At 30.4% G+C, this 70,470-nt stretch overlaps 6 protein-coding genes and 2 pseudogenes across 30 annotated transcripts in view; all 8 read right to left on the bottom strand.

Annotated features, from left to right (window-relative positions):
* Positions 1-9,863: 9,863 nt before the first annotated feature.
* On the bottom strand, positions 9,864-13,413 carry LOC111277629 (amidase 1-like; annotated as a pseudogene). The gene is made up of 9 exons (XR_016343745.1): positions 13,218-13,413; positions 12,499-12,651; positions 12,288-12,412; positions 12,084-12,209; positions 11,507-11,694; positions 11,043-11,198; positions 10,774-10,942; positions 10,391-10,525; positions 9,864-10,294 (listed from the first exon to the last, which is right to left on the bottom strand). The product of XR_016343745.1 is annotated as an amidase 1-like (transcript).
* A 938-nt stretch (positions 13,414-14,351) lies between these two features.
* LOC111277631 (amidase 1-like) lies at positions 14,352-17,830 on the bottom strand (annotated as a pseudogene). The gene is made up of 9 exons (XR_016343744.1): positions 17,507-17,830; positions 16,807-16,959; positions 16,575-16,699; positions 16,366-16,491; positions 15,866-16,048; positions 15,557-15,704; positions 15,322-15,477; positions 14,834-14,968; positions 14,352-14,751 (listed from the first exon to the last, which is right to left on the bottom strand). The product of XR_016343744.1 is annotated as an amidase 1-like (transcript).
* A 1,584-nt stretch (positions 17,831-19,414) lies between these two features.
* On the bottom strand, positions 19,415-24,830 carry LOC111277630 (uncharacterized). Of its 6 annotated transcripts, none has more exons than XM_089764141.1 (15): positions 24,553-24,830; positions 24,193-24,292; positions 23,793-23,985; positions 23,475-23,588; positions 23,331-23,375; positions 22,907-23,137; positions 22,241-22,330; positions 21,922-22,005; positions 21,776-21,829; positions 21,164-21,213; positions 21,002-21,067; positions 20,507-20,710; positions 20,090-20,377; positions 19,843-20,004; positions 19,415-19,698 (listed from the first exon to the last, which is right to left on the bottom strand). In XM_089764141.1, the coding sequence occupies exons 1-11, from the start codon at positions 24,563-24,565 to the stop codon at positions 21,025-21,027; spliced, it is 1,017 nt and encodes a 338-aa protein (XP_089620267.1). In that variant the 5' UTR covers positions 24,566-24,830; the 3' UTR covers positions 19,415-19,698; positions 19,843-20,004; positions 20,090-20,377; positions 20,507-20,710; positions 21,002-21,024. The 6 variants fall into 6 exon arrangements, with proteins under 6 accessions (XP_089620267.1, XP_089620268.1, XP_089620265.1 ...); XM_089764142.1 differs by having other exon boundaries at positions 23,793-24,071; positions 24,553-24,719; XM_089764139.1 differs by having other exon boundaries at positions 23,793-24,057; positions 24,553-24,703.
* A 14,021-nt stretch (positions 24,831-38,851) lies between these two features.
* On the bottom strand, positions 38,852-42,417 carry LOC111277285 (amidase 1-like). 2 transcript variants are annotated; one of them, XM_089764137.1, is made up of 9 exons: positions 42,222-42,417; positions 41,503-41,655; positions 41,289-41,413; positions 41,085-41,210; positions 40,515-40,695; positions 40,032-40,184; positions 39,763-39,931; positions 39,379-39,513; positions 38,852-39,282 (listed from the first exon to the last, which is right to left on the bottom strand). In XM_089764137.1, the coding sequence occupies exons 1-9, from the start codon at positions 42,329-42,331 to the stop codon at positions 39,139-39,141; spliced, it is 1,296 nt and encodes a 431-aa protein (XP_089620263.1). In that variant the 5' UTR covers positions 42,332-42,417; the 3' UTR covers positions 38,852-39,138. The 2 variants fall into 2 exon arrangements, with proteins under 2 accessions (XP_089620263.1, XP_089620264.1); XM_089764138.1 differs by lacking the exon at positions 40,515-40,695 and having other exon boundaries at positions 40,032-40,182.
* A 930-nt stretch (positions 42,418-43,347) lies between these two features.
* Positions 43,348-46,780, bottom strand: LOC111277284 (amidase 1-like). Of its 2 annotated transcripts, none has more exons than XM_022863630.2 (9): positions 46,449-46,780; positions 45,794-45,946; positions 45,558-45,682; positions 45,349-45,474; positions 44,838-45,020; positions 44,529-44,676; positions 44,281-44,449; positions 43,844-43,978; positions 43,348-43,761 (listed from the first exon to the last, which is right to left on the bottom strand). In XM_022863630.2, the coding sequence occupies exons 1-9, from the start codon at positions 46,565-46,567 to the stop codon at positions 43,618-43,620; spliced, it is 1,302 nt and encodes a 433-aa protein (XP_022719365.1). In that variant the 5' UTR covers positions 46,568-46,780; the 3' UTR covers positions 43,348-43,617. The 2 variants fall into 2 exon arrangements, with proteins under 2 accessions (XP_022719365.1, XP_022719367.1); XM_022863632.2 differs by having other exon boundaries at positions 46,433-46,562.
* A 787-nt stretch (positions 46,781-47,567) lies between these two features.
* On the bottom strand, positions 47,568-50,600 carry LOC111277625 (uncharacterized). The gene is made up of 8 exons (XM_022864032.2): positions 50,510-50,600; positions 50,029-50,270; positions 49,391-49,441; positions 49,222-49,287; positions 48,727-48,930; positions 48,312-48,597; positions 48,065-48,226; positions 47,568-47,919 (listed from the first exon to the last, which is right to left on the bottom strand). The coding sequence occupies exons 3-6, from the start codon at positions 49,430-49,432 to the stop codon at positions 48,445-48,447; spliced, it is 465 nt and encodes a 154-aa protein (XP_022719767.1). The 5' UTR covers positions 49,433-49,441; positions 50,029-50,270; positions 50,510-50,600; the 3' UTR covers positions 47,568-47,919; positions 48,065-48,226; positions 48,312-48,444.
* A 2,738-nt stretch (positions 50,601-53,338) lies between these two features.
* LOC111277623 (uncharacterized) lies at positions 53,339-58,666 on the bottom strand. 5 transcript variants are annotated; one of them, XM_089764135.1, is made up of 15 exons: positions 58,469-58,666; positions 58,109-58,208; positions 57,709-57,987; positions 57,391-57,504; positions 57,247-57,291; positions 56,822-57,052; positions 56,156-56,245; positions 55,835-55,930; positions 55,691-55,744; positions 55,080-55,130; positions 54,917-54,982; positions 54,452-54,661; positions 54,034-54,322; positions 53,787-53,948; positions 53,339-53,651 (listed from the first exon to the last, which is right to left on the bottom strand). In XM_089764135.1, the coding sequence occupies exons 3-15, from the start codon at positions 57,949-57,951 to the stop codon at positions 53,482-53,484; spliced, it is 1,821 nt and encodes a 606-aa protein (XP_089620261.1). In that variant the 5' UTR covers positions 57,952-57,987; positions 58,109-58,208; positions 58,469-58,666; the 3' UTR covers positions 53,339-53,481. The 5 variants fall into 5 exon arrangements, with proteins under 5 accessions (XP_089620261.1, XP_089620260.1, XP_089620259.1 ...); XM_089764134.1 differs by having other exon boundaries at positions 57,709-57,901; XM_089764133.1 differs by having other exon boundaries at positions 57,709-57,973; positions 58,469-58,628.
* A 7,076-nt stretch (positions 58,667-65,742) lies between these two features.
* The window catches only part of LOC111277280 (uncharacterized), a 6,913-nt gene continuing 2,185 nt past the window's right edge, over positions 65,743-70,470 (bottom strand). The window contains exons 2-10 of one of the 12 annotated variants that reach the window (XM_089764126.1): positions 69,818-69,899; positions 69,625-69,734; positions 69,326-69,476; positions 69,128-69,161; positions 67,109-67,433; positions 66,676-66,800; positions 66,455-66,596; positions 66,032-66,377; positions 65,743-65,938 (exon numbers count right to left, since the gene is read on the bottom strand). In XM_089764126.1, coding sequence (XP_089620252.1) covers positions 65,804-65,938; positions 66,032-66,377; positions 66,455-66,596; positions 66,676-66,800; positions 67,109-67,425 — 1,065 coding nt within the window. In that variant the 5' untranslated portion in view covers positions 67,426-67,433; positions 69,128-69,161; positions 69,326-69,476; positions 69,625-69,734; positions 69,818-69,899 and the 3' untranslated portion in view covers positions 65,743-65,803. Of the gene's footprint in view, positions 65,939-66,031; positions 66,378-66,454; positions 66,597-66,675; positions 66,801-67,108; positions 67,434-68,981; positions 69,162-69,325; positions 69,477-69,624 lie in introns of those variants that run through there. The other 11 variants (XM_089764128.1, XM_089764122.1, XM_089764125.1 and 8 more) reach the window with 11 other exon arrangements.

The raw sequence follows: 70,470 nt of genomic DNA, 5'->3' as shown, positions 1-70,470 counted from the left end.
TTTTAATAGGGAACATTCAAGGCTTCAACTTCACGTGAAAATGCAAGTAGAAATGAGGAAAACAAAAAAAAAAACTACATTTTTCTTGAGTGTAAACTTCTTTTCTTTTCTTTGCTGGCTTAGCAAAACACCTTTTTTCTCTTCACCTCCTTTTTCTAGTTGCCTTTCAGTTCCTCTTTTTTTTATTTTTTAGTTTTCTCCCTAAACTCTCTTTTTTTCTTTTTTTGAAAAACCTCTTTCCTTCACAAAAGCTCCCACCAGAAGCTTTCCCTTTCTCCAGAGACTCCCATTCTCTTTACAATGAATGGTAGCTTTCTTCACCAAACCTTGTCATTTGTTTTCTTCTTCTTTTTCCCACTTTTTTATAACTACCTTGGTCGGACTCTTCCAAACTTTGTCTACCACAAATGCCATCAACTTTTATCCCACTTGGTTGTCCTCCCCATATACAAATCACATGCAAATGACCAGGTTAAGTTGGGGCTCGTTTCTTTCTCTTTTATTTTCTTTCTTTTTGGTTTCAATTTCAAACTTGACTATTTTATGCAACCCAAGCCTCTACAGAGGCTTTCTCTTTTTGTTTTGTTTTTTGTAAAAAGAATAGTTAGGCTAGTTTTCTTTTCATTTGGTAACTTTTCGGGCCAAATTCATTGCTTTTGTCTTTACTTTTCTTTTCTTGATTGGGCCACAATCACTTGGGCCATCTCTAGTGTCCAATCTAAGTTCGAAAATTTTTTTTTTTGGCTATTTTAGGACTTGTTATTAATTTGGCTTGAAAATTTGCTGTTTTGTGGGTCATCATGGCTTTCAAACTAGACTACATAATAGGCCCTTAAAATGGATTGTGTAATGGGCCTAAATTAATGGTTTCGACCTATGTCCAAAAACAGGTTTGAGTTAATTGCATTCAAACATTTCGGATAAAATTTGATATCTACAACAGCTCTTTTTTGCATATTTCTGAGAATTAGTAATACTGTAAAAATATATACAACAATTTTGTTCAAATAAGAAAAAGAACTTCACCTCTTTCTTTCGTTTCTTTATTTATTTATTTTTGGTTTTTTTAGTTTTTTAGTTTTTTTGTTCTATTTAGTTTTTTTTTGTTTTATTTTTTATTTTTTTTGTTTAGTTTTAAGGTTCGAGATTGAACAACGAGTTAAGTGATAAAGAATATTGGGATGACACCACAAGTTAGAAAATAAAAAACAACTGAATGACATCGTAAGTTAAAAAATAAAAAATGATCAGGATGAACCTACAAGTCAAGTAATAAAGAATAATCGAAATGACACCACGACTTGAAAAATAAAGAACAACCGGGATGACACTGTAAGTCAGGTAATAAAAAATGATTGGGACAACACCATACGTCAAGTAACTAAGAACGACAGAGACGACATCACAAGTCAAAAAATAAAGAACAATCGAAACAACATCATAAGTAAAAAAAAATGATCAGGATAACATCGTAAGTCAAAAAATAAAGAACGATCGAAATAACACCACAAGTCAAAAATAAAGAATGACCAAGACAACAATGTAAGTCAAAAATAAAAAATGATCGAGATAACACCACAAGCTGAAAAATAAAGGATGACTAAGATTAAATCGTAAGTTAAGAAATAAAAATGATCAGGACTGAGCCATAAGTTGAATAAGGTGATCGGGATTAAATTGAATGTCAAATGAGGTAACTACCAATTTGAGTCTAAGTGTCAATTAATTTTAGACTTTTGTGCTAACTAATTTATGCTTGTGTATCAACTAAACTAGGCTTAAATTTAAGTGTTAGATAATCTGGGCTTAAATTTTCATTGGGTGTCAGCTACACTAGGTTTAAAACTTTATTGGTGCAAGATAAACTGGGTTTAAAATTTTTTTGGTATCTACTAGGTTGGGCTTACAACCTTTTCATGGTGCACCAAATAATCTGGGTTGAAAATTTTATTGCTGCTAAATAAATTGGGTTTAAATTTGGGTGTCAGCTAAATTGGACTTAAAATCTTTTCATGGTATGCTAGATAATTTAGGCTTAAAATTTCATTGGTGCTAGTTAAACTAGGCTTAAGTTTGAGTACTAGCTAAGCTGAGCTTAAAATCTTTTCATGGTGTGCCATATAATCTAGACTTACATATTTCTTTAGTGCCAGATAAACTGAGCCTAAATTTGGGTATCAACTAAGTTTGACTTAAAATTTTTTATGGTGTGCTAGATAATATGGGCTTACATATTTCTTTAATGCTAGTTAAACGAGGCTTATCTTTGGGTGCCAGTTAAGTTAGGCTTAAACTCTTTTAATGGTGTGCCAAGTAATTTAGGCTTAAATCTTTCTTTAGTGCCTGTTAAACTGGGTTTAAGTTGGGTGCCAACTAAGCTGGGCTTAAAATTTTTTCTTGCTGTGTTAGATAATCTGAGCTTAAAATTTTTTTTTAGTTCCAATTAAACTGAGCTTAAGTTTGAGTGTCAACTAAGCTGTGCTTAAAATTTTTTCATAGTGTGTCAGATAATCTGGGCTTAAATATTTTTTTGGGGCCAATTAAACTGGGTTTAAGTTTAAGTGCCAATTAAGCTAGGCTTAAAATCTTTTTATGGTGTGCGAAATAATCTAGACTTAAAATCTTTCTTTGGTGCTAATTAAATTAGGTTTACGATTTTGTGTAGATTTAAATTTTTGTGAGAAATTGAAAATTCCTACTAGAAATGAAAGAAGTGAAAAATCTCTCTTTCAATTGATTGGATGATTCTGCACCTAGATATTTTTGTTGATTCAAAAAGACTTCATCACTCAAAAGAGGTAAAAAGGGTGTATACTTTTTCAGCTAATCCAAGCATATGTGCTAACTAATCTAGGCTTTTATGCCAGTTAAACTAGGCTTCTATACTAGCTAAACTGAGCTTATGTGCCATCTAATCTAGGCTTATGGCTTTCGATGCCAGCTAATATTAGACTTTATGTGCCAACTAATTTAGGCTTAAAGTGCTAGCTAATTTGGGTTTAAATGCTAACTAATTTAGGATTACGTGCCAATTATACTGGGCTTAAATCTCATTAATGCCAACTAAACTTAATTTAAAATTTCATTGGTGCCAGATAATCTAGGCTTAAAACCTAGGTGTCAGTTAAATTAGACTTAAATTTTCGAGAATTGACGATCCCCATCAGAAATAAAAGAGGTAAAAAAATTTTTTTCAAAGAGATTAAATGGTTTTGTATGCAAAGATTTATGTTTATTCAACAGGGTTTCATTTCTTTAAAGAAATAAAAAAGACATAATTTTTCATGCAAACTCATAGATGAAACATAAGTTTTTTTTTAAAAACATGAATTTCTTAAAAACCAAACATATATCATTTTGATATATGTCAAAGTTAGCTGTAAAGGCTTGAAATTTTAAAAGGTTATTCAAGAATAGATAAAAGTTGAGATTTTTTAAATCAACTCATCTTAGACTTCTGGGATTTTGATATTTTAGATCTTGTAAAAAAGTTTGGCTTACCTTTGTTCAGCATTCACCACATCTAGCATTAGGAGTGGCCTTCAAGGTTGCTTTAAACTATCTTTTTTAGGGTTTTCGCCCTAGAGCCACATTTAATTTCTATTTTGTTCTTTCTTTTTCTTTTTTTTCTTTATTTTTTGGCTTTTTTATTATTACACCATGCACCTAAGAATTTGACCTTATCCGAAAGAGGAAAAGAATTTTTTTAAAAGGGGTTAATGATCCAAATAGAAAATTGGGTAATAAAGAGGGACCTAAAATATTCATGATCATTTTTTCAAGAAAAACCCTTTAATTTTAAGCCTCCATGCTTAATCCAATATGAACTTTTCAAAAGATGTAACGTAAGTTAAGGTTCAAGGTTGTAAAAAAAAAAAAGGATAGAAAGGCTCAAAATAAGTATTTAAAAGTATTTAAAATCAAGAATCATTTTTCTATTTGAAGGATACATTCTGAGATATAGTCCTTTTATTTGCTTATACTTTCCATCCATTCATTTCTTTTCTTATTCTGTTTTTTTCATTTTTTTTCACTTTTTTTTTGTATTCTTTCTCTGAGTAGATTCAAAACTTTTGTAAACTTTTATATTAGGTTTTTACCCTAATACATAAGATTCCATTTTGAAATCTCTATTCTTAACCCCTAAATGCATTCATTTTTGTCTCTTAGTGTAAAAGGTAATCCTTAGTTAAGGTTTATTTGAAAACAATTTAGACTCAAAGGGATAACAAGTGATAAATTTTTACATTTGTAAAGGGATAATAAAAGACGACTATTTGTCATTTCAAGCAAAAACACTTAAATTGCAGAGTAGTTCCTTTTAGGAAAATGAACTTGAAGAAAAGTTTTCATTTCAAAAGTTTTTTTGGAATTATTGGCCTTTTCTATTTTAGGTTTTTTCCTTATTCTTTTTTTTTTTCAAAACTTTGAATTTGTCAAGATTTTATTTAGATTTATTCAAATTTTCAAAGTTCATGATGTCATAACTATTTTTCTTTTCTTTTCATTTCTCTTTTTTTTCTTTTTTTTTGTTGTTTTTTTTACATGCCCCTCATAACTTAAACCTAAATTCATTTTAAAAGTAATGCATTTCATAAAAAATGTTCCATTTTAACAAACTACCTTTAATGCAAGTTATTTTAAGAAAAAGGTCATGTAAAATGAATGAAAAAGGGATCATGTGGAATAAATTTGATTAAGGTATCAATTAATCTAAGTTATTTCACAAAAAAAAGAATAAAAAGATTGATTATAACTCAAGTTGTCTTAAAGGCAATGAGGTCCTTTTTCTCTGACCAACATACCTTCAAAATAATGAACCATGCCAATTTTGGGATAAAGAGCTGAAATATTAGTATGGTTGAAGTCATTTTACAAGACTTGGGTAAATTTAATTTTAGAAATTTTTTGAACTACAGCATAACATTGTCACTTCAAATTACCGCATTTGAATTCTTAAAAATGTCATATATACTTGATTTTCTAAAAATCACATTTTCTTTACATTGGTTGTTTCATTGTTCATTGCCTTGAAAAAGAATATCACCATTTGGTATCAGAACATTATCAAGTGAAAACAAGGTTCATAAATTCAAAGTCAAGCTATTGAAAGGTCATGATTGATGAAATGTAGTTAACTAGATGATTTAAGAAAATTGATGTTTAGGTATTTGAGAAATTTCTAATAGTGATCGCCAACTCATCCTAGACCCAAAACTTTTTTTCTCTTTTTTTTATCTTTTTCCCATTTTTTCCCTTTCTCTTTTCTCTTAATCTTTATGACATTTTTTTTCTATAGCCTCATAACTTAACTATGTGGGACTTTATTCAAATTTAACATATTTTTTCTTTTTACCATTATCTTCCAAAGAAAACCTACAATATCTAAAACTTAAATTATATAAAAAAAAAATCTCAAATGATAATATAACCATAAAATACTATAATGCACAATGTTCACTTACGCAATGCAAACATTCAAACTTGACCCAAAATTTACATTCCTGATTGTACTTTTAAGATGACATTCAAAGTTACATAAACAAAAGTTTCTCACTCGATGCTTCAACTTTAACATCATTGACCCACAACTTTATAGCTATCAATCATCAAAGCCACCAACCAATTCTTTAAACTTTGTGAAATCTACATCAATTAAAGCCTGAAATGTATCCTTGAAAGTAGTATAATCTTTTATGATATGCCCTTTAACCTCATCATGGAATTCACACTTAGCATTGAGATCATACCACTTCGAGTAAGGAGATTTTTTAGGTCTTGTAGGAACAACAAAAATCATATAATTTTTGACAAATGATACATCTTGACTCTTTTTTTCTTACAACTTTGTGAATGGCTTAGGTTGATCTTTTCTCCTATGATTGTTTGTGGTAAAGAAACTTGAGCACATAGATAAAATAGTTAAAGAAGATTACTAACCCGAGATGTTAGTTAAGAACAATATAGTGACCAAAGGGAATAGTTATTCATAAAATCTTTTTGTATCATGTTAAGGTTTATCTTATTTTACCTTTCAACAATCATTTTTTGGGCATATCTATTGAAAATATTCTCTTGTTTTTCATTAAGAATATTTATATTGGCATTCATAATTCTTATCATTTTTATCCCATCATCGATTCTACCTATAACAAATAGCAAATCAACAAATTTTGAGAATGTATTACTAATCAGTTGATCATAATAAGAAGAATGAATGATATCCACAAATAGGAACTTCAACTTCTTATTAGTTAAAAGTGATTGGGCTTGCGATGCAACATTTTTTCATCTAGTAGCATATTCTTTGTAGCACTTATTAGGGCTCTTTCTCATGTTTTGAAGGGTTAATCAATCTGGAGCCATCTCTAACATGTACTAATATCACTTCAAAAATGCTGGAGATAAATCTTTTCAAGTATGAATTTGGCTATTTTTAAAATTATAATACCAATTGAATGCTTTCTATTCAAACTTTCTTGAAATGCATGAATAAGCAGCTTTTCATCACCAATATACCCAATTATTTTGTGATAGTATTGAGCCAAATGTGTCTCAAGATATCCAATTCCTTTATACATTTCAAATGTTGAAACCTTGAACTTGGCTTAAATTATCACATTTGAAATTAGTTGGGATTCCTTTGCATTACAATATTTATCCTTACCTTCAACAACTAGAATTCTTTTTTCCAATAGACAATACTTTCTCTATTCATCTATATTCCATGATTCCTCTCTTAAGGGTCCTAGCTAAATCTTGCAAGTTAATCATTTTTATTGAGCAAAAAGTTTCTTGATAATCTCTTCCATCTTTCCTATTAAATTAATATTCTCCTGATCTTTAGAAGAAATTGTAAGAATTTTTCTAGAAGAAAATTTTTTTTAGAGCACACATGAATTGCATTATGCTGAGTGTATACATAAATGAATGAATGAATGAATGAATGAATGCCTTAATGATAAAGCTCTTTTGTGAAAAGTGTAAACATGAAAAAAAGAGCAAGAATCAGAAGCAAACCATAACTTACATATCTACGTTAAAAAAGATAACATCGTATTAACATAAAAAAATATTTTCCAATCAAAAGAAATTCACAAAGCATTCGTTTTGCCAACTAAACTATCACTTGAAAACAAAAAGCCCATCCATGTTCATCATTATGCCATCACTTTTTCATTATTCATAGATCTTTAATCCCTTATTGTCACTGGATCGAATCATTTTGCATCATGAATGAGTGTACATTGTGTTTGAAACCCTCACAATTCTCAATAGAGTATCGCATAATCCCACCATTGTATTTTTATCTTTCATTTAGGTCAAAATATATATTTTTTTTAATAAAGTAGCATCATTTCCATTTAAAATAGTGAAGTCGTATCTCGGGTTACAATGTATGATAGTTCCTCTGGGCATACATTACACCAATGTCTTGTCATCATGTTTTTCACTGCCTTATGGTTACTTGTATCCCGAATTTGCTTTTTACCATCTCCTTAGCCTTTAGCTTAGTATTTGTATTGAAGAATAAGCCTGACTTGTCGTAATTTATTTTTTGCCCAGAACCTTCTTCGTACCACTTTAGCACATCCATCACTTCTTTGCTTTCTTGTTGGTTTGCTTTGAAAAAATGCATACTATCTTCTGCAAAAAGAAAGTGAGTGATTTTAGGACCCCAGAATCTTGCCCTCACTCTTTTTAGCAAGCCCTCTATTTGCAATTAGGAAAAAAAATTGAAGATTAATGCACCAAAAAATAAAGATTAGATTGTAAAAAAAAGAACTAAAATTAAATAATTATTCTAGTCTTTTATTATTTTATTACAACCATTTGAGTTCAAAACATTTATTTTCATCTAATTAAATCTTTATTGGATGAAAATTAATTAATCATTATCACTAATTTTTATCTAATCGATAAAATTGAATGAAAATAAATAGTTAAGAGTTTAATTTGATAAAAATAAAAATATCTAAGTGCTCCATTAATAGAAATAAAACAATAAAAAATTAAATAATTATTTAATTTTAATTTGGAAATATTTTATATTTAAGTAAAAAAAGAAAATGAAGAAAATGAGATAAAGATAATTATAGGAATAAATAATGTATAATTCAACTTTGAAGGAAACAACATTTTTTTCCAAAGTAAGGCAATAAAAATATAATTTTCAGATAACCTAAAAAAAGTCGTTATACATTATTTAATCCATAATTTATATATGGAGTAGTAAAATTTAAGTACAAATTTGATTTTTTATATGAATATTTAAGTTAAATAATGTTGACAGATTTTCTTTGTTAATCATAATTTTTTATTCCATTTAATATGAGCAGTCGTGTAGTACAAGTGCCTTAAAGGCGCTTGGGATGTGGAAGACAATCAATCTGATCCATCACGTTTGGCCTTTTCTCAAAAACATATTTCCTTTTAAAGTAAAAAAAACCCATGAAATAAATTAAATTAGTCCAAGTCCACCATTGAACTGCATTCAACGTTGATACGCTGAAAAGGGCCACTGCCACATACCTTTTTTTTTTAATTTTTAATTTTTTCCTTTTAATTTATTGGAAATTAAATAAAATTTTTAATAGTTTCACTGTAATTCAGTTTTCAACATTGGCTGGAAGACCTTAACAATTACTGAGTATTTTTTTAATACGATCATATGTTTCTTGAGAATTAAGGATCGAATTTTGATTAATGGAGTATTTTTTGCTAATCTTTGTAAGTGTAAATTTTTTTTTAATAATTGTGAAAAATCTTAGGTAAATGCGTCAGTCCAAACTGTTTCACAAATTTTTTTTTCAGTAAAAAAAAGTAAAGCAAAACATTAAAGATTTTAATTTTTTAAGGTGTAACTGTCAGCCTCATTTATCCCCAGAGGCAGCTGCTTGATAATGACTTGAGCCTACAGGTGATGAAATCACCTTTCAGCAGCATGTGACTTATCATATAATTCTTTTATATATATATATATATTGTACAATAAAGTACTATATGAGTAAATCTATAGGAATCTAAATATGTGGAATCACTCATGTTATGATTTTTTACATTTTAAATCTTTCTGTTTTATCATTTGGTTTATGTTTTTCTGGTAGCATTTAGACCAAATGATATTACGAAATTTCGTTGATATTGTTACATATCATGGATAATGGAGGAGACATCTCTATTTTTCTCTTGAAAATTTTTTTCACTAAAAAAAATATATGCATTTTTATTAAGATCATATTCTATAATTACAATTTTATTATATATATATGTATTTTTCATTTTATCGAAAATTGATTTTATAATATAGACGCTTATTAAAGCTGTTGATTTTTTTACTTAATAAATCAAAATTATCATAATCCCCAACCCCCCCCCCCCCCCAAAAAAAAAAGTGAAGATTTATCATCATAAAATTCATTTTAGTCAATTTTGTGTTGCTTTGAAAATCTTGAAGGTTGATTCAAAGCATTGATATGGATAACAATAAAAAAAGGAAAAAAAAATTCAAATCCTTACGGTTTGTCCTCAATAGGATACCACATAGCCCAACAATTAAACTTTTGGATTTTTGAGTTGAAGATTTTAGGTTCAAATCTTGAAATGAGAAGTGATTATCTTTCAATAAGTTCAAATTTTTAGTTCTTATGTCTTTTCAACTGAATTGGAGATTAAATTTTATTGTCAGCAAATCATCAACAAGACCAAACTTCATCAGTGATATAATTAGGTTCTACTTCCTCACCTGCAATGGTTCCTCTGAGAGTGTTTCAACCAAAGCCTGTGCATCATTGCACCATAGATAAAGTGTCTCATCATTAATTAATTACCAAAAACATTATAACAAGAGACAGAAATGCAAGGATATCGAAGCTGACAAATAATATTATTGAAGACAACAGCTTTAAGGGCAGTGTTCGAACTTAAACTATATGTTATACAAACTAAGCAGCAATTATCTTCCTATATATTTTACAATTAACTATGGATTCTACAATGAGCATGGACTAAGATCGAGAAATAGGAATTGTGGAACCATGTCTCATGCTTCTGCAGATTGTAATGCTGCATTAACACTATTAGTACGAGAATTCAGTGGCATAATAATTTCTAGCCCTGATAATTTGTCAAAGACAGTGAAATTAGCACTTTATTCTTTCAGCATACCAATTTCTTCTTTGAGGGTGTCATATAAACTCTCAGTAAGATTGAGCAGGAATGCATCTGAACCATGTTTTGCCACCAGGGAAATTGCCACAGGAACATTATCATGCATCCCTAGAGGTATGCTGACCTGTAGAGAACAGATACTAACACATTTCAAAATCCATACCAATGAAAAAGAGGAAAAATGGGAAAAAAAAAACTTGTAGGATTTTCAAGTTTGAACCTGACAGAATCCAGACACTCCAGCAATGGACAACAAGCTAAAAGGCCTAGAAAAAAATAAATCCAATGTGGCTGGATTTGCTTGCACTTTTGGTGGTTCCGCTGGTGTTGTTGGGAGAGCAAGGACGCCATGATCCTAAAAGAGTCCATTTAAGTAGAGTGATTTATAAGAAATGAGTAACTTAATATGAATAATTTTTCTTTTTTTTTTTTCCATGGTAGCTAGGTCATAACTTTTCTATATTCATGCAATGCGTAAGACATCCAGAAGAACATTTGACTGTTATCATTAATCAAAGACAGGTTTAGTCATAGGAGAGATTTGTTCGAATCAGCATAATGTTTGACTAACAAAACATTTACAATGAAAGGAACAGAGACTACCCCAAGCAGAGCTGTAAGTGCAGCACGTAATTCGGTCCTGACAGAGTGGCAGAAATCAATATTTTCTCCTGTTACTTTAATGGCATCCCATATCCGCTCAGATATTTCTGGACCAAAATCCGGATTCACTTTGGTGACCCATTCAGCATGGTTATTCTTAAATTCATACCTACAGTAGTTGAACTTAGTAATAATGCTTATATACATGACCTTGGATCATATGAAAATCACCATGCAGGCATACTAGAAAGTTTCAAGATGTTTGGCACCTTTGAAGTAATCGCATTGAACTTGAAAGGGCTGCCAAGGCTGGTGGTATATCATCCTCTTGGTCTTCGTTTCCCTTATGTATGAAATGCTGCAAACTCGGTACTTTGTCCTTCACATAGTCTCCAAGGATTACATGCTTTACACATTGACCTGCACTTGCAAGTCCATAAAAGTGAGATCTGACTTACTGAGAAGCAACCGGATTTCAGTACCAAAGTGATGTTGGTCCCAAATGCAGCAAAGTACCTCAGATGGCATATTTAACAGGACAAGATCTATCTTAATATCAGATACATGAAAAGAGACATTGTTAATGAGTCATTTTCTGACAGATCACTGAAAATTCAAAAAATGCAATTCTGGATGCCCTCTAAGCCTAAAAAATTACCACATATTGTTATTCAAGCCAAGCCAAAGAACAAGGCCAGTTAACAAAGTTTGCAGAAGCCTATGGTAGAATTACTTTCCTCCAAAGAGCTTCTCAATTGACTTTACAAGAACTTGAAGCTGTTCGATCACTTGGAACATTAGATAGGCGGAAACAATCATCTGGAATTATAATCTGACTTGGTTCGATAGGATCCACATCAGGTAAATGCTGAAGAACACGTCCAACATGGTTTAAAATCACAGGGTCCCGAGCAAACCATCCTAAATGAGAATTCAGAGTCAAAACAATGATACCAAATTAAGGGCCCTACCAGTTATGTGGTTCTGAAATAAAGCATAAATGAAAATAGTTATTAGTGTTGTCTGGTTTCATTGGTAAAAGATATTTGCTATTATACATTATCAAAAAGCTAAATTTTCTGAGGACATGCTTGAGAGAAAAAAAGAAAAACCGAGGAAAATATTGTTCACAAGTTAATATGTTTGGTCCATAAATTTGTTGACTTTGAACTGTGTTTAAACATTGCAGGTAATCAAGATTAAACAATAATCTTGATATTAGGCTTTTCCAAGTGTATTTCTATGGTCATCAGAATTAAAATTTCTCTTATGTACATTTCAAAAAAGGTGCCATCAGATTTAGCCCTTACCCACAGTATCAAAACTCTGTGACATAGGAACAACTCCTACAGTAGAGATGGCACCAAGTGAAGGCCGAAATCCAAGAATTCCACAATATGATGCAGGGACTCTTACACTTGCTCCAGTGTCAGTTCCTATGTTAGAAATGAAAATTCACTTGAAGAAGGATGATGAATAAAGAAAGACATATCATTTGAAAAGGACGTTATTACCTAGGGCAAAATCTACTAGTATTGCACCTACTGCAACGGCAGAGCCACTAGAAGATCCTCCAGGCACCCTATCTGGTGCACAAGGATTCGTGGGAGTGCCATAATGTTTATTGACTCCATACATACTGAATGTAAAAATTTACACATGTATAAAACCAACAAGTTTTATGATCAGAAAAGAGGAGTCATAAAAATCTATCAAAACTCTGACCAGTATGCCATTTCATCCATGACAGTCTTTCCCAGACAAGTTGCACCTCCCATTAAGAGGTCCATCACAGCCGGTGCTGTTGATGTGGCAGCTGAATGAGTCCTCGCCCAGTCAGGGTTTCCAAAGCCAGTGACATATCCCTCTATGTCAAATCTATTTCCAACTTTGAAGTTAAACCAGTTAGTCTCAAATACTGAGGTAGCAGAACAGGAAAGACAAGGTCCAGTAATCAAAAGCAGAAATTGATTAGTGAGCTTGCAATTATTAAACACATACCCACACACAAATTATTTACGAGAATACAAGAGAAAAACCAATGACTGAAATTCAAAAGAAAGTACACCAGGTCTCCAGGACAATACAGTTAAAACATGTGGCTGAAAGTTGATTTGTTAGACTGGAGAGTGGAGACACATGCAGACATTCAGGTGAATAAATAGAACTCTAGGCTATAAAGTATAAACAGTAAACACTACAGAAACAGAAGAATATATGGTATGGATAAAAATTGGTGCATGAATTAACTAAGACAAGCATTTTTGTAGATTACTGACAAAATCATATCCCAATAATCCAAAAGCAAGAATTGGTATACAAGTATTAAGATGCAAAAAAATAAGTAGAACATGCTTTAATTGTCATGTTTCCATCATATAGAAGCAAGAGTGACATTAATGAGGAAAAATTAAAAGGTAAAATGCATATAGAGAGAGACAAACATGTCTTTAACAGCAAAAGTGAGGCCACTCAAAGGGAGTTGGTGCGGTGAAGGGCCAGGCTGGAGAGTAAATTTCTCCATGAAAGCTCCAAAGTCCAAGCTTTTTGCCATGTCTGTTGCTGCTATCTTTGTGTAAAATGTGTAGTAAACTCATTTATCTGTAAGTCCTTTTTGTTTCAAGCAGAGAATCCAGCTACAAGAGAAAACAATGTTGTTACTAGTCTTATGTTGGATGCCTTGTCTGCATCGTTCTCAAAATGTAACAAAATTTCTTGTCTAATGACTCTTTTCTCCTTTGTTACATTTTATGTAGGAGTACTTATGATCTACTATAGCTGTCTTTAGAGTTTAAGGAAGGCAAAGATGACATTTCAATGGTTTTGTTCAAAAACTTGGAAATATCTACATGGTAGAAATGGTAAGAAATGTGACGTGATGACTTTTGAGTCCGCTATCACATTATTACCAGAGATTGAAAATAATTGCTGATTAATGATTTAGGCGCCCTCCCCTTTCGCTTTTATTAAGGACAAGCAATCAAGATAAGGATAAGCAACAGCAGACACCTTGACTACAAAATCAAGATGCGCACTTAATTTAGTCGAAAAAAAAATTGGTTTAAGACAAAGCGAAGATATTTTCATGGTTGTTTAAATATATGGAACAAAAGGTTGAAGGAAACTATGGATATTAATTGATTAAAATGCAGTAGAAGCACTTTTTTTTTTGTTCTAAATGGAACTTCTTCTGAGCTTCTTCAAATCCATGTCAAAGATTTATATGAAGTAATAATTGGTCTGTATAGGTTCTTCTGCAAGCTCAGAATGTTCCAACCCAAACCTTTTGCAGGTATGCATCATATAGGTTTCAATGCTCAAGCCAAAGACAAGTAACAGTTCCAACTCATTCCCAAATTGGTCTGTCTGTTCTTAGTAACGGCAAACTAGGAATGTCACCACTGCAACTGCAGCAATGGGAAACCTTCTGTTTTAATTCAGGGTTATCAGTAGATGAAATAGCCATAGCTTGTTTCGTTGGTTGAAACAGATACATCACATTTTAGCTCTTATATACTTGACTGGTTGGGAGATAAAACCTTATTGCTAATAAATATCAGACACCACCACCTCAAGCAGGGAAACAATAATTGATACTGTTCATAATTATATACCTACATAATTTTAATCAGTTTTGAGTATCTACAGTTTCCATGGACTGGAAGTTTTCCATTCTCAACTATTAAATATATATGGATGGAAACAAAACGTCCTCTAACATTTTCATGCTCACATATTATAATCCCAATCCAATTAACTGAGTGGCACTGGCACAACATGCCTAGTTTTGTTATAAAAGAACATAAACTTGCCGAAATATAAAAAACAGATTGAATCCAACTCATTCTCTCAGCATTGCAATTTCTCCGTGTCATATAAAGTCTCAACAATACTGAGCAGGAATGCATCTGAACCATGTTTTGCTAGCAAGGAGATTGACACGGGAAGATTATTATGCATTCCCAGAGGTATGCTTACCTGTAGACCAGACATGTAAGAATTTTGAAAGTACTATTAAAGACAAGGAGAAAAAATAGGCGAAACTTTTTCGAGTTAAAACCTGACAGAATCCAGATAATCCTGCAATGGAGAGCAAGTTAAAAGCCCTAGCACGAAATCTTGCCAGTGTGGCTGGATCAGTTTGTAGTTTTGGTGGATCCCCTGGAGCTGTGGGGATAGCTAGGATGCCATGGTCCTTAAAGAGCATGTTCAAGCAGAGTTATTGGTAAGAGATAGATATGGTTACTAGGAGAAATAAAGAAGACTAGTCTAACTTATAAAAAAGAAATGGGAAGAATATGTCAAAAGTTTAATACTGCAGGCAAACATCTACATATGTTGGTATAAATTGCATTGAATAAAAATATACAAGCAAAGAATCTCTAATTTTTAATGGTAAATCAGGCTTAACTTTTCTATATTAATGTATACATCATTCAAAAAGCACATTCATCAAGATTATTATCAATTCAAACCCAGGTTACTTCAAGAGAGCATTAGTTAGGTAGCAAAATGTTTACAGCGAAAGAGTAACAGATCAGAAAGTACCCCAAGCAGAGCAGTAAGTGCAGCACGTAATTCACTTCTCACAGAATTGCAGATGTCAATGTTTTCCTGTGTTGTTCTAATGGCTTTCCATACCCGCTCAGATATTCCTGGACCTAAATCAGGATTCACTTTGGTGACTTACTCTTAAATTCATACCTGCAGTGATTAAATATAGTAATAATACTTAAACACATCAGGCTGGCTGAATGGTTACAAGTTACTTGATGTTTTGCACCTTTGAAGCAACTGCATTACACTTGAAAGGGCTGCCAAGGATGGTATATCATACTCTTGGCCTTCATTTTCCTTATCCATGAAATGCTGCAGAGTTGGCACATTGTCCTTGACATAGTCTCCAAGGATTACATGCTTTACAAATTGACCTGCACTTTCAAATACCTAAAGTAAAGTCTAATGGCCCTTCTAATCAGCCAGGTTGTGTCTGAACATCCATACTTGAAATGGTTAACAAGTATCATTTCCAAGCCTGGATAAATCTCTATTAGCCTTTAAGTTTAAATAAGCCTATGGTTGATTTACTTACCTCCAAAGAGCTTCTCAACTGATTTAACAAGAATTTGAGCTGTTCGTTCACTTGGAACACTTGATAGGCAGAAACAATCTTCTAGAATAATAATCTGAATAGGTCTGGTAGGATTCATATCAGGCAAATGCAGCAGAACACATCCAACTCAATTCAAAATCACAGGATCCCTAGCAAACCATCCTACATTAGAACTTGATGTCAAAAGGAGTGACCACTAAGGAGCTTTACAAATATAGTTCATTCATAGAGTTTGTAGAACATAGAATACAGGCATGGAAACTTTATCACATTTTCAAATAAAGTAGTGACCATTGATTAGTCCTAAACTAGTTTAATTGATAAAATTACTGCTTCTATTGGCATTATTTACTGTATGATATAAAATTGACCCTTAATTTTCAAGTTAGGCTTTTCAGGTCAATCAGAATAAAAGTTTCTCAGATCAGTTAAGTGCAACATATAGATTTTGAAATAGGAACATCGCATTTAATCCTTACCCACAGTATCGAAGCTTTGTGACAAAGGAAGAACTCCAACAGTGGAGACAGCATCATGTGAAGGTCTAAACCCAAGAATTCCACAATATGATGCAGGGAGTCTCACACTTGCTCCAGTGTCAGTTCCTATACCGGAAATAAAAATTCAGTTCCACAAATTGTGGTCAAATAGAGAGAAGAAATATCTTAGTGAAAAGGAAAATGCTCACCTAGGGAGAAGTCCACCAGCATTGCACCTACTGCAACAGCAGAGCCGCTGGAAGATCCTCCAGGCACCCTATCTGGTGCACATGGATTCCTGGGAGTGCCATAATGCTTATTTTCTCCATAAATACTTGAAAAAAAAAAAGAGAAAATTACTCAGAGGTATAGCCAGCAAGAGCGATTAATCAAGGTAAGTAATTGTATTTGCAATCATAAAATCTATAAAACAAACCTTACCAGTATGCCATTTCATCCGAGATAGTTTTTCCAACACAAGTTGCCCCAGCCCTTAAGACATCCAACACAGCCGGTGCCGTAGACGTGGCAGCTGAATGAGTTCTTGCCCAGTCAGGGTTTCCAAAGCCAGTTACATATCCATCCACATCAAATCTGTTTCCATACTTTTAATTTGAGATTATAAACATCAAGCAACCAGAAAGCAGAAGAGCCAATAATCAAAAACTGAAATTGATCTGAGCTTGCAACAAAGACAGCCAATAATCAAAAACTGAAATTGATCTGAGCTTGCAGCAAAGACATATACCACTTACCAACAAAAAAGAATATAGGAAGGCCCAAATGGCTGAAATCACAACCAGGAAGAAGGTTGACTCGCGAAGACATTAGATACTTCGACAGAAGACATTAGTATGTAATAAATGAATATAATCAGACTCAAGGCTAAATGCAGTTAAAAACTAAATATGCAGAAGAGCTTGTACTTAGAAATAGGTGTATGAATTGGTAAAACACTATCTACACATACAAGCTTTTGCTGACAAAAGATGAAACAAGAAATCCAAAGCAAAACTAGCATATAAAAGAAAGAAAACAGGTAATCTGCTTTGAGTTTTCCAATATCTGGCATCCATAGTTAGAAGAATAATTTCATGAGGAAAAGTTGGAAAAGACAATACTTGCATAAACATGGACTGACATGTCTTTAACAGCAAAAGTGAGGCCACTCAAGGGGAGTTGGTGATGATCGATAGGTGAAGGACCTGGTCGAAGAGTAAATTTCTCCATGAAAGCTCCATACTCCAAGCTTTCTGGCATGTATGTTACTGCTCTCTCTCTCTCTCTCTCTCTCTCTCTATGCTGTCGGTGAATAGTAGGCTGATCCAGTAATGTCCTTCTTTCCTGAGCAGAGAATTTCACATCCAATTTCCAAGTCCCATGCTAGGTGCGCTGTCTGCATCAATTTTGTGGAAAAATTGTTGTACTGTAACTCGTTGGGAGTTGGACTAACAATCCAACGTTATAATACCGTCCAAAACTAGGGATGCGAATTGGCAGGACATTGATAGAGATAGTGCATTTTTCAGCATCTTTGAATTTTCGTATTAAATTTATTTTTTGTTTATTTAACAGATATTTTAAATTTATTTTAATTTTTATTCTCACGAATATTTAAAATAGATATAAATAATTTTATATTTATAATTTTTTTTAAAAATAAAAAATTAATTTTTTAATATTTATAAATAACTTATATACATGTACATTAAAGTCAAGTCAAATTGATTTAAATTTTAAATATTTTTATTAAGATTCATTTTTTAATTTAAATGAATCTAAAAATTATATTCAAATTTATTTATTTAATTTTAATTTTTTTTTACCCAATTTTTTTTTTTTAAATTTAAACAAATTTTTAAAATTGGATTGATAACCTGAGCAAGGTTTGCTCCCATTGTCTCATTAATTAACAGCATGCGCTTCACAGTTGGGCCTGCTATGATTAATAAATTTGGGCTGATGAGCATTATTATTGGACAGAAAGTAACCCAAGTATATTGGGCCATAAAAATTGGATTGGGTTTTGTCGGCTTCTTTCTAAGCCCTCCGATTATGTCTTGAATCATATAATCTCAAATGTACAACGATTCATTTGTACGTAATCGTGTGATTGGCGTTAAAAAGCCCACTAAACACTCATTTTGGTGTCACATTTTATGGCACGATTGAAATAATTTTACCATGTCACATCCTTTTATTGAGTATTTGATTTAGTTTATAAAAAAATTTATTTACTGCAAAAGTTGAAGTTAGATATTTGGTTCTCAAAATTTTTAAAAATTTAATTTATACCAAAAATAGGTTTAAATTTTTAGGAGAAGATATAAGTCAATAATTTTCAAGTAGTAATAAGGTGGAAATATAAGTCAATATTTTTCAAGAAGTGATAATTTTAATAACAAGTATTTAATGAAATTTTTTATATTCTCACTTTACTATTTAATAATAAAAAGAATTATAAAAAGAATTATTTTATTTCATATTAATTATTAATTTTGTTTTCTATTATAACTAATAAATATATCTCTTTATTTTATTTAATTTTTATTTAAAACTTGTGATTTAATTTAATAAAATTGAATATTTTGTTAATATTGTTAATAAAGCATTTCAAGTATTACTAAGTGGTTTTGTTATGGACACATTATTGGAGAGTAATGCATTTTCGTGCATTGTTAATTGATACTTAGCAGTATCATGCATGTTTATTAATTAAGAATTTATGTTAGAATTATTGATATTATTGCATGTAACCATGCTTGACTCTAGGTATGAGATTTAATATAAAAAATGATTGAATTGTATTATATACATTGGTGAATATAATTTTAATCATGTTTGTGATACTATTGATAAATGATTAAACTTTAGTAATATATTATGATTCCTTAATGAGTTTTAGTGATTGAAAATATATAATTATATGATTAAATTTCAGTCACACATTATGATAGTTTCATGAGTTTTATTGATTGACAAAATATGATTATATTCTTATGCGAGATATATACTACTAAACTCATGGTAACATGTCATGTATAACATATTCAAATAAGGTATAATTTTAAATTGATTGGTGATGATATATCAAACGAAGATAATTTATAACAAAGAAATTATTATCATGTAGGTATATATATATATTAGTAGCAGTACCAAAATCTAACACTCTCACATCGAAGACCGGCGAACTCATGCCAACCATATTTCATGTCCTTCTCCACCCTTCTTAATTGATCCATTAACTTTGTTTCTAGAGCCCGCCATTGTACAATCTTAGTTGGCAACTTTATCAACTTTCTCCAGATTTCTTTTTATACCTTTTCATAGCTGCAAAGAAACAAATGTTAAAAAAGGAAGGAACTATGTATGAAACCAAGCCATGAGTGAAAATTGCCATGAACATAAATCCAAGATTTCCATGACCATTAGGCACAAGAAATTAGGAAAAGGAATAACAAAATGTTCCCTCACCATTTAAAAATGCTTGAACACGTTTCTTGCTTTCGAACTCTTTCCATTCACTACCATCTGCAACAAGAGGTGGAGAAACATCTGCCTTCTCATCCAGCCTTCTCTGATTCGCTTCAAAAGCAATGGTAACAATCAAATGCTCAACTCCAACAATCTCATCACCTGAAATTATATATTTACTAATCAAGCGGCAACCAAGCAGAAATGATACATAACAAGTTCAAAAAGCAAAATAAAGCAAAATTACCAATAATATTTGCTATAGTCCGAGTTGACATGTACAAGTTGTACGGGGATATGCGGCAGGTTCTTCAACTAAATTCTGCAATCTTATACCAATAATAAGCTTCTCAACAAAGCCCTTAACTCCTGTCAAACCAACTGCCCAAAAGATATGGTGCCTGCTGATGTATCGGTAGCCTTCATATCTTCTCCGTGCCTCAGCAATTTTAATCAAGTTGATGACCTCATCAGTAAATGAACCAAAAGGCCCATACTCTAAGACATGAGCAACAGCCCAAGAAAAAAGTCGCATCTGTAAAAGTCAAGTGTTAAAATAATTTAAACATAAGCAATATAATACCCACAAATACACCAAAGCATGCAATTATTATCATTATTATAAGTTTATGACCACTTTAAACAACAAACATATGAGACGTACGCTGTCATATCTCCCGCCTGAAAGCATTGAACAGTTTGTTCTCCAAGCTACTTCCTCAAATATATCCTTCAAATCGGCAGAGGTTAAATGCTTCTTAATATCCTGTATACCAATATCCCACAAAGCTTCATAACGCAATGCATCTGTAATGCAATAACATGGAGATAAACCATTCTCCATAATTGCATGCATCTTTGTTTCCTCCTACATGTCATGTAAGAGCCGAGTCAGATTAACAAATAATTCTTAACAATAGATACATGTGAAAATGCATGTAGACACAAATTAGGAAATGAATAAATAGAACCAAACACGTGTGCATATAGATTTTTTGCATGATGGATCAACTCAAATGGGTCAAATATGTACCAAACAGAAAACAAATGCAATAGAACCAGATAATTAACAGCTATAGAAATCAAAAGACCACCAAAATCTACATGACCTAGTGAAAACCCTAGATGTTAAGATGAAGGAGAACAAAAAATCTCCTACCTTCAAAGGAGCAAACTGACGCATCACAGTTCTGACCATTTCCACATAACGTCTGTGGCGTCCTTTCTAAACAATAAGAAAAATTATCACAAATTCAAAAAAATAATAGATTAAGAGAACAAAAATAAATGTCTTAAATTCTCATCATAAATGTATTAGTACCTTGAAGCAACAGCCTTCAATTTCATAGTCACAAAATTCATAAACTCAACCTGTAGAACACCAACTGAACAAGGCATAATCATCCCAACAGATGAAATACAAAACAATCCTTAAAAAATTCCAACCCACCAAAATGAGAACGGTTAGATATGAAAACAAGCAAGGATTGATTGAATGCACATGTAGTATTTGGGCGTTTTCCCCGCCAAGGATGCCATGAAAATAAATTTAACCTATTTAGTCATACAAATGATGGTTTCTCAAAACTCTTCAAAATGAGACAGATTCAATAACAGTTATAAATTCTAACGTTTGGCAGCCAGAGAGGGGAAATTATTTTTTTGAAAAAGGTTACTAATAAATTCTAAATATTTTGGCATCTAAATTATAAATTTGGATGCTTTCCTTGTTACTTGGAATCTTGTTTTAACAAACAAAAAATAATTCAATGGGTCATTGAACAAATACAATTTAAAGAAAATAACAACAGAAATATACCAGAAACCACTATGTAAAAACAGTGGATCATAAACAGAAAGAACCCACTTAGCACAACACTGACTACCAAAACAATTGCACTAGATCCTTGTTGTATTAAAGACAACAACATACCACTACAACTGGTGTCCATTTTCGTATGCGCACTATAAAGTCTGAATTGTACTTCTGCATATGTACACATATTTTATGGTCATATAACACAATTAGCAGATATCATAAAACCATCCTCTAGTAAAGATAAATAAAAACAGACACACCTGAACCATATCATACTCCGTCAACAAAGGAAAACCATCAAGAGTTATCTTCCCTTCGATAAGTTTCACAGGGTCATCACAATCCTATAAAAAAGCATAGTGTTTTAATCATAATGTCACATACACAATTTAAATAAAATCAGTAGCTAGGACATTGTTGATGGTGAGCTACCCCAAATTAGCAAGTTGCATTATTTGAGTGTCTTTGAGCTGCATATCTATGTACTTTCATGTGTGCATTCATGTGTTTGTCCGTGTGTGTGTGTGTATATATATATATATATATAAATAACAAAGGACCATGACTACAAACACAAACCTTTGGAGGTAGAGGTAACAACTTTTCATGATAAAATCTTTTGTTTTCAGATACGATCCTATCATAAAAGTTGAGTCGTTCAAGATCTTCCTGAAAATAGAAAAAAAAAAAGAATAAGCAAATTGTCTCCCTAGAACAGCAAAGGAACTACAAAGAATTCTGCACTTGTTTAATAACCAGAAATAAGAAGGCATTACAACCATAAGAGAAGCAAAAGAACACTAAAAATAGAAAAGAAAATTCCATCCAAATAAAGCATATTATAAATAATTTAAATGAGAATGAGGAGAAGAAAACCAGAATAAATCATAGGAGCAGACTACTCAAGAACCTAGTTCTTCACTAACACAAAGATCCCTTAACATTTTAAAGATCTACCATCAGTTCAAGCCAATCTCATATTGGAAAGACCCTTACATGTTAAAAAACCTACCTTGACTGCATTTATAAACCTTAAGACAGATAAATGAGCCATAAAAGTAATATTAATTTCTAGAAGAATAAGTATATTAATAAGAAAACCAACAAAAAGCAAACCAAACCTCAAATTGAACTTTTTTCAGTTCCCACTTAAGGCTTGACAATCAACTCTTAAGCGTAGAAATGTTAAAATAATAAAACTGTGCATAAAGAGAAAAGCAAAGTTCATAGAAGCAAAGAATGTACCGTATCAAAAATACTTAGAATAAACTTGGCCAAGCTTTTGAACACGCTGTCTTGAAGGGCATTATAAATATGAGACTTTTTTGCACATTTGGCCAAGGTTTCCAAATCTTTCCAACCATTTAACATCCATTGTCGTAGGGTTACCATCGCTAATATTGTTGCCATCTGCTTCACCCTTTCTTCCACACAACTGACGTCATTACTCAATGAAAATGAAGTGGCGAAAAATACCTTCAAATGGAAACTGACACTAATCAATAAGGTGTCATAATAAACCTTTCAAATCCTATTTTTTGATGTTTGCACCACTGCTTTTTATTACAAGAAAAAGACACAAATATTTTCTTGAAAAAAAAACAGCATTTGGCTTACTTATGAAATTAAAGCAATACCGCAAGATTATTTAGAGATTAGTGCCACTTACCCCTTGATCATTGTGTTCCTTCTCTTTTCTGACTTTCAAAAATTTCTAAAACAATATAAAGATAAATCTCAGTTAGTTCATGGATGAAAAAAAAAGTTGGAAATACATGAATTATGACAAAAAAGAGATAACAAATTCGTATACCTTTAGAATCAGAAGGTTTTCTTCATGCCTACTCATCTTTTTTAAGTCTCTCTTTAGCTCTTGGCAAGACTCTATTTCAAACAATTGCATATCAACAACCATGGTCTGCATTCTCTATAAGACAGTTACAACCAAAGACAACACAGAAATCAAATCAATTACTTTCAAGACACTCCAAATCTGTCTTAAAAACGCAAACCCAAACAGTTGGCATAATTGTATTTACAGGAGTAATCTAAAACAAACCAGATTTGTAAAAGTTTGCAATTTTGTAGAGGGGTTCTTATAGCAACTCGCAAACGTGATGATTTCCAATACCTTGCTGTGAGACATAGGTAGGCTTGAAATCTTCTTCTCCAAGTTTTCCTTCCCATAAGATTGGCTTGTAACCTTCATCTCCCTGGTAATAGGCCCAGTTAGAGTGTTAGGTTTCTTCTCCTTGTCGTCCTCCTCCTTGATGAGAACATCGTCAGTATAAGAGCTAGATTGTTCATTGTTGAAAGACCTGTGACTGTGACACTTGAATGCACTGCTTGTGAGAAATATGCTTTTGTCTTCCATGCTGGAACTAGGTTTGCCTATCCTATGATTCGCAGGCTCAAGTGTAACAAGAAAACGGCAAAACACGAGCAAGTATAAAATATACAACTTTGAAAGGTAAAATTGACAATGGAAAGAGTACAGAATAAACATTGCGTTGGGCCAAAACAAGAGCTACCTCATAATTGACTCTCCTGTGTCAGCAATCTGTATTGTATTCTCTATTTTTGGCATGCGTTTTTCTCTTTTTCTCAAATCTTTGCTACTGTGAGAATTTTCTGGAAACAAAGTGAAAACACCCGAAGAAAAGAGAAGAATAAGAAAAAGAAGACAATAATTTCGAATTAATCTCAGAACCATATCTAAAATCTTCAAATTAGTCGATTCAAAATTTTCAAGCTTTGAAGTATAAAAACCTAGAACAAACCTGAAATCGACCCTCTTCAACCAAAAAGAAACCCCAAAATTTTATGCTTCTAGAGCTTAGACAAAAAACTGTTCGAAGACAAAAAATAAAAAACGAAATCAAAGCACTCACCAAAGTCAGCCATCTTTTATAATACTCCCTGCCGGCTAGAATCTCGAGCTTTCAATTGAGTCAGTCTACAATCTAACTCTTTCCGAAAGACGCAAGAACCGAAGGATCTTTGCTCGTCACCCTAATACGCTCTCACAAAATGACCAATTTAACAACGAAATTTCTTTGGGCGCGCGCAATGCCCCTGGTTTTCAAGTATGGAGGTGGGTTTCTTTAACCCAACGTAAAACATAGCCCAAAATAGGACATAGGGGGCGAGGTATTGGTCAAATTGTACCATTGACCCCCAATGTTAGGTTCTGTATCTTATCAATAAATTGAAAATTTAAATATTAAATTTGATAAGTATTGAATTTCAATTATAAAATTGTTTGATATTTTATGGAAAATTAAATGCTGGATATAAATATATTATTTGGAAATAGTAAGATATTGAATTTTGAAAATGTATTATTTATCATTTTACTTTTATTTTTATTACAAATAAAGAAGTAATGTTTTTAGCAGATAATAGTTTAAAAAATTTAAAAGAAAATTTCATTAAATATTTTTTAGGTTAAGTGATAAGTTGGTATAAATCTACTTATTCAATATTTTTTTATTAAAATAATTTTTTTAAATAATTTTTTTTATTTCAAGAGAGATAAAACCTTACGATAAGAAAAGAGGGACGAGGTTGGAGTTTTTATATCTTTTTAAGCAGTTGAAGACTTTTTTTTAAGTAAATTTTAAAATGTGTTATCAAACACATTAAAAAAAAATAAAATATTATTTTTTTCAATTGAATAAATTTTTTTAATAATTTAGCAAATGAAGTCTTAGATTTAGTCCCTCCTTATTAATTCGTAAAAATTGAGTTCAATCGTTAATCAATGAAAATTATTATATTAAATTAGTTTACACACTTACATTTCGTTGTAAGAATCTTAGTTTGTATTTGATTTATAAAAATATATCTGAAAATAATGATTTTTTTTTATTTTCATTTTCCTAAAAAATAAAGGACGAGTGAAATTTTTGTTTAGTTGAAAAAACAAAAATTATTTTAAAAAAATGAAAATAGGTTAAAATTAAAGAAAAAAAAATTGGTTTTTTAGCATTTCTAATGAATACGTTTTGACAGAAATTGAGAAGTCGAAAACACGGCATTGCAAAATTTTTTCAATTTTGCAACAAATGTCGCGGGTTCGAATTGGTTGCTCGGCAAAATTTTTTTTTGAATTCTCGTTGCCGTTTTGTCTTTCCTTCTACTCTTTCTACCCCAAAGGCCCCCTTTGTCTGCACCCTAAGAATAATAAGCTGCAGGGTCATACAAAATCCTAAACCATTTCATTGCATCTCATCATCTTTTAATCCAAAAACCAACCAAAAGAATATTGACTCAAACACAGCAGCCTCAAACACGACAACCCGTCGCCGTTTATCCAAATACTATGTCAGGGCAAATACCCCCATCTCATTCTCACTTGGATGGATCCTTGGGAACACTTTTTATATTGCTGGCAGTAATCACTGTTATTTTAGCTATAGTCTGCTTTCTTGGAAGGCTTTGTAATCGGCGCATGAGCCAACCAAAACCCTCCAAGAAAAACCAAAACCATAATGTCCGTCCTCAAGAAAGGGACGTCGAGTTCAGGTTTGACGAAAGGAAGGGTTCCTGCTGCCAAACCAACAAGCCATGGTGAACCTAATCAAGGGTTCAAATGGAAAATGAAAATAAAATTTAAATTTTGTGTGATAATTTAAACTAATTTTCATAATTTTTTATTTTTAAAAATATTTTTTAATTTTTGTGTGCCAAACATATTTTTCAAAAATTTAAAAATAAAAAATAAAAAATATTTTTAAAAATAAAAATAAAAATATTTTTCTATAACCAGCCTTAATAATTTATTTTTAAAAGCATAAATTAGTAAATAAAATTATTATATTTTAAAATATTACATTTTGAAAATATCTAAAAAATAAATTATGAAATATGAAAAAATTACAAAAATAAAAATTTGTGTTCTTTTATTTTTTCACTCAGTATGTTTTTTTCTTTAATCCAGAAAAGTAACAATTGCATTCTTTGAAAACATACTAATGATCACTTCAAGTTTACGGGTAGAGGTGAGAAAAAATTTGAAAAAATTAAAAATCGATTCAAAATTATAATATTTGTTTCGATTCAAATATAATTTTTTATTTAGTTTGAATTAAGTCTAAATATTAAATATGTATATTGTTATAATAGTTTTGAGATCATCAAATGAAAATATTTTTAAATAAAAAAAAAGGTAGAATCGTCTAATTGACATAATAGTTTTTATATCACTAAATATAAAAGTTTTAATTTCATGAAAAATAAGAAAAATTGCCACCAAATTTTTTTGAGGTATGATTAATCATTCAAAAATTTTATCTTTTTAAGTAAAATGATAAAACGGGTTTAGAGTTTATTAAAAAGATCATTTTGATCTACCAAAATATATTAGACTCTAGAGTCAGTTACGTGTCAGAAAAGATTAATACTTTTACAATGTCGACAAAATTGGTACCAATTAATTATGCACTATTTGTAATTATAGATAAAAAGGTTTTTTTATGAAATTTAATTATAATTCTCTTCATTTTAGAAAAAAAAAATAGTTTTAAAAAATATTTATTAGGAATATTATGAAAATTTTTAAATTAAAAAAATATTTTCAAAATCTCCGACATAAAGATAAAATTCGAAGATAGTTTTTTCATTTAAAATTTATCGTCACATTCCTTCAAAAATAATAAAATAATATTTTTGTAAATGATAATCATTAATGACTCTCCAATATCTAAATAGAGTACCAACAATTACATTTCATAGAAAGCTATTTTAATTTTATTTGTTCAAAACTAAAAATTTTTTAAAAAACTTTTTATGCAATAAAATAATAATAATATAATTAATATTAAATATCAACAAACATATATATAAATTATGAATGTACACATTATTCTAAAAATGAGTTATATGTAAATGATGATAAAATACAAATTTAAGAATCGAGTTTTCAAATATAAAGAGACCACCTAGACTCTCCAACCTTTAGGTAGAGTTTGGGTGTGACTTTTATATTTAAAATCTCATCTTATTATTTTTATTGTTTTATATTTTATATTTGTTGTTTTAACAAAACGAATTTATTTTGAGTTGCGTAAATGTATGAAAATTCTTAATGAAATAAAATTTCTTAAATATCCCAACATTTAAACAGCATTTGAGAACAAATTATTTTATAAAAGTCTTTCATGTAACTCCTTAAAAATTTAAAAAGGATTTGGCATTTTGGGTAAGTTTAGGATAGCAAAGTTGAATCTAATATTTTGACAAAAGCCTATTTAAGGTTTCAGGTATAGGGTTTCAATTTAAAATTTCGGTTTAAATTTTAAGAATTTATAAGCCTTTTTAAAATTCTCTAATATCTAGGTAGACTTTCAAAGCAAGCTCATTTTTATGAGTCTTCTTAAAAAATGAATTTATATATTCTTATATATTTTGCATATATTTCTTTTTTCTTTAAGAAAATTATTATTACTATTATTATTGCTGCTATTATTATTCATTTTGTATAAACCTAAAATGTCTGAAAAATAAAATATGCCAAACAAAAATTATAAGTATGGAATATTAAATTAAAAGAGAATAAGAATTCAACCAATAAGGAAATTACAAATGTATAAAATTAAATTCACAATTAAACTAAAAAAAAGAATATATATATATATATATGCATAGGCATAATTAAGATTAAATACACAGAAATAAATCTTATTGAGAGTAAACTTTAGACTTTATATTTATTTGTTATTTAAAAAAATATTTATTATAAAATTCCATTTAAGAGAAGCTTTTGGGCTTGTATGCTTTTAAACAAAACAAAATGGGGGCAAAGGAGAAATATACTATGTAAACTTACAAACAAGATCCCCATGTCATGGCTTTTAGTGTTTTCATGAAAGGCAACAGAAGGCAACAGGAAAAGTCTAAATTCACAACCAAATAGGGAACAAAGCTAAATTTAGATGTGTCCAAGGACCACTTCCATTTTTCTTTTAACAAAAAAAAGCCATTTACACACACATATATATATATATACATATATACACAACATGTGAACTGAAAGGAATAATAGAAGTTTTATTTCTATTACTTTTTGAAAGGAGAAAAACAACCAAATCAGAACTAGAGCATTATTTTTAATGGAAAAGACAATGCCGGATAGACTCCCTAACAGTATCAAATAGTGGCTGCCATTGGTTGGCAATGGTTTTTTGTTTTTGGCTTTAGAATATTGTCCGTGCATATCATGAAAGACATGGAACAATCTTAAGGCTTTAAGCAAACAAGTACACCAGGCAACAGTTCATGCACGAAGGTAATCGTGACAGTAAAAAAGAAAAAAACTTTAAACTTTCATGCATAGCCACCGTGTCGAGACAACTGAATGTATGTATGATGGGATTTCAACATTCCTCAAACATAATACATGCAAAAAAACAGATAAGCACATATGGAAACGCTAAAACCTTAAACTAATATACATAGGCCACACACGGGAATAGGACATGGACATGTGCCAGTTGGGATGAAGCCTGGGTTTCTGCTAAAAAACAATGCACGAGAATGATGAGCATGACCAAAAAACCAATTTTAAACCTCCAATGAAAAATCTATATAGGAAAAAAAATCAAGCATAAAAAAGGAATGAAGCTTCACTCTTTTAGAACAGGCCATGTGCAGGGGAGATAGCAATAACAGAAAAAAAAAGAAATAAAAAATTAAACTAAAAATCCTTCCCTATTTTATCTTTTGGCTATAAGTTTTGAAAATCTCCTTTTTAGCAAACAAAGGATCTATTTTTTAGGGTTGTCATTAAAGTTCGAAGAGGGAGCATGAAGCTCTCGGTACATCCCACAATAATACAATCTAAGGCAACCAATTCTTTGTAAAAGGAAACTATCTATTGAACCTTTTTTTTTTTAATAGGGAACATTCAAGGCTTCAACTTCACGTGAAAATGCAAGTAGAAATGAGGAAAACAAAAAAAAAAAACTACATTTTTCTTGAGTGTAAACTTCTTTTCTTTTCTTTGCTGGCTTGGCAAAACACCTTTTTTCTCTTCACCTACTTTTTCTAGTTGCCTTTCAGTTCCTCTTTTTTTTATTTTTTAGTTTTCTCCCTAAACTCTCTTTTTTTTTTTTTGAAAAACCTCTTTCCTTCACAAAAGCTCCCACCAGAAGCTTTCCTTTTCTCCAGAGACTCTCATTCTCTTTACAATGAATGGTAGCTTTCTTCACCAAACCTTGTCATTTGTTTTCTTCTTCTCTTTCCCACTTTTCTATAACTACCTTGGTCGGACTCTTCCAAACTTTGTCTACCACAAATGCCATCAACTTTTATCCCACTTGGTTGTCCTCCCCATATACAAATCACATGTAAATGACCAGGTTAAGTTGGGGCTCGTTTCTTTCTCTTTTATTTTCTTTCTTTTTGGTTTCAATTTCAAACTTGACTATTTTATGCAACCCAAGCCTCTACAGAGGCTTTCTCTTTTTGTTTTGTTTTTTGTAAAAAGAATAGCTAGGCTAGTTTTCTTTTCATTTGGTAACTTTTCGGGCCAAATTCATTGCTTTTGTCTTTACTTTTCTTTTCTTGATTGGGCCACAATCACTTGGGCCATCTCTAGTGTCCAATCTAAGTTCGAAAAATTTTTTTTTGGCTATTTTAGGACTTGTTATTAATTTGGCTTGAAAATTTGCTGTTTTGTGGGTCATCATGGGTTTCAAACTAGACTACATAATAGGCCCTTAAAATGGATTGTGTAATGGGCCTAAATTAATGGTTTCGACCTATGTCCAAAACAGGTTTGAGTTAATTGCATTCAAACATTTCGGATAAAATTTGATATCTACAACAGCTCTTTTTTGCATATTTCTGAGAATTAGTAATACTGTAAAAATATATACAACAATTTTGTTCAAATAAGAAAAAGAACTTCATCTCTTTCTTTCGTTTCTTTATTTATTTATTTTTGGTTTTTTTAGTTTTTTAGTTTTTTTGTTCTATTTAGTTTTTTTTGTTTTATTTTTTATTTTTTTTTTGTTTAGTTTTAAGGTTCGAGATTGAACAACGAGTTAAGTGATAAAGAATAATTGGGATGACACCACAAGTTAGAAAATAAAAAACAACTGAATGACATCGTAAGTCAAAAAATAAAAAATGATCGGGATGAACCTACAAGTCAAGTAATAAAGAATAATCGAAATGACACCACGACTTGAAAAATAAAGAACAACCAGGATGACACTGTAAGTCAAGTAATAAAAAATGATCGGGACAACACCATACGTCAAGTAACTAAGAACGACAAAGACGACATCACAAGTCAAAAAATAAAGAACAATCGAAACAACATCATAAGTAAAAAAAAAATGATCGGGATAACATCGTAAGTCAAAAAATAAAGAACGATCGAAATAACACCACAAGTCAAAAATAAAGAATGACCAAGACAACAATGTAAGTCAAAAATAAAAAATGATCGAGATAACACCACAAGCTGAAAAATAAAGGATGACTAAGATTAAATCGTAAGTTAAGAAATAAAAATGATCAGGACTGAGCCATAAGTTGAATAAGGTGATCGGGATTAAATTGCATGTCAAATGAGGTAACTACCAATTTGAGTCTAAGTGTCAATTAATTTTAGACTTTTGTGCTAACTAATTTATGCTTGTGTATCAACTAAACTAGGCTTAAATTTAGGTGTTAGATAATCTGGGCTTAAATTTTTATTGGGTGTCAGCTACACTAGGTTTAAAACTTTATTGGTGCAAGATAAACTGGGTTTAAAATTTTTTTGGTATCTACTAGGTTGGGCTTACAACCTTTTCATGGTGCACCAAATAATCTGGGTTGAAAATTTTATTGCTGCTAAATAAATTGGGTTTAAATTTGGGTGTCAGCTAAATTGGACTTAAAATCTTTTCATGGTATGCTAGATAATTTAGGCTTAAAATTTCATTGGTGCTAGTTAAACTAGGCTTAAGTTTGAGTGCTAGCTAAGTTGAGCTTAAAATCTTTTCATGGTGTGCCATATAATCTAGACTTAAATATTTCTTTAGTGCCAGATAAACTGAGCCTAAATTTGGGTATCAACTAAGTTGGACTTAAAATTTTTTATGGTGTGCTAGATAATATGGGCTTACATATTTCTTTAATGCTAGTTAAACGAGGCTTATCTTTGGGTGCCAGTTAAGTTAGGCTTAAACTCTTTTAATGGTGTGCCAAGTAATTTAGGCTTAAATCTTTCTTTAGTGCCTGTTAAACTGGGTTTAAGTTAGGTGCCAACTAAGCTGGGCTTAAAATTTTTTCTTGCTGTGTTAGATAATCTGAGCTTAAATTTTTTTTTTAGTTCCAATTAAACTGAGCTTAAGTTTGAGTGTCAACTAAGCTATGCTTAAAATTTTTTCATAGTGTGTCAGATAATCTGGGCTTAAATCTTTTTTTGGGGCCAGTTAAACTGGGTTTAAGTTTAAGTGCCAATTAAGCTAGGCTTAAAATCTTTTTATGGTGTGCGAAATAATCTAGACTTAAAATCTTTCTTTGGTGCTAATTAAATTAGGTTTACGATTTTGTGTAGATTTAAATTTTTGTGAGAAATTGAAAATTCCTACTAGAAATGAAAGAAGTGAAAAATCTCTCTTTCAATTGATTGGATGATTCTGCACCTAGAGATTTTTGTTGATTCAAAAAGACTTCATCACTCAAAAGAGGTAAAAAGGGTATATACTTTTTCAGCTAATCCAAGCATATGTGCCAACTAATCTAGGCTTTTATGCCAGTTAAACTAGGCTTCTATACTAGCTAAACTGAGCTTATGTGCCATCTAATCTAGGCTTATGGCTTTCGATGCCAGCTAATATTAGACTTTATGTGCCAACTAATTTAGGCTTAAAGTACTAGCTAATTTGGGTTTAAATGCTAACTAATTTAGGATTACGTGTCAATTATACTGGGCTTAAATCTCATTAATGGCAACTAAACTTAATTTAAAATTTTATTGGTGCCAGATAATCTAGGCTTAAAACCTAGGTGTCAGTTAAATTAGACTTAAATTTTCGAGAATTGACGATCCCCATCAGAAATAAAAGAGGTAAAAAAATTTTTTTCAAAGAGATTAAATGGTTTTGTATGCAAAGATTTATGTTTATTCAACAGGGTTTCATTTCTTTAAAGAAATAAAAAAGACATAATTTTTCATGCAAACTCATAGATGAAACATAAGTTTTTTTTAAAAAACATGAATTTCTTAAAAACCAAACATATATCATTTTGATATATATCAAAGTTAGCTGTAAAGGCTTGAAATTTTAAAAGGTTATTCAAGAATAGATAAAAGTTGAGATTTTTTAAATCAACTCATCTTAGACTTCTGGGATTTTGATATTTTAGATCTTGTAAAAAAGTTTGGCTTACCTTTGTTCAGCATTCACCACATCTACCATTAGGAGTGGCCTTCAAGGTTGCTTTAAACTATCTTTTTTAGGGTTTTCGCCCTAGAGCCACATTTAATTTCTATTTTGTTCTTTCTTTTTCTTTTTTTTCTTTATTTTTTGGCTTTTTTATTATTACACCATGCACCTAAGAATTTGACCTTATCCGAAAGAGGAAAAGAATTTTTTTAAAAGGGGTTAATGATCCAAATAGAAAATTGAGTAATAAAGAGGGACCTAAAATATTCATGATCATTTTTTCAAGAAAAACCCTTTAATTTTAAGCCTCCATGCTTAATCCAATATGAACTTTTCAAAAGATGTAACGTAAGTTAAGGTTCAAGGTTGTAAAAAAAAAAAAAGATAGAAAGGCTCAAAATAAGTATTTAAAAGTATTTAAAATCAAGAATCATTTTTCTATTTGAAGGATACATTCTGAGATATAGTCCTTTTATTTTCTTATACTTTCCATCCGTTCATTTCTTTTCTTATTCCGTTCTTTTCATTTTTTTTCACTTTTTTTTGTATTCTTTCTCTGAGTAGATTCAAAACTTTTGTGAACTTTTATATTAGGCTTTTACCCTAATACATAAGATTCCATTTTGAAATCTCTATTCTTAACCCCTAAATGCATTCATTTTTGTCTCTTAGTGTAAAAGGTAATCCTTAGTTAAGGTTTATTTGAAAACAATTTAGACTCAAAGGGATAACAAGTGATAAATTTTTACATTTGTAAAGGGATAATAAAAGACGACTATTTGTCATTTCAAGCAAAAACACTTAAATTGCAGAGTAGTTCCTTTTAGGAAAATGAACTTGAAGAAAAGTTTTCATTTCAAAAGTTTTTTTGGAATTATTGGCCTTTTCTATTTTAGGTTTTTTCCTTATTCTTTTTTTTTTCAAAACTTTGAATTTGTCAAGATTTTATTTAGATTTATTCAAATTTTCAAAGTTCATGATGTCATAACTATTTTTCTTTTCTTTTCATTTCTCTTTTTTTTCTTTTTTTTTGTTGTTTTTTTTACATGCCCCTCATAACTTAAACCTAAATTCATTTTAAAAGTAATGCATTTCATGAAAAATGTTCCATTTTAACAAACTACCTTTAATGCAAGTTATTTTAAGAAAAAGGTCATGTAAAATGAATGAAAAAGGGATCATGTGGAATAAATTTGATTAAGGTATCAATTAATCTAAGTTATTTCACAAAAAAAGAATAAAAGGATTGATTATAACTCAAGTTGTCTTAAAGGCAATGAGGTCCTTTTTCTCTGACCAACATACCTTCAAAATAATGAACCATGCCAATTTTGGGATAAAGAGCTGAAATATTAGTATGGTTGAAGTCATTTTACAAGACTTGGGTAAATTTAATTTTAGAAATTTTTTGAACTACAGCATAACATTGTCACTTCAAATTACCGCATTTGAATTCTTAAAAATGTCATATATACTTGATTTTCTAAAAATCACATTTTCTTTACATTGGTTGTTTCATTGTTCATTGCCTTGAAAAAGAATATCACCATTTGGTATCAAAACATTATCAGGTGAAAACAAGGTTCATAAATTCAAAGTCAAGCTATTGAAAGGTCATGATTGATGAAATGTAGTTAACTAGATGATTTAAGAAAATTGGTGTTTAGGTATTTGAGAAATTTCTAATAGTGATCGCCAACTCATCCTAGACCCAAAACTTTTTTTCTCTTTTTTTTATCTTTTTCCCATTTTTTCCCTTTCTCTTTTCTCTTAATCTTTATGACATTTTTTTTTCTATAGCCTCATAACTTAACTATATGGGACTTTATTCAAATTTAACATATTTTTTTCTTTTTACCATTATCTTCCAAAGAAAACCTACAATATCTAAAACTTAAATTATATAAAAAAAAAAAACCTTAAATGATAATATAACCATAAAATACTATAATGCACAATGTTCACTTACGCAATGCAAACATTCAAACTTGACCCAAAATTTACATTCCTGATTGTACTTTTGAGATGACATTCAAAGTTACATAAACAAAAGTTTCTCACTTGATGCTTCAACTTTAACATCATTGACCCACAACTTTATAGCTATCAATCATCAAAACCACCAACCAATTCTTTAAACTTTGTGAAATCTACATCAATTAAAGCCTGAAATGTATCCTTGAAAGTAGTATAATCTTTTATGATATGCCCTTTAACCTCATCATGGAATTCACACTTAGCATTGAGATCATACCACTTCGAGTAAGGAGATTTTTTAGGTCTTGTAGGAACAACAAAAACCATATAATTTTTGACAAATGATACATCTTGACTCTTTTTTTCTTACAACTTTGTGAATGGCTTAGGTTGATCTTTTCTCCTATGATTGTTTGTGGTAAAGAAACTTGAGCACATAGATAAAATAGTTAAAGAAGATTACTAACCCGAGATGTTAGTTAAGAACAATATAGTGACCAAAGGGAATAGTTATTCATAAAATCTTTTTGTATCATGTTAAGGTTTATCTTATTTTACCTTTCAACAATCATTTTTTGGGCATATCTATTGAAAATATTCTCTTGTTTTTCATTAAGAATATTTATATTGGCATTCATAATTCTTATCATTTTTATCCCATCATCGATTCTACCTATAACAAATAACAAATCAACAAATTTTGAGAATGTATTACTAATCAGTTGATCATAATAAGAAAATGAATGATATCCACAAATAGGAACTTCAACTTCTTATTAGTTAAAAGTGATTGGGCTTGCGATGCAACATTTTTTCATCTAGTAGCATATTCTTTGTAGCATTTATTAGGGCTCTTTCTCATGTTTTGAAGGGTTAATCAATCTGGAGCCATCTCTAACATGTACTAATATCACTTTAAAAATGCTGGAGATAAATCTTTTCAAGTATGAATTTGGCTATTTTTAAAATTATAATACCAATTGAATGCTTTCTATTCAAACTTTCTTGAAATGCATGAATAAGTAGCTTTTCATCACCAATATACCCAATTATTTTGTGATAGTATTGAGCCAAATGTGTCTCAAGATATCCAATTCCTTTATACATTTCAAATGTTGAAACCTTGAACTTGGCTTAAATTATCACATGTGAAATTAGTTGGGATTCCTTTGCATTACAATATTTATCCTTACCTTCAACAACTAGAATTCTTTTTTCCAATAGACAATACTTTCTCTATTCATCTATATTCCATGATTCCTCTCTTAAGGGTCCTAGCTAAATCTTGCAAGTTAATCATTTTTATTGAGCAAAAAGTTTCTTGATAATCTCTTCCATCTTTCCTATTAAATTAATATTCTCCTGATCTTTAGAAGAAATTGTAAAAATTTTTCTAGAAGAAATTTTTTTTTAGAGCACACATGAATTGCATTATGCTGAGTGTATACATAAATGAATGAATGAATGAATGAATGCCTTAATGATAAAGCTCTTTTGTGAAAAGTGTAAACATGAAAAAAAGAGCAAGAATCAGAAGCAAACCATAACTTACATATCTACGTTAAAAAAGATAACATCGTATTAACATAAAAAAATATTTTCCAATCAAAAGAAATTCACAAAGCATTCGTTTTGCCAACTAAACTATCACTTGAAAACAAAAAGCCCATCCATGTTCATCATTATGCCATCACCTTCTCATTATTCATAGATCTTTAATCCCTTATTGTCACTGGATCGAATCATTTTGCATCATGAATGAGTGCACATTGTGTTTGAAACCCTCACAATTCTCAATAGAGTATCGCATAATCCCACCATTGTATTTTTATCTTTCATTTAGGTCAAAATATATATTTTTTTTAATAAAGTAGCATCATTTCCATTTAAAATAGTGAAGTCGTATCTCGAGTTACAATGTATGATAGTTCCTCTGGGCATACATTACACCAATGTCTTGTCATCATGTTTTTCACTGCCTTATGGTTACTTGTATCCCGAATTTGCTTTTTACCATCTCCTTAGCCTTTAGCTTAGTATTTGTATTGAAGAATAAGCTTGACTTGTCGTAATTTATTTTTTGCCCAGAACCTTCTTCGTACCACTTTAGCACATCCATCACTTCTTTGCTTTCTTGTTGGTTTGCTTTGAAAAAATGCATACTATCTTCTGCAAAAAGAAAGTGAGTGATTTTAGGACCCCAGAATCTTGCCCTCACTCTTTTTAGCAAGCCCTCTATTTGCAATTAGGAAAAAAAATTGAAGATTAATGCACCAAAAAATGAAGATTAGACTGTAAAAAAAAGAACTAAAATTAAATAACTATTCTAGTCTTTTATTATTTTATTACAACCATTTGAGTTCGAAACATTTATTTTCATCTAATTAAATCTTTATTGGATGAAAATTAATTAATCATTATCACTAATTTTTATCTAATCGATAAAATTGAATGAAAATAAATAGTTAAGAGTTTAATTTGATAAAAATAAAAATATCTAAGTGCTCCATTAATAGAAATAAAACAATAAAAAATTAAATAATTATTTAATTTTAATTTGGAAATATTTTATATTTAAGTAAAAAAAGAAAATGAAGAAAATGAGATAAAGATAATTATAGGAATAAATAATGTATAATTCAACTTTGAAGGAAACAACATTTTTTTCCAAAGTAAGGCAATAAAAATATAGTTTTCAGATAACCTAAAAAAAGTCGTTATACATTATTTAATCCATAATTTATATATGGAGTAGTAAAATTTAAGTACAAATTTGATTTTTTATATGAATATTTAAGTTAAATAATGTTGACAGATTTTCTTTGTTTATCATAATTTTTTATTCCATTTAATATGAGCAGTCGTGTAGTACAAGTGCCTTAAAGGCGCTTGGGATGTGGAAGACAATCAATCTGATCCATCACGTTTGGCCTTTTCTCAAAAACATATTTCCTTTTAAAGTAAAAAAAACCCATGAAATAAATTAAATTAGTCCAAGTCCACCATTGAACTGCATTCAACGTTGATACGCTGAAAAGGGCCACTGCCACATACCTTTTTTTTTTTAATTTTTAATTTTTTCCTTTTAATTTATTGGAAATTAAATAAAATTTTTAATAGTTTCACTGTAATTCAGTTTTCAACATTGGCTGGAAGACCTTAACAATTACTGAGTATTTTTTTAATACGATCATATGTTTCTTGAGAATTAAGGATCGAATTTTGATTAATGGAGTATTTTTTGCTAATCTTTGTAAGTGTAAATTTTTTTTGAATAGTTGTGAAAAATCTTAGGTAAATGCGTCACTCCAAACTGTTTCACAATTTTTTTTTTCAGTCAAAAAAAGTAAAGCAAAACATTAAAGATTTTAATTTTTTAAGGTGTAACTGTCAGCCTCATTTATCCCGAGAGGCAGCTGCTTGATAATGACTTGAGCCTAAAGGTGATGAGATCACTTTTTAACAGCATGTGACTTATCATATAATTCTTTTATATATATATATATATATATATTGTACAATAAAGTACTATATGAGTTGAAGATTTTAGGTTCAAATCTTGAAATGAGAAGTGATTATCTTTCAATAAGTTCAAATTTTTAGTTCTTATGTCTTTTCAACTGAATTGGAGATTAAATTTTATTGTCAGCAAATCATCAACAAGACCAAACTTCATCAGTGATATAGTTAGGTTCTACTTCCTCACCTGCAATGGTTCCTCTGAGAGTGTTTCAACCAAAGCCTGTGCATCATTGCACCATAGATAAAGTGTCTCTCATCATTAATTAATTACCAAAAACATTATAACAAGAGACAGAAGTGCAAGGATATCGAAGCTGACAAATAATATTATTGAAGACAACAGCTTTAAGGGCAGTGTTCGAACTTAAACTATATGTTATACAAACTAAGCAGCAATTATCTTCCTATATATTTTACAATTAACTATGGATTCTACAATGAGCATGGACTAAGATCGAGAAATAGGAATTGTGGAACCATGTCTCATGCTTCTGCAGATTGTAATGCTGCATTAACACTATTAGTACGAGAATTCAGTGGCATAATAATTTCTAGCCCTGATAATTTGTCAAAGACAGTGAAATTAGCACTTTATTCTTTCAGCATACCAATTTCTTCTTTGAGGGTGTCATATAAACTCTCAGTAAGATTGAGCAGGAATGCATCTGAACCATGTTTTGCCACCAGGGAAATTGCCACAGGAACATTATCATGCATCCCTAGAGGTATGCTGACCTGTAGAGAACAGATACTAACACATTTCAAAATCCATACCAATGAAAAAGAGGAAAAATGGGAAAAAAAAAACTTGTAGGATTTTCAAGTTTGAACCTGACAGAATCCAGACACTCCAGCAATGGACAACAAGCTAAAAGGCCTAGAAAAAAATAAATCCAATGTGGCTGGATTTGCTTGCACTTTTGGTGGTTCCCCTGGTGTTGTTGGGAGAGCAAGGACGCCATGATCCTAAAAGAGTCCATTTAAGTAGAGTGATTTATAAGAAATGAGTAACTTAATATGAATAATTTTTCTTTTTTTCTTTTTCCATAGTAGCTAGGTCATAACTTTTCTATATTCATGCAATGCGTAAGACATCCAGAAGAACATTTGACTGTTATCATTAATCAAAGACAGGTTTAGTCATAGGAGAGATTTGTTTGAATCAGCATAATGTTTGACTAACAAAACATTTACAATGAAAGGAACAGAGACTACCCCAAGCAGAGCTGTAAGTGCAGTACGTAATTCGGTCCTGACAGAGTGGCAGAAATCAATATTTTCTCCTGTTACTTTAATGGCATCCCATATCCGCTCAGATATTTCTGGACCAAAATCCGGATTCACTTTGGTGACCCATTCAGCATGGTTATTCTTAAATTCATACCTACAGTAGTTGAACTTAGTAATAATGCTTATATACATGATCTTGGATCATATGAAAATCACCATGCAGGCATACTAGAAAGTTTCAAGATGTTTGGCACCTTTGAAGTAATCGCATTGAACTTGAAAGGGCTGCCAAGGCTGGTGGTATATCATCCTCTTGGTCTTCGTTTACCTTATGTATGAAATGCTGCAAACTTGGTACTTTGTCCTTCACATAGTCTCCAAGGATTACATGCTTTACACATTGACCTGCACTTGCAAATCCATAAAAGTGAGATCCGACTTATTGAGAAGCAACCGGCTTTCAGTACCAAAGCGATGTTGGTCCCAAAGGCAGCAAAGTACCTCAGATGGCATATTTAACGGGACAAGATCTATCTTAATATCAGATACATGAAAAGAGACATTGTTAATGAGTCATTTTCTGACAGATCACTGTAAATTCAAAAAATGCAATTCTGGATGCCCTCTAAGCCTAAAAAATTACCACATATTGTTATTCAAGCCAAGCCAAAGAACAAGCTTTCAAAGTAAGGCCAGTTAACAAAGTTTGCAGAAGGCTATGGTATAATTACTTTCCTCCAAAGAGCTTCTCAATTGACTTTACAAGAACTTGGGCTGTTCGATCACTTGGAACACTAGATAGGCGGAAACAATCATCTGGAATTATAATCTGACTTGGTTTGATAGGATCCACATCAGGTAAATGCAGAAGAACACGTCCAACATGGTTTAAAATCACAGGGTCCCGAGCAAACCATCCTAAATGAGAATTCAGAGTCAAAACAATGATACCAAATTAAGGGCTCTACCAGTTATGTGGTTCTGAAATAAAGTATAGATGAAAATAGTTATTAGTGTTGTCTGGTTTCATTGGTAAAAGATATTTGCTATTATACTTTATCAAAAAGCTAAAATTTCTGAGGACATGCTTGAGAGAAAAAAAGAAAAACCGAGGAAAATATTGTTCACAAGTTAATATGTTTGGTCCATAAATTTGTTGACTTTGAACTGTGTTTAAACATTGCAGGTAATCAAGATTAAACAATAATCTTGATATTAGGCTTTTCCAAGTGTATTTCTATGGTCATCAGAATTAAAATTTCTCTTATGTACATTTCAAAAAAGGTGCCATCAGATTTAGCCCTTACCCACAGTATCAAAACTCTGTGACATAGGAACAACTCCTACAGTAGAGATGGCACCAAGTGAAGGCCGAAATCCAAGAATTCCACAATATGATGCAGGGACTCTTACACTTGCTCCAGTGTCAGTTCCTATGTTAGAAATGAAAATTCACTTGAAGAAGGATGATGAATAAAGAAAGACATCTCATTTGAAAAGGAAGTTATTACCTAGGGCAAAATCTACTAGTATTGCACCTACTGCAACGGCAGAGCCACTAGAAGATCCTCCAGGCACCCTATCTGGTGCACAAGGATTTGTGGGAGTGCCATAATGTTTATTGACTCCATACATACTGAATGTAAAAATTTACACATGTATAAAACCAACAAGTTTTATGATCAGAAAAGATATGGAGTCATAAAAATCTATCAAAACTCTGACCAGTATGCCATTTCATCCATGACAGTCTTTCCCAGACAAGTTGCACCTCCCATTAAGAGGTCCATCACAGCCGGTGCTGTTGATGTGGCAGCTGAATGAGTCCTGGCCCAGTCAGGGTTTCCAAAGCCAGTGACATATCCCTCTATGTCAAATCTATTTCCAACTTTGAAGTTAAACCAGTTAGTCTCAAATACTGAGGTAGCAGAACAGGAAAGACAAGGTCCAGTAATCAAAAGCAGAAATTGATTAGTGAGCTTGCAAATATTAAACACATACCCACACACAAATTATTTACGAGAATACAAGAGAAAAACCAATGACTGAAATTCAAAAGAAAGTACACCAGGTCTCCAGGACAATACAGTTAAAACATGTGGCTGAAAGTTGATTTGTTAGACTGGAGAGTGGAGACACATGCAGACATTCAGGTGAATAAATAGAACTCTAGGCTATAAAGTATAAACAGTAAACACTACAGAAACAGAAGAATATATGGTATGGATAAAAATTGGTGCATGAATTAACTAAGACAAGCATTTTTGTAGATTACTGACAAAATCATATCCCAATAATCCAAAAGCAAGAATTGGTATACAAGTATTAAGATGCAAAAAAATAAGTAGAACATGCTTTAATTGTCATGTTTCCATCATATAGAAGCAAGAGTGACATTAATGAGGAAAAATTAAAAGGTAAAATGCATATAGAGAGAGACAAACATGTCTTTAACAGCAAAAGTGAGGCCACTCAAAGGGAGTTGGTGCGGTGAAGGGCCAGGCTGGAGAGTAAATTTCTCCATGAAAGCTCCAAAGTCCAAGCTTTTTGCCATGTCTGTTGCTGCTATCTTTGTGTAAAATGTGTAGTAAACTCATTTATCTGTAAGTCCTTTTTGTTTCAAGCAGAGAATCCAGCTACAAGAGAAAACAATGTTGTTACTAGTCTTATGTTGGATGCCTTGTCTGCATCGTTCTCAAAATGTAACAAAATTTCTTGTCTAATGACTCTTTTCTCCTTTGTTACATTTTATGTAGGAGTACTTATGATCTACTATAGCTGTCTTTAGAGTTTAAGGAAGGCAAAGATGACATTTCAATGGTTTTGTTCAAAAACTTGGAAATATCTACATGGTAGAAATGGTAAGAAATGTGACGTGATGACTTTTGAGTCCGCTATCACATTATTACCAGAGATTGAAAATAATTGCTGATCAATGATTTAGGCGCCCTCCCCTTTCGCTTTTATTAAGGACAAGCAATCAAGATAAGGATAAGCAACAGCAGACAACTGGACTACAAAATCAAGATGCGCACCTAATGTAGTTGAAAAAAAATTGGCTTAAGACAAAGTGAAGATATTTTCATGGTTGTTTAAATATATGGAACAAAAGGTTGAAGGAAACTATGGATATTAATTGATTAAAATGCAGTAGAAGCACTTTTTTTTTTGTTCTAAATGGAACTTCTTCTGAGCTTCTTCAAATCCATGTCAAAGATTTATATGAAGTAATAATTGGTCTGTATAGGTTCTTCTGCAAGCTCAGAATGTTCCAACCCAAACCTTTTGCAGGTATGCATCATATAGGCTTCAATGCTCAAGCCAAAGACAAGTAACAGTTCCAACTCATTCTCAAATTGGTGTGTCTGTTCTTAGTAACGGCAAACTAGGAGTGTCACCACTGCAACTGCGGCAACGGGAAACCTTCTGTTTTAATTCAGGGTTATCAATAGATGAAATATCCATAGCTTGTTTCGTTGGTTGAAACAGATACATCATATTTTAGCTCTTATATACTTGACTGGTTGGGAGATAAAACCTTATTGCTAATAAATATCAGACACCACCACCTCAAGCAGGGAAACAATAATTGATACTGTTCATAATTATATACCTACATAATTTTAATCAGTTTTGAGTATCTACAGTTTCCATGGACTCGAAGTTTTCCATTCTCAAATATTAAATATATATGGATGGAAACAAAACGTCCTCTAACATTTTCATGCTCACATATTATAATCCCAATCCAATTAACTGAGTGGCACTGGCACAACATGCCTAGTTTTGTTATAAAAGAACATAAACTTGCCGAAATATAAAAAACAGATTGAATCCAACTCATTCTCTCAGCATTGCAATTTCTCCCTTGAGGGTGTCATATAAAGTCTCAACAATACTGAGCAGGAATGCATCTGAACCATGTTTTGCTAGCAAGGAGATTGACACGGGAAGATTATTATGCATTCCCAGAGGTATGCTTACCTGTAGACCAGACATATAAGAGTTTTGAAAGTACTATTAAAGACAAGGAGAAAAAATAGTCGAAACTTTTTCGAGTTAAAACCTGACAGAATCCAGATAATCCTGCAATGGAGAGCAAGTTAAAAGCCCTAGCACGAAATCTTGCCAGTGTGGCTGGATCAGTTTGTAGTTTTGGTGGATCCCCTGGAGCTGTGGGGATAGCTAGGATGCCATGGTCCTTAAAGAGCATGTTCAAGCAGAGTTATTGGTAAGAGATAGATATGGTTACTAGGAGAAATAAAGAATACTGCAGGCAAACATCTACATATGTTGGTATAAATTGCATTGAATAAAAATATACAAGCAAAGAATCTCTAATTTTTAATGGTAAATCAGGCTTAACTTTGCTATATTAATGTATACATCATTCAAAAAGAACATTCATCAAGATTATTATCAATTCAAACCCAGGTTACTTCAAGAGAGCATTAGTTAGGTAGCAAAATGTTCACAGCGAAAGAGTAACAGATCAGAAAGTACCCCAAGCAGAGCAGTAAGTGCAGCACGTAATTCACTTCTCACAGAATTGCAGATGTCAATGTTTTCCTGTGTTGTTCTAATGGCTTTCCATACCCGCCCAGATATTCCTGGACCTAAATCAGGATTCACTTTGGTGACCCATTCAGCATGATTACTCTTAAATTCATACCTGCAGTGATTAAATTTAGTAATAATACTTAAACACATCAGGCTGGCTGAATGGTTACAAGTTACTTGATGTTTTGCACCTTTGAAGCAACTGCATTATACTTGAAAGGGCTGCCAAGGATGGTATATCATACTCTTGGCCTTCATTTTCCTTATCCATGAAATGCTGCAGACTTGGCACATTGTCCTTGACATAGTCTCCAAGGATTACATGCTTTACAAATTGACCTGCACTTTCAAATACCTAAAGTAAAGTCTAATGGCCCTTCTAATCAGCCAGGTTGTGTCTGAATATCCATACTTGAAATGGTTAACAAGTATCATTTCCAAGCCTGGATAAATCTCTATTAGCCTTTAAGTTTAAATAAGCCTATGGTTGATTTACTTACCTCCAAAGAGCTTCTCAACTGATTTAACAAGAATTTGAGCTGTTCTTTCACTTGGAACACTTGATAGGCAGAAACAATCCTCTGGAATAATAATCTGAGTAGGTCTGGTAGGATCCGCATCAGGCAAATGCAGCAGAACACGTCCAACTAGATTCAAAATCACAGGATCCCTAGCAAACCATCCTACATTAGAACTTGACGTCAAAAGGAGTGACCACTAAGGGGCTTTACAAATATAGTTCATTCATGGAGTTTGTAGAACATAAATACAGGCATGGAAACTTTATCACATTTTCAAATAAAGTAGTGACTATTGATTAGTCCTAAACTAGTTTAATTGATAAAATTACTGCTTCTATTGGCATTATTTACTGTATGAAAAAAAATTGCCCCTTAATTTTCAAGTTAGGCTTTTCTGGTTATTAGCATGGTCAATCAGACTAAAAGTTTCTCAGATCAGCTAACTGCAACATATAGATTTTGAAATAGGAACATCGCATTTAATCCTTACCCACAGTATCGAAACTTTGTGCGAAAGGAAGAACTCCAACAGTGGAGACAGTATCATGTGAAGGTCTAAACCCAAGAATTCCACAATATGATGCAGGGAGTCTCACACTTGCTCCAGTGTCAGTTCCTATGCCGGAAATAAAAATTCAGTTCCACAAATTGCGGTCAAATAGAGAGAAGAAATATCTTAGTGAAAAGGAAAATGATCACCTAGGGAGAAGTCCACCAGCATTGCACCTACTGCAACAGCAGAGCCACTGGAAGATCCTCCAGGCACCCTCTCTGGTGCACATGGATTCCTGGGAGTGCCATAATGCTTATTTTCTCCATAAATGCTTGAAAAAAAAAAAAGAAGATAAAATTACTCAGAGGTATAGCCAGCAAGAGTGATTAATCAAGGAAAGTAATTATATTTGTAATCATAAAATCTATAAAACAAATCTCACCAGTATGCCATTTCATCCATGATAGTTTTTCCAACACAAGTTGCCCCAGCCCTTAAGACATCCAACACAGCTGGTGCCGTAGATGTGGCAGCTGAATGAGTTCTTGCCCAGTCAGGGTTTCCAAAGCCAGTTACATATCCATCCACATCAAATCTGTTTCCATACTTTTAATTTGAGATTATAAACATCAAGCAACCAGAAAGCACAAGAGCCAATAATCAAAAACTGAAATTGATATGAGCTTGCAACAAAGACATATACCAATTACCAACAAAAAAGAATATAGGAAGTCCCAAATGGCTGAAATCACAACCAGGAAGAAGGTTGACTCGCGAAGACATTAGATACTTCAACAGAAGACAGTAGTATGTAATAAATGAATATAATCAGACTCAAGGCTAAATGCAGTTAAAAACTAAATATGCAGAAGAGCTTGTACTTAGAAATAGGTGTATGAATTGGTAAAACACTATCTACACATACAAGCTTTTGCTGACAAAAGATGAAACAAAAAATCCAAAGCAAAAACTAGCATATAAAAGAAAGAAAACAGGTAATCTGCTTTGAGTTATCCAATATCTGGCATCCATGGTTAGAAGAATAATTTCATGAGGAAAAGTTGGAAAAGACAATACTTGCATAAACATGGACTGACATGTCTTTAACAGCAAAAGTGAGGCCACTCAAGGGGAGTTGGTGATGATCGAGAGGTGAAGGACCTGGTCGAAGAGTAAATTTCTCCATGAAAGCTCCATACTCCAAGCTTTCTGCCATGTATGTTACTGCTCTCTCTCTTTCTCTCTCTCTATGCTGTCTGTGAATAGTAGGCTGATCCAGTAATGTCCTTTCCTGAGCAGAGAATTTCACATCCAATTTCCAAGTCCCATGTTAGGTGCGCTGTCTGCATCAATTTTGTGGAAAAATTGTTGTACTGTAACTCGTTTGGAGTTGGACTAACAATCCAACGTTATAATACCGTCCAAAACTAGGGATGCGAATTGGCAGGATATGGATAGATAGTGCATTTTTCAGCATCTTTGAATTTTCGTATTAAATTTATTTTTTATTTATTTAACAGATATTTAAAATTTATTTTAATTTTTATTCTCACAAATATTTAATAAATATAAATAATCTTATATTTATAATTTTTTTAAAAGATAAAAAATAAAAAATTAATTTTTTAATATTTATAAATAACTTATATACATATACATTAAAGTCAAGTCAAATTGATTTAAATTTTAAATATTTTTATTAAGATTCAATTTTGAATTTAAATGAATCTAAAAATTATATTCAAATTTATTTATTTAATTTTAATTTTTTTATTTAATTTTTATTTAAAACTTGTGATTTAATTTAATAAAGTTGAATATTTTGTTAATATTGTTAATAAAGCATTTCAAGGATTACTAAATGGTTTTGTTATGGACACATTATTTGAGAGTAATGCATTTTCGTGCATTGTTAATTGATACTTAGCAGTATCATGCATGTTTATTAATTAAGAATTTATGTTAGAATTATTGATATTATTGCATGTAACCATGCTTGACTCTAGGTATGAGATTTAATATAAAAAATGATTGAATTGTATTATATACATTAGTGAATATAATTTTAATCATGTTTGTGATACTATTGATAAATGATTAAACTTTAGTAATATATTATGATTCCTTAATGAGTTTTAGTGATTAAAAATATATAATTATATGATTAAATTTCAATCACACATTATGATAGTTTCATGAGTTTTATTGATTGACAAAATATGATTATATTCTTATGCGAGATATATACTACTAAACTCATGGTAACATGTCGTGTATAACATATTCAAGTAAGGTATAATTTTAAATTGATTGGTGATGATATATCAAATGAAAATAATTTATAACAAAGAAATTATTATCATGTAGGTATATATATATATTAGTAGCAGTACCAAAATCTATACACTCTCACATCGAAGACCGGCGAACTCATGCCAACCATATTTCATGTCCTTCTCCACCCTTCTTAATTGATCCATTAACTTTGTTTCTGGAGCCCGCCATTGTACAATCTTAGTTGGCAACTTTATCAACTTTCTCCAGATTTCTTTTTATACCTTTTCATAGCTGCAAAGAAACAAATGTTAAAAAAGGAAGGAACTATGTATGAAACCAAGCCATGAGTGAAAATTGCCATGAACATAAATCCAAGATTTCCATGACCATTAGGGCACAAGAAATTAGGGAAAGGAATAACAAAATGTTCCCTCACCATTTAAAAAAGCTTGAACACATTTCTTGCTTTCGAACTCTTTCCATTCACTACCATCTGCAACAAGAGGTGGAGAAACATCTGCCTTCTCATCCAGCCTTCTCTGATTCACTTCAAAAGCAATGGCAACAATCAATTGCTCAACTCCAACAATCTCATCACCTGAAATTATATGTCTACTAATCAAGCAGCAACCAAGCAGAAATGATACATAACAAGTTCAAAAAGCAAAATAAAGCAAAATTACCAATAATATTTGCTATAGTCCGAGTTGACATGTACAAGTTGTATGGGGATATGCGGCAGGTTCTTCAACTAAATTCTGCAATCCTATACCAGAATAAGCTTCTCAACAAAGCCCTTAACTCCTGTCAAACCAACTACCCAAAGGATATGGTGCCTGCTGATGTATCGGTAGCCTTATATCTTCTCCGTGCCTCAGCAATTTTAATCAAGTTGATGACCTCATCAGTAAATGAACCAAAAGGCCCATACTCTAAGACATGAGCAACAGCCCAAGAAAAAAGCCGCATCTGTAAAAGTCAAGTGTTAAAATAATTTAAACATAAGCAATATAATACCCACAAATACACCAACGCATGCAATTATTATCATTATTATAAGTTTATGACCACTTTAAACAACAAACATATGAGACGTACGCTGTCATATCTCCCGCCTGAAAGCATTGAACAGTTTGTTCTCCAAGCTACTTTCTCAAGTATATCCTCCAAATCGGCAGAGGTTAAATGCTTCTTTATATCCAGTACGCCAATATCCCACAAAGTTTCATAACGCAATGCATCTGTAATGCAATAACATGGAGATAAACCATTCTCCATAATTACATGCATCTTTATCTCCTCCTACATGTCCAGTAAGAGTCGAGTCAGATTAACAAATAATTCTTAACAATAGATACATATGAAAATGCATGTAGACACAAATTAAGAAATGAATAAATGGAACCAAACACGTCTGCATATAGATTTTTTGCATGATGGACCAACTCAAATGGGTCAAATATGTACCAAACAGAAAACAAATGCAATAGAACCAGATAATTAACAGCTATAGAAATCAAAAGACCACCAAAATCTACATGACTTAGTGAAAACCCTAGATGTTAAGATGAAGGAGAACAAAAAATCTCCTACCTTCAAAGGAGCAAACTGACACATCATAGTTCTGACCATTTCCACATAACGTTTGTGACGTCCTTTCTAAACAATAAGAAAAATTATCACAAATTCAAAAAAAAAAAAAAAAATAGATTAAGAGAACAAAAATAAATGTCTTAAATTCTCATCATAAATATATTATTACCTCGAAGCAACAGCCCTCAATTTCATCAGTCACAAAATTCATAAACTCAACCTATAGAACACCAACTGAACAAGGCATAATCATCCCAACAGATGAAATACAAAACAATCCTTTAAAAATTCCAACCCATTAAAATGAGAACGGTTAGATATGAAAACAAGCAAGGATTGATTGAATGCACATGTAGTATTTGATCATTTTCCTCGCCAAGGATGCCATGAAAATAAATTTAACCTATTTAATCATACAAATGATGGTTTCTCAAAACTCTTCAAAATGAGAAAGATTCAATAACAGTTATAAATTCTAATGTTTGGCAGCGAGAGAGGAGAAATTATTTTTTTGGAAAAGGTTACTAATAAATTCTAAATATTTTGGCATCTAAATTATAAATTTGGATGCTTTCCTTGTTACTTGGAATCTTGTTTTAACAAACAAAAAATAATTCAATGCGTCACTGAACAAATACAATTTAAAGAAAATAACAACAGAAATATACCAGAAAAATAACAAAAAAAATATACCAGAAACCACTATGTAAAAACAGTGGATCATAAACAAAAAGAACCCACGTAGCACAACACTGACTACCAAAACAATTGCACTAGATCCTTGTTGTATTAAAGACAACAACATACCACTACAGCTGGTGTCCATTTTCATATGCGCACTATAAAGTCTGAATAGTACTCCTGCATATGAACAAATATTTTATGGTCATACAACACAATTAGCAGATATCATAAAACCATCCTCTATCAAATATAAATAAAAACAGACACGCCTGAATAAGAAATCCCATATCATACTCCGTCAACAAAGGAAAACCATCTAGAGTTATCTTCCCTTCAGCGATAAGTTTCACAGGGTCATCACAATCCTATAAAAAAGCATAGTGTTTTAATCATCATGTCACATACACAATTTAAATAAAATCAGTAGCTAGGACATTATTGATGGTGAGCTACCCCAAATTAGCAAGTTGCATTATTTGAGTGTTTTTGAGCTGCATATCTATGTACTTTCATATGTGCATTCATGTGTTTGTCCGTGTGTGTATATATATATATATATATATATATATATAAATAACAAAGGACCATTACTACAAACACAAACCTTTGGAGGTAGAGGTAACAACTTTTCATGATAAAAAATTTTGTTTTCAGATACGATCCTATCATAAAAGTTGAGTCGTTCAAGATCTTCCTGAAAATAGAAAAAAAAAAAAAAAAAGAATAAGCAAATTGTCTCCCTAGAACTGCAAAGGAACTACAAAGAATTCTGCACTTGTTTAATAACCAGAAATAAGAAGGCATTAAAACCATAAAAGAAGCAAAAGAACACTAAAAATAGAGAAGAAAATTCCATCAAAATAAAGCATATTATAAATAATTTAAATGAGAATGAGGAGAAGAAAACCAGAATAAGTCATAGGAGCAGACTACTCAAGAACCTAGTTCTTAACTAACACAAAGATCCCTTAACATTTTAAAGATCTACCATCAGTTCAAGCCAATTGGAAAGACCCTTAACAAGACCCTTAAATTTTAAAAAACCTACTTTGACTGCATTTATAAACCTTAAGATAGATAAAGGAGCCTTAAAAGTAATATTAATTTCTAGAAGAATAAGTACATTAATAAGAAAATCAACAAAAAGCAAAAATCGATCCTCAAATTGAACTTCTTTCAGTTCCCACTTAAGGCTTGGCAATCAACTCTTAAGCGAAAAAATGTTAAAATAATAAAACTGAGCATTAAAAAAAAAAAGCAAAGTTCATATAAGTAGAGAATGTACCGTATCAAAAATACTTTGAATAAATTTGGCCAAGCTTTTAAACACGCTGTCTTGAAGGGCATTATAAATATGAAACTTTTTTGCACATTTGGCCAAGCTTTCCAAATCTTTCCAACCATTTAACATCCATTGTCGTAGGGTTACCACCGCTAATATTATTGCCATCTGCTTCACCCTTTCTTCCACACAATTGACATCATTACTCAACCAAAATGAAGTGGCGAAAAATACCTTCAAATGAAAACCAACACTAATCAATAAGGTATTATAATAAACCTTTCAAATCCTATTTTCTAATGTTGGCACCACTTCTTTTTCTTACCAGAATAAGACAAATATTTTCTTGAAAAAAAAAAGTAGCATTTGGCTAGCTTATGAAATTAAAGAAATACCACAAGATTATTTAGAAATTAGTGCCACTTACTCCTTGATTGTTGTCTTCCTTCTCTTTTCTAACTTTCAAAAATTTCTAAAACAATAAAAAAGAAAAATCTTAGTGATTTCATGGATGAAAAAATAAGTTGGAAATACATGAATTATGACAAAAAAGAGATAACAAATTCACATACTTTTATAATCAGCCGGTTTTCTTCATGCCTACTCATCTTTTTTGAGTCTCTCTTTAGCTCTTGGCAAGATTCTATTTCAAACAGTGCCATATCAACAAGCATTGTATTCATTCTCTATAACACAGTCACAACTCACAACCAAAGACAACACAAAAATCAATTAATTACTTTCAAAGACATTCCAAATATGTCTTACTAACGCAAAGCCAAACAGTTGGCATAATTGTATTTACAGGAGTAATCTAAAACAAACCAGACTTGTAACGTAGTTTGCAATTTTGTAAAAGGTATGATGATTTCCAATACCTTGCTGTGAGACATAGTTTGGCTTGAAACCTTCTTCTCCAAGTTTTTCTCCTTGTAACGTTGGCTTGTAACCTTCATATCCGTGGGCCCAATTTGAGAGCTAGGTTTTTCTCCTTATTTTCCTCCTCCTTGATGAGAACCTTGTGAGAGGTAGGTTGTTCATTACTCAGAGACATGTGACAATGACCGTTGAGTGCCCTGCTTGAGGGAAGTCTGCTTTTGTCTCCCATAACGGAACTAGGTTTGCCTAATTTCTTTTTGTCATGCAGATCTTGGGTATTCATGAAAGTTTTTAATCTTGGTTGATATATAGTTTAACTTAAATATGCTTTCAGTTTGCACTTTGCAGATGTTTAAAGGCGAGAAAACTGATGGAAAACTGATTCTGTTGTCGTCCATTGTTGTGCGAATAATACGAGAGGATTATCGATTAATTAAGAAGGCTGGAATGTGCGTATGGTTGGAATGATTTATAGATTACGATAATGATATATGGGCTGTTTCAGTCTTCTGATTCAGTCTAACCCATTTGAATTTGCAGGCTCAATTCCATATGATTGATCCAAGTAGAAATTCAAAAAAAAAAAAAATCGTTATACATCTAGATTAAAAAAAAAGGTACATAAGATCAACGCAACATTCTCTTTTCACTTCATATTTTTCTTAAGTCGGTAAGCATGCCCACAAATAAAGTAAATCAATCTCGCCTCCTCTTTCTACTCAATTAGAAATGTAAACTAATTCAATAAAAATGAAATTTGTTATATTGATATAATTTATTTTTACTTAAACGAGAATTAAAATATTATTTATAATATTTTATAAAATTTATTAAAAATATATAAACGAAAAAAATAAAATTTATTCATAAAATTTTCATTGATTGTTATATTAGTTTATACTTCAACTACAAACAAACTAAATACTATCATAATTTATTATGTTCGTAATTTTTTTATTTAATTAACTAATGTCAAAATATTATGATTGTTTAATCAATTATTAAACTTAACAATCGAATATAAACCAAACTTCAAATCTAATTATCAGTAAAAAATTCTATGTACTTAATGCACTCAAAATTTTTTGAAAGCCTTCAATTTCGTTATATCCTATTAGCTACGATGATAAAGGAAGGACAGCTTAAAACAAGACGGATGCAAATGCATCAATCAATTACTTTTAGTTTCACGTATTGAAGCGAGATTGATCAAATTGAAATTGATTAGTATATAACCAAATTCATTTGAGTGGTTAAACCAAGGCAGATTCATTTCATAATAGAACAAAATTTATATTCACTAATAGTTAATAGTAACATACTGGCAAAAAAAATTTAAATAGTAAAATAATAAGAGCCTTCAGAGGCAGATCAAAAGTTATGGGTTGGATATATATTAGTAACAGTATCAAAATCTATGGACTCTTACATCGAAGACTGGCGAACTCATGCCAACCATATTTCATGTCCTTCTCCACCCTTCTTAATTGATCCAATAACTTCGTTTCTGGAGCCCGCCATTGTACAATCTTAGTTGGCAACTTTATCAACTTTCTACCAGCTTTCTTTTTATACCTTTTCACAGCTGCAAAGAAACAAATGTTAGAAAAGGAACCGTGTATCAACAAAGAGTGAAAAATGCCATGAATATTATATCCGAGATTTCCATAACCACAAGGGCAGAAGAAATTTGGGAAGGAACAAAACAATGTTTCGTCACCTTTTAAAAACTCTTGAACACATTTCTTGCTTCCGAACTTATTCCATGCACTTCCATCTGCAACAAGAGGTGGAGAAACATCACCCTTCCCATTTAGGCTTCTCTGATTCACTTCAAAAGCGATGGCAACAACAAAATGCTCAACTCCGACAATCTCATCACCTGAAATTATATGCCCACTAATCAAAGCAGCAACCAAACAGAAATGCAACAAAACAATTATAAAAACAAGATAAACGAAACTTACCAAGAATATTTGCTATTGTCCGAGCTGACATGTATATGTTGTACGGGGGATATGCTGCAGGTTCTTCAACTAAATTCTGCAATCCTAGACCATTAATAAGCTTCTCAACAAAGCCCTTAACTCCTGTCAAACCAACTGCCCAGAGGATATGGTGCCTGCTGATGTATCGATGGCCTTCATATCTTCTCCGTGCCTCAGCAATTTTAACCAAGTCAATGACCTCATCAGCAAATGAACCAAAAGGCCCAAACATCAATGCATGAGTAACACCCACATATAAAAGGCGCACCTGTAAAAGTCACGTTTTAAAACAAATTAAAAATAAGCAATATAATACCCACAAATACACCAAAGCAAGCAATTGTTGTCATTATTATAAGTTCATGACCACATTAAATAACAAAAATATGAGACGTACGCTGTCGTATCTCCCGCCTGACAGCGAAAGCATTGAACAGTTCGTTCTCCAAGCTACTTCCTCAAGTATATCCTCCAAATCGGCAGAGGTTAAATGATTCTTTATATCCAGGATACCAATATCAGACAAAGCTTCATATCGCAATGCATCTGTAATGCAATAACATGGAGATAAACCATTCTCCATAATTGTATGCATCTTTATCTCCTCCTACATGTGCAGTAAGAGCCGAGTCAGATTAAAGAATAATTCTTAGCAATATATACATACGAAAATGCATGTAGACACAAATTAGGAAATGAATGAACGGAACCAAATACGTATGCATGTAGATTTTTTGCATACTGGCCCAACTCAAAGGGGTCAAATTTGTACCAAACAAAAAACAAAAGAAACAGAACCAGATAATTAACAGCTAGAGAAATTAGAAGACCACCAAAATCTACACGACAAAAAATCTCCTACCTTCAAAGGAGCAAACTGAAGCATCACAGTTCTGGCCATTTCCAGATAACGTTTGTGGCGTCCTTTCTAAACAAGAAGAAAAATTATCACAAATTCAAAAAAAATAGTAGATTAAGAGAACAAAAATAAATGTCTTAAATTCTTATCACAAATGTTTTATTACCTTGAAGCAACAGCCTTCAATTTCATCAGTCACAAAATTCATAAACTCAACCTATAGAACACCAAATGAACAAGGCATAAACATCTCACCAGAAGAATGCAAAATAATCCTTAAAAAATTCCAACCCACCAAAATGAGAACGATTGGATATGAAAACAAGCAAGGATTGATTGAATGCACATGAATGGTATTTGGGCGTTTTCCCCGCCAAGGATGTCATGAAAATAAATTTAACCTATTTAATCATACAAATGATGGTTTCTCAAAACTCTTCAAAACAAGAAAGATTCAATAACAGTTATAAATTCTAACATTTGGCAGCCACAGAGGAGAAATTATTTTTTTGGAAAAGGTTGCCAACAAATTCTAAATATTTTGGCATCTAAATTATAAATTTGGATGCTTTCCTTGTTACTTGGAATCTTGTTTTAACAAACAAAAAATAATTCAATGGGTCATTGAACAAACAATTTAAAGAAAATAACAACAGAAATGTACCAGAAACCACTATGTAAAAACAGTGGATCATAACATAAAGAACCCACGTAGCACAACACTGACGACCAAAACAATTGCACTAGATCCTTGTTGTATTAAACACAACAACATACCACTACAGCTGGTGTCCATTTTCGTATGTGCGCTATAAAGTTTGACTTGTACTCCTGCATATGTACAAATATTTTATGGTCATACAACAATATTAGCAGATACCATAAAAGCATCCTCTAGCAAAGATAAATAAAAACACACACCTCAATAAGAAATCCCATATCATACTCCGTCAACAAAGGAAAACCATCTAGAGTTATCTTCCCTTCAGCAATAAGTTTCGCAGGGTCATCACAATCCTATAAAAAAGGATAGTGTTTTAATCATAATGTCACATACATGATTTAAATAAAATCATTAGCTAGGACATCATTGATGGTGAGCTACCCCAAATTAGCAAGTTGCATTATTTGAGTGTCTTTGAGCTGCATATCTATGTATTTTCATGTGTGCATTCACATGTTAGTCGTGTGTGTGTGTGTGTGTGTGTATCAATAACAAAGGACATGACTACAAACACAAACCTCTAGAGGTAGAGGTAACAACTTTTCACGATAAAATTTCTTGTTTTCAGATACAATCCTATTATAAAAGTTGAATCGTTCAAGATCTTCCTGCAAAAAAAAAATAATAATAAATAAGCAAATTGTCTCCCTAGAACAGCAAAGGAACTACAAAGAATTCTGCACTTGTTTAATAACCAGAAATAAGAAGGCATTAAAACCATAAGAGAAGCCAAAGAACACTAAAAATAGAAAAGAAAATTCCATCAAAATAAAGCATATTATAAATAATTTAAATGAGAATAAGGAGAAGAAAACCAGAATAAATCATAGGAGCAGACTACTCAAGAACCTAGTTCTTCACTAACACAAAGATCCCTTAACATTTCAAAGATCTACCATCAGTTCAAGCCAATCTCATATTGGAAAGACCGTTACATGTTAAAAAACCTACCTTGACTGCATTTATAAACCTTAAGACAGATAAATGAGCCATAAAAGTAATATTAATTTCTAGAAGAATAAGTATATTAATAAGAAAACCAACAAAAAGCAAACCAAACCTCAAATTGAACTTTTTTCAGTTCCCACTTAAGGCTTGACAATCAACTCTTAAGCGTAGAAATGTTAAAATAATAAAACTGTGCATAAAGAAAAAAGCAAAGTTCATAGAAGCAAAGAATGTACCGTATCAAAAATACTTAGAATAAACTTGGCCAAGCTTTTGAACACGCTGTCTTGAAGGGCATTATAAATATGAGACTTTTTTGCACATTTGGCCAAGCTTTCCAAATCTTTCCAACCATTTAACATCCATTGTCGTAGGGTTACCATCGCTAATATTGTTGCCATCTGCTTCACCCTTTCTTCCACACAACTGACGTCATTACTCAATGAAAATGAAGTGGCGAAAAATACCTTCAAATGGAAACTGACACTAATCAATAAGGTGTCATAATAAACCTTTCAAATCCTATTTTTTGATGTTTGCACCACTGCTTTTTATTACAAGAAAAAGACACAAATATTTTCTTGAAAAAAAAAACAGCATTTGGCTTACTTATGAAATTAAAGCAATACCGCAAAATTATTTAGAGATTAGTGCCACTTACCCCTTGATCATTGTGTTCCTTCTCTTTTCTGACTTTCAAAAATTTCTAAAACAATATAAAGATAAATCTCAGTTAGTTCATGGATGAAAAAAAAAGTTGGAAATACATGAATTATGACAAAAAAGAGATAACAAATTCGTATACCTTTAGAATCAGAAGGTTTTCTTCATGCCTACTCATCTTTTTTAAGTCTCTCTTTAGCTCTTGGCAAGACTCTATTTCAAACAATTGCATATCAACAACCATGGTGTGCATTCTCTATAAGACAGTTACAACCAAAGACAACACAGAAATCAAATCAATTACTTTCAAGACACTCCAAATCTGTCTTAAAAACGCAAACCCAAACAGTTGGCATAATTGTACTTACAGGAGTAATCTAAAACAAACCAGATTTGTAAAAGTTTGCAATTTTGTAGAGGGGTTCTTATAGCAACTCGCAAACGTGATGATTTCCAATACCTTGCTGTGAGACATAGGTAGGCTTGAAATCTTCTTCTCCAAGTTTTCCTTCCCATAAGATTGGCTTGTAACCTTCATCTCCCTGGTAATTAGCCCAGTTAGAGTGTTAGGTTTCTTCTCCTTGTCGTCCTCCTCCTTGATGAGAACATCGTCAGTATAAGAGCTAGATTGTTCATTGTTGAAAGACCTGTGACTGTGACACTTGAATGCACTGCTTGTGAGAAATATGCTTTTGTCTTCCATGCTGGAACTAGGTTTGCCTATCCTATGATTCGCAGGCTCAAGTGTAACAAGAAAACGGCAAAACACGAGCAAGTATAAAATATACAACTTTGAAAGGAAAAATTGACAATGGAAAGAGTACAGAATAAACATTGCGTTGGGCCAAAACAAGAGCTACCTCATAATTGACTCTCCTGTGTCAGCAATCTGTATTGTATTCTCTATTTTTGGCATGCGTTTTTCTCTTTTTCTCAAATCTTTGCTACTGTGAGAATTTTCTGGAAACAAAGTGAAAACACCCGAAGAAAAGAGAAGAATAAGAAAAAGAAGACAATAATTTCCAATTAATCTCAGAACCATATCTAAAATCTTCAAATCAGTCGATTCAAAAATTTCAAGCTTTGAAGTATAAAAACCTAGAACAAACCTGAAATCGACCCTCTTCAACCAAAAAGAAACCCCAAAATTTTATGCTTCTAGAGCTTAGACAAAAAACTGTTCGAAGACAAAAAATAAAAAACGAAATCAAAGCACTCACCAAAGTCAGCCATCTTTTATAATACTCCCTGCCGGCTAGAATCTCGAGCTTTCAAATGAGTCAGTCTACAATCTAACTCTTTCCGAAAGACGCAAGAACCGAAGGATCTTTGCTCGTCACCCTAATACGCTCTCACAAAATGACCAATTTAACAACGAAATTTCTTTAGCGCGCGCAATGCCACTGGTTTTCAAGTATGGAGGTGGGTTTCTTTAACCCAACGTAAAACATAGCCCAAAATAGGACAAAGGGGGCGAGGTGTTGGTCAAATTGTACCATTGACCCCCAATGTTAGGTTCTGTATCTTATCAATAAATTGAAATTTTAAATATTAAATTTGATAAGTATTGAATTTCAATTATAAAATTGTTTGATATTTTATGGAAAATTAAATGCTGGATATAAATATATTATTTGAAAATAGTAAGATATTGAATTTTGAAAATGTATTATTTATCATTTTACTTTTATTTTTATTACAAATAAAGAAGTAATGTTTTTAGCAGATAATAGTTTAAAAAATTTAAAAGAAAATATTCATTAAATATTTTTTAGGTTAAGTGATAAGTCGGTATAAATCTACTTATTCAATATTTTTTTATTAAAATAATTTTTTTAAATATTTTTTTTTTATTTCAAAAGAAATAGAACCCTACAATAAGGGAAAAGGGACGAGGTTGGAGTTTTTATATCTTCTTAAGCAGCTGAAGACTTCTTTTTAAGTAAATTTTAAAATGTGTTATCAAACACATTAAAATATATATATATATTATTTTTTTCAATTCAATAAATTTTTTTAATAATTTAGTAAATGAAGTCTTAGATTTAGTCCCTCCTTATTAATTCGTAAAAATTGAGTTCAATCGTTAATCAATGAAAATTATTATATTAAATTAGTTTACACACTTACCTTTCATTTGTAAGAATCTTAGTTTGTGTTTGATTTATAAAAATATATCTGAAAATAATGATTTATGAAAATATTTTTATTTTTTATTATCATTTTCCTAAAAAATAAAGGACGAGTGAAATTTTTGTTTAGTTGAAAAAACAAAAATTATTTTAAAAAAATGAAAATAGGTTAAAATTAAAGAAAAAAATTTGTTTTTTTTAGCATTTCTAATGAATATGTTTTGACAGAAATTGAGAAGTCGAAAACACGGAATTGCAAAATTTTTTCAATTTTGCAACAAATGTCCCGGTTTCGAATTGTTTGCTCGACAAAATTTTTTTTTGAATTTTCGTTGCCGTTTTGTCTTTCCTTCTACTCTTTCTACGCCAAAGGCTCCCTTTGTCTGCACCCCTTTGTCTGCACCCTAAGAATAATAAGCTATAGAGTCATACAAAATCCTAAACCATTTCATTGCATCTCATCATCTTTTAATCCAAAAACCAACCAAAAGAATATTGACTCAAACACAGCAGCCTCAAACACAACAACCCGTCGCCGTTTATCCAAATACTATGTCAGGGCAAATGCCCCCATCTCATTCTCACTTGGATGGATCCTTGGGAACAGTTTTTATATTGCTGGCAGTAATCACTCTTATTTCAGCTATAGTCTGCTTTCTTGGAAGGCTTTGTAATCGACGCATAAGCCAACCAAAACCCTCCAAGCAAAACCAAAACCATAATGTCCGTCCTCAAGAAAGGGACGTCGAGTTCAGGTTTGACGAAAGGAAGGGTTCCTCCTGCCAAACCAACAAGCCATGGTGAACCTAATCAAGGGTTCAAATGGAAAATGAAAATAAATTTTAAATTTTGTGTGATAATTTAAACTAATTTTCATAATTTTCATTTTTGAAAATATTTTTTTATTTTTGTGTGCCCAACATATTTTTCAAAAATTTGAAAATAAAAAATAAAAATAAAAATAAAAATATTTTCCATAACCAGCCTTAATAATTTATTTTTAAAAGCATAAATTAGTAAATAAAATTATTTTATTGTTAAATATAATTTTAAAATATTACATTTTGAAAATATCTAAAAAATAGATTATGAAATATGAAAAAATTACAAAAATAAAAAATTTATGTTCTTTTATTTTTTTCACTCCGTATGTTTTTTTCTTTAATCCAAAAAAGTAACAATTGCTTTCTTTGAAAATAAGCTAATGATCACTTCAAGTTTACGGGTAGGGGTGAGAAAAAATTTGAAAAAATTAAAAATCGATTCAAAATTATAACATTTTTCGATTCAAATATATTTTTTTATTTTGTTTGAATTAAGTTCGGATATTAAATGTGTATATTATCATAATAATTTTAAGATCGTCAGATAAAAAAAATTTTAAATAAAAAAAAGATAGAATCGTCAAGTTATCATAACAATTTTTAGATCGTTAAATATAAAAGTTTTAATTTCGTGAAAAATAAGAAAAGTTACCATCAATTTTTTTTTAAGGTATGATTAGTCACTCAAAAATTTTATTTTTTTAAATAAAATGGTAAAACAAGTTTAGAATTTATTAAAAAGATCATTTTGATCTACCAAAACAGATTAGACTCTATAGTCAATTACGTGTCAAAAAAGATTAATACCTTTACAATATCGACAAAATTGGTACCAATTAATTAAAGGTGAGTAATTTAAGGGTAGATTAGAAACTTAAAAAAAATGCCTATGATATACGTAATACAAATAAATATAAAATAATAATTTGATTTTTAAATTATTAAATAAAAGATTAAATTTCCATTATTATATTATATCATCATTTATTTTATTTCATATTTTTTATATTCATTTATTTTATCTTTCTTTTTATGATTAAATTTTAATATGTACCTATATAACTATAAGAGGTAAGTCCAAAGGGATTAGAAGAGGATAATTGTCTAAATTTATAAAATAACCATTCTACTTTTTAAGTAAAATGATGGTTTTATCCTTTAAGCTAAATAAAAAATAAAAATAACTATAAATAATTATTTTTTATTATATTTAAATTTTTATAATTAACAATTATGCTATCCTAAATATAAATGTTGCAATTTTAGCTTTACACATGTCAATCCAAAATTTTTTTATTTACTTTTATTTTTTATTTTTTATATCTAATAGATATATTTTTAATATTTAAATTTTTTTTGTATGGCCTCATTCGACAATCAAAAGTTTTTTTTTCTATTTACTTTTTATTTCTTATTTTTTACATTTAATAGATAATTTTTAATATTTTAAAATTTTTTGCGTGGACCCTTTTCAAAGTGTGACAAGCATCTTTTTTACTTTTTATTTTCTTTCATACTTTTCCTTTTTATTTTTTTAACATTTTTTATATTTTAAAATTTCTTGTTTCTTTTTTTTTTTTTTTGTAGAGCTTATTTTTTTGGGTGCACAGGATGAGCAAAACCTATGGAAAAGGGAAGAAAGGCTTGGTTCAAAGTCAAGATCTCTATGTCATTTTTTTCTCTTTTTTATGTTTAATAAATATTTGTTTTATTTTTTCTTTTGTAAGATCTATTTGATATTATTAATTAAAAAAATATTTTTTTCATATTTTTTTTAATTTGATAATTTTATAAGAAAAGAATATTAATGAAGGTGTCTACATGGCATTCAAATTTAATTTTTTCAGTCTATTTTGTTTCTTGTTATCTTTAGTTTTTTTTTATTTTAAATCCATAATATAAAATTTGCTAAACCAGCTCATCATTACGAATGGCATATGACAAATAATTTTTTTTTTTTACTTTTTACCTTTTTCTTTTTCCTTTTTTAAGTTTTTATTTCTTTCTTTCTTTCTTTTTTTATTACATCAAATTTTTTGAAAGAAAAAAAAAATCAATGAACCCGTCCACATGACAACTTATTTTGTTTTTTTTTTGCCTTTTATATTTTTTATATTTTTTATTTAATTAGATAAATATTACACAAATAAAAATCGAGGTTTTTTTTTTTAAATCAAGGCTGAGTTGAATGTAGATTTATGGTGTTCCATTTTACCCTAAGTTTATATATAATTTTATTTTTAATTATTTATTTATGTTTATATTTATATGTGTATTGTATTAATGAAATTATTATTTGATAATTTAATTTAATAAAATACTATATTTGTATATAATTAAAATATCATCAATCCATTCATTCATTCATCGTACATTCATTATATAAATTTTACTCAATTTAACCTTCATTCAAAATGTTGACATGACTCTCTATATTTTTTGGAAAATCAAAAAATAAATACATTAGAAGTGTTTTTTCATTCAAAAAGTTATATTATTTCATTCAAATAATAGCAGTTTGTGAAAAAGTTGTTTTAGATTCCCTTTAAGTACTATAAATACAACAGTAAACACTATTTTTCTTGCAACTTTCATTCTTTAAAGAACAAAATTCATAATTCTCTCATTACGCTATTTTTTTGTTCATGAAGCATCCTTCTTCTAGTTAAGCATTATATATAGGGGATAATGTCTCTAAGAGTCTATTTGTACAATATTGGAGAGACTATTATCTTTAAGATAGCTTCTAAGAAATACCTTCTCGATAAGTTTATTCTTTATTTTTCATTTATGCATCTTTTGTTTTTATTGTCATAATTAAGCCAAAATACAACAATTTTCTCATTATAGATGCTTATACAACAATTATAATCCCTATCGCCACAATTTGTTTCAATAAAATGGCTAAGTTGATAGTGAATTATATGTCATGGTAGCCAACAACTATACGATTATTTGGTAAAATACTAGATTCCTAGTTTCAATAAGAAGGATTTAAATCTTAAGAGATTTAAATACCAAAAATTAGCTGTCTTAGTAGTTCTATAGCCTTCATAGTAAATTATGTGCCAAAAAAAATTCATCACAGGGACCCCACATAAACCTTGTGATAGATGTTGAATGATTCTTATTTCAAATAAGATGTTCTTAAAAATCTAGCTAGATAAAAAATTATAAATTTTTTTCCTTGGGCGACCAAAAAAGCATTTCAATTGGTCAAATTTTAGGAAGTCATGCTCGAAAAGTTTGATCATTGTAATGGAGAAAACAAAATGTAGTGGAGACTAAAAAGGTGAAAGGCTAAAATGGTATGCCATTTTTACTTTTACTATTATTTATCTCAAAATCATTGCTTCTTTGTATTTCATTTATCTTATTCCCCTTTGCATCTTATCTTGATTTTTTATAGGGTTAAGTACATATTTGCCTATATACTTTATTATTTTTCTCACATTGGTACTTAAAATTTTTTTTTCACATTGATACCTAAAAGCTTACTTCCATTATCAAGTTGGTACTTTAGATTAATCTCATTAGTCAATTTTGTTGATGTGTCATCAACATTCAATAAGATATTGACACATATAAAAAAAAGTTTAGTTAACACCACATCATCAACGACAATCAGCATAAAAAATAAAAATTAATAAAAAATTTTAAAAATTCTATATTGTAAAAAAATTTAAATTCTAAAAATTTTAAAATTTTTGAAAAAATTTTGAAAACTTTCAAACAATTTTCACAACAAAATAAAATTCAAAACAATTCTAAAACATTTTTTAGAATTTTGAAAAAAATCTAAAAAGTTTTTAAAAAATTTTAAAATTTATAAAAAACTTTTAATTTAAAAAATTATAATAAACTGGAAAAAAATTTTAAATTCTAATTTTAAAAAAATATTTGAAATTTTTTTTAATTTCTCAACAAATTTAAAAAATTCTAAAATTGTTTTGAAAAATTATAAAAAAATTTATAAAAATTATAAAACATTAAAAGTATGAAACTTTTTTATAAATTATAAAATTTATCATAATTTGAAATTTCTAAAAAATTTTGAAAATTTTTTAAAAAATCCATAAAAATTAAATTTTTAAAAACTAAAATTTCCTAAATTTAAAAAAAAAATCACAAAACTTAAAAATTTGAAAATAAGAAAAATCTCAAAACTTTTAAAAATTTTTGAAATTTTAAATAATTTCAAATTTTTGAAACGTTTTTTAAAATTAAAAAAATCTAAAAAAATAAAAAAAAACCTAAAATTTTAATAAAATCTAAAAATTTTCAAAAAAAAAATTGAAAAATATATAAAGAATCGAAATTGTAAGATTAAAAAATATGAAAAAATTTTAGAATTTTTTTAAAAATTTTTAAAGATTATTATATTTTTTCAAATTTTTTTATTTTAGTTTATTTTTTATGTTTTTGTGTTTTCTTAATTTTAACAAAATTTTAAATTTTATTAATTTTTTCATTATTTTTTAATTTTTTTGGATTTTTTTAGAATTTTGGAAATTTTGAGAAAAAAATTATGTTTCCTTAAGTTTTTTCTTTTGAATTTTTTAAAATTTTCTAGAATTTTTAGAAATTTTTAAATTTTTTAAATATTTTTAAATTTTTTAAAAGTTTCCAAAATTTTATATATTTTTTTAAAAATTTTTTAAAATTTTATAGAATTTTTCAAAAATTTTTAATTTTTTTGAATTTTCCAAAAAAATTTTGAAGTTATTTTACAATTTTTAGAATTTTTAAAAATTTGTTGGAAGTAGGAAAAACTTTTAGAATTTTTTTTTTTTGAATTTTAAAATTATTTTAGAATTTTTAGAATTTCTTAAAATTTCTTTAAAATTTTTTTAAACTTTTTAAATTTTTAAATTTTTTTTATTTTTAAAAAATTTTAAGAATTTTTTCTAAATTTTTGTTTTAGTGATAACGTGGCATTGGTGATGTGACACTAATTAGACTTTTTATACATATATCAGCATCTTATTATATGTTAATATTGCGTCAATAAAATTGACTAACAACGTTAATTTAAGATATTAATGTGATAACAGATTTAAACGTTTATGTATTAATGTGATAGAAAAATTTTTTAAATATCAATGTGAACAAAAAAATCTAAAGTTTAGGACCAAAATGTGTATTTAACCCGAGTTGATTATCAATTCATGATTGAATTGGTAGAACCAACTAAAATTAAGATTCACGTCCTTCGTCCGAAAGGATGACCTTATTAACTTAAATGGATCCAACAAGGCTCCTTACACAATATTACTGTAAACTTAGCTTTTTTATCACTTCTTGGATTGAATAGTATTTTCTTTCCTCTTCTTACTTCAATGTTTAAAGAAAGATCTAACAATATCTTGGAATGAAAACATTTGTAAAAGGTCATGTACATGTAATATTTATTATTCAATCAAATGAATAAGTGGATTCAGTCTTTGATTTATCTTTTAATTTGATATAAAGAGATATTTCATTTAACGCTCTTTCTTGATTATAATGTTTTTAATTTCAGGAGGATGAAGATAATGATTATTGTTTAATATTTCAATATTTCATTAAAATATTAGTAATCTTCTTGCTAAAACTACATTTAAGAATACAAATAATTTAAAATTTCTCCAATTTGATATGGAAAGTTTATCTGTCGTGCAAACGGAACTAATATGCAAAGATGCATCGGAAAAACCTCTTGAACAGCATGCTGAAGATCTTCATCATTTTGGAGCTGCACATAAAAAATTGAGTAAGATCACAAAATAATGCATAAGATAAATTCAATTATTATGCAAGATAAAAACACTACGTACGAGTAATTTACCTGTATATAAGGTTGTTTCATAGTTAAGAAATGTGTATATAGATTTTTCAAAGTTTCGATGCATAATCTCGTCATATCTGAATTAGGTACATTCTGAAATCTGTTAGGTAAATATTGTAAGTACAAGCTTCGAATTTGGTTATTTACAATGTACCGCTGATGAATTTTTAACAATTCATTCACAGCAAGATTCCCACTCAACATGCTTATTCCTCCATCAAAAGCTTGGATATTAGTGTTGATAGCTTGATTGGCCACCAGAAAATCATCCAAAGCTTTAATAAAAGCAATTCTAAGTTGCTCTGGCCAAAATATGGGATGCTCCAACACATCCATACTATGACGCCTGAAAAAAAAAAATTACAATGATTTATATTTAATAACTAAAAAAAGATTCTTAAAAAAAAAAAATTGATTACTTACTGTATTGATGGAGTAGGATTCATCAACAAACTAAAGAAATCATCAAATTCAAATTTTGCAACATCACGAATTCCACACTTTCCATTAAAATCTGCTAGCATATTTTTAAAATCTAAGCAATCTTCAAAATAGCTATTATTGCCTGTTATCACAAAAAAAAATGTAAGAAATTCTTTCGATTAAATAATATAATTAATTATATATATTTAAAAGTATAATACCTCGAATAATAAATTTCGTAAATTGTGCCTCAATACGACTTCCAGGCATTATATAAATATTGCCAGAGTTCAATACACCTCGAATTGATGTATTTAGGAGAGCTCCAATCGATTTAAAGATATCCCTATACAAAATGAACAAAAATCATTATAATAAATTAAGAACACATTTATTTATTCATTTATTATAGTCCTTTTTATAACAATCTAAACTTCATATATGATATAAGTATTTATATCAATATTCCAAAATACAAATTAGTTATAAACATAATTCAAAATATAATATAAATTCAAAATATAAAATAATAAATGTACTTATATTTTGAAACAAAATTTTTATTGACATTATACAATAAGTAATTAAATTCTAAAAAAAGGTAATTTTTTAACCAAAAATAATTTATTTTAAAAAATAAATATTATGACTAACCTTATAATTTTAGCATACGTATCTGATGCCCGAAAGAAAATATGCTTGTTTTTAACCTTTGGACGATCAAAAAGGGCAATTTGTTTCCTCATTTTTGTTAATGATGTCCCTAACTTTTCAACGAGTAAATAGTGATCATTATTGTATTGGAACGGCGGAAGAACATTTGGGAAGATCGGATGAGCTTGCGTAATCAAAGTACTATAAATGACCATTACTTCTGCACTGTCATATTTATTTATGCTATAATTATCTGGATTAAGTCCTACAGATAGTAAATACTCCACAAAATTTTGATCAACGCCAGAACCAGCCATTGAAAATCCTAAAACAAAAAATATTATTAGACGAAAAGTAATACATATTTAAATGAGAACAATAAAAGGTTACAATTCTAAATAAAGCTTGCAATTAAAATGTGAAAACAATAAATGACTTCATGCAAAATGGCAATAACGGCTACTTTGATAAAATCTTCTTTTAAAAACAGATAAAATAAATTAAACAAAATATTAGTTTATTCGGATAATAAAACACGAGAGGAGCTTTCAGTCTAATCCTTTCATATTGTATTAAAGATTTCATTGGAATGATTTCATCTTTTTTTTTTTCAATTCTTTTTCTCTTTATATTTTCAATTTTGAAGTCATTATTATGTCTTTATTGATCTTATCAAATCCTGCCACTTATTAAGAGGTCAAAGAATTATTTACGGTTTTTAAAGCACATGCAAAGTTATTTTTAAAGAGTTTTATTCCTAACGTTTCTAATTTTACTTCCTTTACTAAAACACTTCTAAATTTTATTCCAAAATATAAGTACTTTCACTAAAATTATATATTACGTAAACATTTTGTTTCACATCTGCCTCATCTTCCCTCACTTGTCTCCCGCTGCAAGCCTACAACTATATTATATTTATTTAAATTTTTTAGAAAAAAATTCTCAAAACACTCTCCAACTTTTTCTCTTCTTGGTTGATCTCTTTCACTTATAAGAAACCCACCATTTTGTTCCTAACCGTATTGCTTTACCGTTTCATTTACTTTGACATTATTTATAAATATTTATTTCCAACGTCATATCAATAAAATGAAGAGATAAAAAATAAAGATGGCGCCATTATGCAGCAATCTGATAAGAATGAAGGCAGGAAGAATAAGAGAGCTGATGAAGCCAAGGAAATAGACAGGACAAATAATGGAGGAGAATTAGCGGTGTTTTACTTTGGAGAATTTGTAGGGTCGAGAAAAACGGCCGCTATGAGGTCCGCCGATGAGCAGGTTTATAGCTAGATCCAGATTATTTAAGGGTTTGATCCAAATCAAAGGCTGCGGCAGTGACAGATTTTCATGTTGGTCGTTTCTTACATTTTTACCAGTAAACTATAAAGTACTTGTAAAAATATGGATTTGTTATCAAAGCAGTTAATTAACACCGCTTGAAAAGACAGATTTCCAAAGTTACTTTGCATTTTTTTTCTTATAGAGATATGAAACAACGAGAGTGATAAGATATAAAAAATATGAATGACAATGCAGCATAAAATATCCTATTTAGAGATATAAAATTATAAGTTCCTTTATCGAAGAATAAAGATTTTATTTTATATAAAAAAACTCCATTTGGTAACATGATAAGCGTTTAAGAGTTTGAACTCCACTTAGTACTTCAATCTTTTAAATGAGTTTGCTTAATCAAAGTTCAGTTTGCGTTTGCATCCCATATATTCTAACGAAAAATAATAATAAACAAACATCAAATCCAACAATGTACACAAACAATCTTTTAACACAAACAAAAAAACCACATTTAATTTTTTTTTTTTTTACTCAGATTATTTCACCTTTTAAATTAAGTTTCCATTTGGTGTATAATAAATAATTGATATAACATCTACTTAATATAATAAAAAACAATTCTCACATCACGGCACTTTTCAAACAAAACTAATTCAAATTAACTCTTTAGAGAAGATAAAAATAAAAAAGTCTATATTACAAGATAACATAAGCTTACACTTCAATGAAATATGTGCTCTTAATATCAATACCTGCAATCAAAAAACCCAAATCAAAATTAGTAAGATAACTGAGAGATTGAAACATGATCAAATCTAACAAAAATTGAAAAATAATGCCTTCTACTTTAATAAATATCAGCTTTATTTCATGATTCAAGATATTTAAGTTTACATGGTAGAACTTAACACTTAACTCTTCCTCACTGAAGGGTGCAATACAGAAAGGTCCAATGGGATGGAGAGCCAAAGTAACAAGGAGGAGGTTTAAGGGATGATTCTTGGAGCACTGGTAGAAGAACAGAAATTGCAGACTCTAGATGATTGAGGGAAGGGCGGCGTAGGAAGCTAAGAGGCAGAGAGCATGCAAGAATATATTTCAATCACACATATATAAATAAAATTTAGACACTGCTTCATTATAAAAAAAAAATATTTTGTCATTGCTTAATAAAGCAAAATGAAGTAAATAGTATCTTCTGTAAAAGATAATTACTTTTCCAAAACCTTGCCTTGTTTGATATCTTCCATCCATCCACGTTTGATGCAAAGACCCGTACTTCTTCTGACTTCCATCAGCCATCACATGCAACTTGTCATAAACCTCTTTAGAAAATATCAATGAAGATTTTATATTATTTCCATTTCTACAATAAGAGAATGGAAACCACCATTTAAACTCCACTTACTCTAAGAAAACGGTGAACAACAAGGAGAGCATATGGATGAAATAGGATTTATGATAATTAAAGGTAGCTTCCCCAAGTGACCCTATAGGAAAGCAAAGTAAAGGAAAACTTGAAAGCTAACCCAAAATATATAAAATCAAAAATACATGCGAGAAATTTGAAATAACCAATATAGGAGGAGGTTGTGGCCATAATGACTTGGCATATGATTAGTCAGTGAACTAAGTCTGTTAATTAGGAGTACACTAAGAAATGCATAAACCAACTTTCACCCGATTCCTTGTTGCTTCATGTATGCATTGATCCATCTTGGTAGCAACACGGAAATTATAAATCCTAAACTAATTTTCATCCACCACCTAAGACTAATTGTTTTGCTTTTGCATATTATATATGAAAATAAACCACCTAAGTTATTAGGTAGAAAATTTATAATCTTGCCATACGGATGAAACCTTTACTGTATAATCATCCCACTTTTCTTGTTCTGCCTTTCAACGGACAAGAAAGGCGCAGAAACATTAACATAAACAAAAAAACAAAACAAAAAAAAAAACAATGCTACTTTATTTTATCATCAATAAGCTAAATGACTTTTGTAAAGAAGAAAGAAGAGACGGAATCTTTCCTTACTCTTTTTGGTAATAAAGTCA

The sequence above is a fragment of the Durio zibethinus genome, chromosome 7 (genome assembly GCF_047325235.1).
Source record: "Durio zibethinus cultivar Kanyao isolate XHJ-2024 chromosome 7, ASM4732523v1, whole genome shotgun sequence".
Taxonomy (NCBI): Eukaryota; Viridiplantae; Streptophyta; class Magnoliopsida; order Malvales; family Malvaceae; genus Durio; species Durio zibethinus.
The sequence above is the reverse complement of the archived record's forward strand: the minus strand, read 5'-3'. Positions and strand labels throughout refer to the sequence as shown.

Coding starts and splice junctions, on each gene's coding strand:
- LOC111277630 (XM_089764139.1), bottom strand. Junction 24,058..24,192: donor ACAGGAGAGTCAATTATGAG/GTAGCTCTTGTT, acceptor TGCGAATCATAG/GATAGGCAAACCTAGTTCCA. Junction 21,068..21,163: donor TTGAAGGCTGTTGCTTCAAG/GTACTAATACAT, acceptor CTTATTGTTTAG/AAAGGACGCCACAGACGTTA.
- LOC111277285 (XM_089764137.1), bottom strand. CDS start 42,331: ATGGCAAAAAGCTTGGACTTTGGAGCTTTCATGGAGAAATTTACTCTC. Junction 40,696..41,084: donor ACAGAGTTTTGATACTGTGG/GTAAGGGCTAAA, acceptor ATTCTCATTTAG/GATGGTTTGCTCGGGACCCT. Junction 39,932..40,031: donor TCAATGCGATTACTTCAAAG/GTGCCAAACATC, acceptor CAACTACTGTAG/GTATGAATTTAAGAATAACC.
- LOC111277625 (XM_022864032.2), bottom strand. CDS start 49,432: ATGAATTTTGTGACTGATGAAATTGAGGGCTGTTGCTTCGAG. Junction 49,288..49,390: donor TTGAGGGCTGTTGCTTCGAG/GTAATAATATAT, acceptor CTTATTGTTTAG/AAAGGACGTCACAAACGTTA. Junction 48,598..48,726: donor CAGGCGGGAGATATGACAGC/GTACGTCTCATA, acceptor TGACTTTTACAG/ATGCGGCTTTTTTCTTGGGC.
- LOC111277623 (XM_089764133.1), bottom strand. Junction 56,246..56,821: donor TTCTAAGTATTTTTGATACG/GTACATTCTTTG, acceptor TTTTTTTTGCAG/GAAGATCTTGAACGATTCAA. Junction 53,652..53,786: donor TGTTCAAGAGTTTTTAAAAG/GTGACGAAACAT, acceptor GTTTCTTTGCAG/CTGTGAAAAGGTATAAAAAG.
- LOC111277284 (XM_022863630.2), bottom strand. CDS start 46,567: ATGGCAGAAAGCTTGGAGTATGGAGCTTTCATGGAGAAATTTACTCTT. Junction 45,683..45,793: donor ATGGATGAAATGGCATACTG/GTGAGATTTGTT, acceptor TTTTTTTTCAAG/CATTTATGGAGAAAATAAGC. Junction 45,475..45,557: donor GCTGGTGGACTTCTCCCTAG/GTGATCATTTTC, acceptor TTTCCGGCATAG/GAACTGACACTGGAGCAAGT.